The sequence below is a fragment of the Meriones unguiculatus genome, chromosome 2 (assembly GCF_030254825.1).
Source record: "Meriones unguiculatus strain TT.TT164.6M chromosome 2, Bangor_MerUng_6.1, whole genome shotgun sequence".
NCBI classification, from domain to species: domain Eukaryota; kingdom Metazoa; phylum Chordata; class Mammalia; order Rodentia; family Muridae; genus Meriones; species Meriones unguiculatus.
This window is the reverse complement of record NC_083350.1, coordinates 73,383,711-73,455,799: the sequence shown is the minus strand read 5'-3', so window position 1 is coordinate 73,455,799 and position 72,089 is coordinate 73,383,711.

The window sequence follows — 72,089 nt, the reverse complement described above, 5'->3', positions numbered from 1 at the left end:
GGCTAGGTAAGGTAGCGCTGCCTGGGGGAGGTGATCCATAAGTAGGTAATACAGTCCATGTTAGAGACAGCCCCGACAGCCCCTCCACTCGTCAGGCACCTCATATGAAGACCAGGTCTCCCATTGGCTACATGTGTGCAGGGGCCCTAGGTCTAGACCATATATGCTCCCTGGCTGATGTCTCATTCTTTGAAAGCCCCCATGGGACTGGTTTAGTTGTCTCTGTTGGTCTTCTTGTGAGGTTCCTATCCCCTCCAGGTCCTTTCATCCTTCCTAACACTTCTTCAGGACCCCCAGAGTTCCACCAATGATGTTTACTCCTATTTATTTGTGCACACATGGGTCACAGCACAGCTGCAGAGGTGAGAATACAGCTTAAAAAGACTGATTCTTTCCTCTTGCCACTCGGGTCCTGGTTTTCAGGTTTGGCAGCAAGCTCCTTTACTGGCTGAGCTGTCTCACTAGCCCCCAGACTGATTTTTAGGTAAATATAACAAAACCCAGTTAAGATGTGTCTTGGTTTCCTATTTAGATTCTGTGAAGTACAACTGTGGTTATTTATGACCATGGTTCCACTTTTAATTATAGCTTCCATAAGGCCTATTGTAGATATTTTAAATCTTTTATTATATCATAATATTCCTAGCATATTTCTCTATACATATATAGTTAAGGGACTTTTATAATATTGAATTGAATCTGCTTCCTGTAACTTGTATACTAAATACATTAAAACTCACCAGGGTACGGGCAGGAGGTGGCTTCATTTCTCTTCAACCACTGCTTCCTAATGCCTTTGGACAAATATCCCTTTACTGTGTCTTTGTGGATTCTCTGATTAAATATCTTCAAAGGCATTTTCATTGACAGGAAAATTCCCATTTCGATAGTTAAGATTCACTTTCAGTTATTAAAAAATCCAGGGTAGTCACGCTTATATTTTCAACCTCAAGTTCAATTAGAAACTCCTCCCATGTGCTCTAGGCTCAAGCCTAACCCATGGATGGGGAATCTGCAATGGGCTTGAAGTGCGTTAGTCCAATTCAAATGGACAGAGATATGACTTGGGTACTTTGTATATGTTTGGTTCTATTGACTTCATGAAAACAAAACAAACAAAAAACAAGGTAAAGGTTTGGTTTAAACTATCGTGAACTGTCAAATTCTTCATGCGCTTACGATGTTCTGGCAATGAGAGAAAACTTTAAGACTTTAATGAAGCAGGCATCAAATCCAAATATTATTGCAGCACAGAGCTGAAGTACCCTTTGCAGGGAAAAGGCTAATAAAAATTTGCTTTGCGTTCTGAATTTGGAATTAGCATCTGACTATCCCCTTGGAATTATAACTCTTGCATTGTTACACACTAAATAGCTACACTTGTCTTGTTAATAAAATCATAGTAATTGAGTAGCATTTTCATTAAGACAGGAGTATGGTTCATTTTGGAGACAGATAAAAAAAGCAACCTGGAAATGCCACAGGAGTTCTGCTCTTCCGTTCAGGTGGCAGAGGATCCATATTAATGGGAAGGTGTTTTGAACAAACACAGCAGCAAGCCACACACTGTTGCCCTCTCTTGGGGTCAGCACTGTGTGTCTCTGCTTTGGAGATTATCTGGTATTCGTCTGTCTCTGGACTGCCTCATTAGCCAGCGGAGTGGCTGTACACATCTCCAGTAGAGACATACACAGTGGTTTAGAACTGCCTCAGATCTGCAGATCACGGAGTGGTGGAAGTGGGCAGAGAATCACTAAAGATGTCACTCCTCCACACTGAGAATGAAAGACTCAGCACACAGCACTCCAAGCCAACCAGCTAGCAGCACATCCTCCACAGTGCAAGAAAGCCTGGACATAGAATGCAGAGAGCCCGGGTTTCGAAATGGGTTCTCACTCTCTGAAAAGGTGCAGGAGAACGGTCCCATTCTGGAAAAAAAATCATCAGGAGGTGACACAGCCTCATAGACTGCATTTATGAAAATCATTTTCAGAGTGTATGCACACTTGCTATACATTCTCTAGACACAGGGTCTTAAAGGGGGTGACTGTGGTTGCTAAGGAAGACAGCAGAGTATCTTGCCGAGCTCTGTACAGCTGAACATCAGGTGATCGCTGCTCTAAAGAGAAGAGAAGGCTGAGGGGAAAGTATCCCTTTCAACTCAAGGTAAGAGTCCTCTGCTTAGCATAGACTGAAGCTAGGGAGGCTGAGAGGGAGCTGGATGCTAAGCAGCTGGTGTTTTTATAAAGACCTAAATACTTCTCCGGGTCTCCTGTGCCATCCTCATTTGGAGATGCTTGCTGATCAAGGTGTCGAACACAGCATTGAGTAGAGGGGGCATTTCAAACAACTGTAAGCTCCTGTGCTTACACCTCAGAATTCCAAAATTTCCGCTGTTTCTTTACAAAGCATTTATTTACTGTCATAATCGCCGTTGCCTGACAAGGGTAGGTGTATTGATTATTACAGACTCAAATTCTGAGATTAATGTCCAGACATATGCTTGGGTAGGAGAAAGGGAGAGAGGGAGGACTTGGCTCTAAGTATGAGTGGGGTGGGTCTATGACAGAGGGCTCAGTTTCTCCCCGTGGGCACTCTTGTCTGGAAGACCCGTTCAAGAATTCTGAATCAAAGGGATCTTTCATCCCTTGTCCTACACCGATTTCCTCTCTTCAGGGCAGAGGTGTAACCATTGCTGAAGTGTTTTCCATCAGCTGAAGACAGTTCCTAGAGAGAAGCAGAGCTGTGAATTAAGGACCGGCAGTGACCTGCCTGTCTACAGGTGGTCTCTGAGGCTCTACTTAGGATGTTCAAGGATTCTGATTTCCTCCCCTTCTGCATAGAGGCTTGGAGCTCAGGGAGGAGTCAGGCACGAACTTCAGCATATGTCTTAGAAGAAACTTAGGTGCAATGGTATGGAGTCCAGAGGCATTTAACTAGGGCAATTCACAAAACTGAGAGATGCTCTTGAAGCCTACAAACCATGCAGAGAAAGGACTTTGCTTCACTTGTCATAGATCGGGAATGACATTAAAGGAAAGAGGTCTCAGGAAGGGTCAGATAAGCTGGGGAAAGCTTGGGGACAGCACATCTGTGGGTTTACTGGTTGAGGTATTTGGCTGGGCTTTTAAACCAACGACGGTCCTGGGGTCCACTGAGACCAAGAACATCTCAATTGGGACTATGCACTCACATTATCTTTGAATAATGTGCTGAGAGTTTGGGGATCCCTGTCATAGTCCATTCATGTTAGCCTTATTAATTATGCAATTACAGGAGAAGACCTATCTAATTAACTTCCTAAGGACTGGTGAAAAGCAAGATGCCTTACAGGGAAGGAGCAACAGACTAGGTTGTCTGTCTTAAGAACAAATGATTCAGGTAGAAGCAGAAATGCAAACAGAGCATGGAGAAGAGATTTGGAAAGTACTGTTTACAGGAGAATGCTCAGGGATCTGAACTACAGCTCACCAATTTCCTACCACTATGCTTTAGACAAGAACCATGAAAAGGTTGGAGATTAGCTTTCAACACTAGAAGCATCTTCCATTCCTCTTGTATGTAAGGAAAGGATATTTCTAAATTCTCTTGGTTTTGTGAAGATATGGAAGCTTTTAAAGTCTAAATTACCTAGCTCCAACTGGAAGCTTCCTACCTAACCAGGTACAAAGTTTCTTTCACTTGTCCTGAAAGAACACACACACACACACACACACACACACACACACACGCACATGCACACGCACACCATACCACACACATACACACAGACCACACACAACATATACATACACACATACACACATCTTCATAACACACCACACACACACACACACCCTACACACACTCACACAATTGGCAACTATGCAGGTCTTCTAAGTAGGCAATGACGAAAAATGAATTCAAAATCAGATGTGTAATGAATGCCTCCAAGGGGTTTCTGGCAGTGCTCTCCTGTGTCGCATAGCGTGACTTCACTGCAGCCTCTGTTCTGAGCACACAGTGGGACCACTTTGCACATGTGTGCTGGTACTCCAGATATTGCCAACACTGCTGAAAACATCTAGGCCCAGACCTGAGATGTGGTGTGTTATGACCTGTAATATTTTAGCTGCAGGTACAAAGTGTCTCGCTCTTGTAGAAACAGTGGTTTGTCTGAGGGGCATTTCAGAGGCCCCTACCACTCTTCCAGCTGAGTGCTAAGCACATAAACCTTTGGATAGACCACATTGGAGGGTTAGGTTTTTTATGTTGATGCTTGTTTTGCTGACTTGCATTTCATTAAAAGGGCAATTAAATGAATTTTGGTTTGGGACCAGGACAGCACGTCCAGCCATTTTTGTGATGGTCCTAAACATAGTTCTGTCATTTTGTGCTGTATATTTACATGAACCGGTTCTCTCAGCAATGATGAGAGGTTGGTCAACTCTTAAAAATGTGATAGATGCCCTCCCTACATACTGCAATTCGAAATATTCATCCAAGACTTATATTTTTATACAAAACAAACAGTATATCATCTCATTACTATGCAAATTTCCTTACATTTTTCATAGACAATAAAATTAAATATATATAATAATTGTCTGAGAATGTTTTATTCATTGTTTATTATTAGCACATGCTTTGTTTGTGCAGTGTTTGATAAAGCTATATGCCTAGGGTCACATAACACTTTACTGGGTGGGAGACGCTCAGCACTTGAGATGACCGCTCTTTCAGAGCGCTCAGGTTCAGCTCCCCAGTCCTCACATTACTGGCTAAGAGCAGAAGTAACCCCATTTCCAGGGATTCAATTCCTTCTTCTGGCCTCTGCGGATACCTGCACACACCTGGTGCACATAAACTCACACACACACACACACACACACACACACACACACACACACACACAATTTTAAAAATATCTTCTTAAAAGTACCAAGCGAGAAGTCATGAAGAGCGGAAAGAGTATAAGAAACCCGTATGTAACTCGTGGAACCACCGATGGCCGCCAGGCCCGAGTCTGCGTAGTCTGTGTTCATTCTGCCTGTTCTCTTTGGAAAGGTACAGGCGTACTCAAGATGAACTACGGCCACCGAGTTCACCAGGGCTTTAGAGCTGTGGGTCTCCCTCAGAAAATGGAAGCCTGGGGTTCAGATGTGTGTGGGTTGAGGAGGGTTGAGGGGAAGCAGAAGAGGAACACACGCCTTTGGTAACTGGACAACAAGCTTCTTGGCAGGGCTCTCGGAGCTCAGTGTGGAGCTGGTTAAATGAAGTCTTGGCTCATACAGCTAACACATGGAAGAGCCATCTTTAGACTCCCCCCTCACACACACACACACACACACCTCGACCATAGGGTGGGACGAGGTTGTTTTCTGCCTTTTGTTTCACAGAGCTGCAGCCTGGGCCTCCACCAGGTGGGTCACGCAGAGGAGGACAGAGCCCAGCCCGCTGCTCTCTCTAGCTAAACTCTGTCCTTTGGGTCTAAGAAAATTGCTATGCTTAGAATCTCAACCTCCTCACACAACTTCTGCTAGATACTTTTTTTTTTTTCAAATCTGAAACATTCTCAGGAGCATGGTTCTGTCAGTTTCAAGCTCTCTGACCAGTAAGCTCAGGAGCGCAGACCCAGTCCAGGGACCATCAGGGAACAGAGAGGGGATCAATGTCCTCACCCCACAGCTAAAGTGCCTTTGCAGAAGCTACAGTCTCCCTGGACGCTGTTATTTTACCCTGTTCTTTTGTTGCTTGCAGCGATTGCATCTCGGAACATCTTTATTTCGGCAGATTGTCTTTGCCTGGCTTTTGTACTGTTAAAATGTCCGCCGAGGCACTTTCCCATAAACCATATGGATGGCCTGCTGAAAGGGACACTAGCAGCTCCACATGCGGCAGGTCGGAGAGATGCTCAGTCTTAAGTAACTGATTCCCTGGCTCTCATTATCCTTACCGTGATTTATGGCATCCTAGAGACGACCTAGATCTCAAGGAGCCCGTCCTTTCTCTCCCCAAAGCCCTCAGGGAGAAATCCCTCTCTGAAGTCTGAGATCTTGGAGTGGACCAAGACGCTGACAATCATGGTTGTAACACCTGGTGTCACTAACACACGTGGCTGAGAGGACCATGTTTTCTTTAGTGCCTGTGGATGTAAGGGTTAGAGTGCATAGAGAAAGGATGGAAAGTTATGTGGGAACTGATAAATGGGCACATCTTGGAAGTATTCATAATAGTTACAAAGACTAGCATTGTTACATACTTATGGGAAAGAGCAGTCTTGAATGTGGATTAAACAAGAGAGTGGAGGCCAAGGAGGGCAGAGACCATTCCTAGGTTCCTACCTAGATACAGTAGAAATGCCATGCGAATACTGAGAGAATGATGATGTAGAAAGTTTATACATGTTAAGTGTCCTCATAGCCCCCCTGGGCCTGCTGCATTTTTAATTTGCCTTTGATTGACTCTGGTGATGGGAGGGTCCCCAGATACAGAGGATGGACTGTGCTCTTGTGTTCCGGGGAGAGCTTCCAGCAGAACCCTGACTTGAAAAACATTCTGCTTCCTACTTATCACACTTTGGCATATTGATTCTAAAGCTCTAGCTGAAATTTTCTATCTACTTCCCAGAAGTAACAATTCTTTCCTTCAGATTTTTGTTTATTTGTTTTGAGACAGGGTTTCTCTGTGTAGCCTCAAGTGTCCTGGACTCACTTTGTAGACCAGGCTGGCCTTGAACTCACAGAGATCATCTCTCTCTGCCTCCCAGAGTCCTGGGATCACAGGCATGCACCACCACACCCGGGCAGATTTTTAATTTTGATCATGTGTGTGCATGTGTGCTGTTGGGGGTGTGCCGCTGTCTTAATTGTGGGTACTATTGCTGTGGTAAGGCATCATAACCAAGAACAACTTGGAGAGCAAAGGGCTTATTTGGGGTTCCACATCACTGTTCATCCCTGGAGGAAGTCAGGACAACTCAAGCAGGGCAGGGACAGGAGCTGAGGCAGGGGTCATAGCAGAGTGCTGCTTACTGGCTTGCTCCTCGTGGCTTTCTCAACCTTCTTTCTTATAGAACCCAGGACCACCAGCCCAGGGCTGGCCCCACCCACCATGCACTGCCCTCCCTCCATCAAACACTAATTAAGAAAATGCCTTATGGGGATTTTATGGAAGTATTTTTTTCAATTGAGATTCCCTCTTCTCTGATGACTCTAGCTTGTGTCAGATTAACATAAAACAAGCCAGCACAGCCCACACACAGAAAAGGGCATCAGATACCCTGGAGCTGGGGTTACAGGTTATACTCTGAGCCACGTGACATGGGAGCAAGGAACTGAACTGAGGTCCTCTAAGAGTTGTATGAGCTCTAAAGTGTTGAGCCATCATCCCTCCAGCCCCAGAGCGGTGGTTCTGCATGCCCTTTCTCCAACCTTGCTCTTGCTCTCATTCTTGTTGTCTCCTAAATTTCTTCTACATACTCTTCTTGCTCTTTTCTATGAGGTGGTTATAGCAAAGCACATGAGGGTTGTTCTTGTGGTCAAATGGCCCCAATTTGTTGTGCCTTTTCCTTGCTAGATGTCCGAGAGGAAGTGGTCCAGATTCTTAGGCTTGATTTTCTTCATTCACTAGATGGGATAGTTCATGCCCCCACCTACTTATACCTTCGTTAGTCTAAGCAGTTTTGGGGAGAGGGAGCAGGATAATCTTTGTGATGTTCTGCAGATGCAAAGCATGCTGTACACATTAGGTATTCCATTATCTCTTGCCCTTATTCTTCCATGTATTTTATTTCAAAGAGCATGCTTGAGGATTCTAGACAAATAGACTAAGATAGGACAGAAAGCAGAAAGTTCACCAGAAAGATTTGCTTAGGGTTTCAGTAGACCCAGCTCACCGGAGGGCTGAGCCCAACTAAGGCTCTTTCAGAAACTGGGTCAAGCTATGTACATTTATTTATGTAGCATCTCTTTATGCATTTATTTGTACTCAGGAGCCTCTTGTGTCCCTTCTATTTTAAAATATTAATTTAGCTGAGTTCATAATCCCTCTTGTGACATGAGAGAGATATAATAAAGAAAAGAGAGAAGGAAGATGAGTGAGGAAGAAGGAAAAGAGTGCCCTGGTCATTTGGCCACAAGCAGAAAAGGAAGAGAGAGAAAGGGGGTGGAACATGGGAGGCTTTGGTGGGTTTTCAGCCCATAATGGAAAGGAAGGCCCCAGCCTCCTATGAAAGTAGACTATGGAAGCGTTGCCAAAGGCTGTTTGGTTTGTGAAATAGGTCAGATATTTAAAAGCTAAAGATTATACCCGTCGCCAAGTCTAGATTTAAAAATACCTGGAGACTATATTTTATTTTAGATGACCAAGAACTTAGCTGAAAGCAGGCTGTGATTCTTTTTAGAGCTGTCCAAGGCAACCTAAACTCCGAGGCTGTTGGCACCTCTGTTAGTTCTGTGTATGCTCGCTGTGACAAATGCTCAACTACTCCAGCGAGGTTTATTTTGGCTCATGATCCCAGAGGGCTCAGTTGACTATGAGTACAGCATGATGAGACAGCTCCGTGGCAGGGAGGCAGGTGGGGATGCTCGTCACACATCAGCTGGACCAAGAAGGAGAAAGTCCAGAACCTGCAAGGTATGCCTGCATTGTTCAACTTCTGGTTGGTTACATGTTCCAAAGTTCCTATAAACTCTCAAAACATCATTGACTGCAGCTAAAGATCAAGCACCCAAAAGGAGTCCATACGATCTATAACAGGTTTGAGTAATATTGATAATAATAATATAATATAATATATTATAATATAATATAATATAATATAATATAATATAATATAATATAATATAATATAATATAATATAATATAATATAATGTCCTCCTGCAAGGATTTGCAAGATCTTTTCTTCAATGAATGGTCCAGAACCATGGAAAAGAGTGAGCAATGCAATACACATATGGCTGTGTGGAAAGGGCTATTGTGTAACTGGGCAAGTCATAGTAAATTAAAGAGAGTGTATTAGACTACGTTAGTTTTTTTTTTTTCATTGCTGAGAGAATGCCTGACAAAGGTAACATGAAGAAGGACATGTTTCTTTTGGCTCATAGCTCGAGGGTGCTATCCATCATGACAGAAGCACGAGGCTGCTGGTCACACTGATTCTATGTATCCAGCCAGCAGAGTCATAGGCAACGATGTTAGGTTGCTTCCTCTTTTAGTTCACTCTGAGACTCCAGCTCGCTCCATTCGGGATGAGTTCTCTCTTACCTATCTGGACGCATTCTCATAGATACAGTCGGGTGTGCATTTCTGTGGTGATTCTAAATCCTGGCAAGTTGGCAATGAAGTTGAACCATCACAAAGAGATAAGCTCCGGGTGGGCGTGGCATATCTAAGCACGATTCAGTTGGTAGCTATGAATGTACTAGGTTAGCGTCTGTTTTTTCTAGACTGCTGAGACTTACCATCCATCTTCAAGGAGCCTTCTGCTGAGACACACCATATCGTTTCCCTCTCCTAGAAGCTTCCATAGGCATGAAAGTGGATTATCTTGAGGGAAAGCTCACAAGGCCATGGTCATCCATGACTTTTCTGTGAAGTTCCTTCACGTGGTATTCAGGAGCAAGAGCACAGAATTCCCGAGTTCAAGTCCCAGGTCTGCCATTCAAGTTGCCAGTCTTTGGGAGAGCCACTGCGTATCTCAGAGCCTGATTTCCTCCATCTTTAAAGTGAGTGTTCAGTATGTGTTTCAGTGGTAGCAACCCAAATTTGCCTCTGCTGCTCTGCTAATGGTTACAGGGTAGAAAATGCCTTTTACTGTGACCTGTTCTGTTAGTCAGTGATGATAATGATGGTCTCACTACCCTTTTCATTGTTGTTGTGAGGGAGTCTCAAGAGGAAATAATTTTTAAGGGCTGAGTAAACCCATCATTTCTAGATGTTAGAATGCTATTGCTGGCCCAAGAGTCTCATGGAAAGGATTGATTGAGCTATGTTGAATGATAAAGTAGAACTTCACATACAAATGTTACTGTATGTTACTAATTCTGTAGAGGTATATATTATCTGCCAATCAACTGTGTGTCATTTATCTTTGGACATCTATCAATCATCTACTACCTATTTATCTCTCATCCATCTAGCTATAATCTATCGTCTATATTTGTTATCTATTTATCCAGCCACCTGGTACTTATTTATTTATATCATTTATTTATATCACCCAGTACTTATTTATTTATATCATTGTCACAATAATATGCACATACACTATTGGATGCTATTCTTCAAGGGCGGAGGGGAGTCATGTCTGTCTCTCACTGTTAGCAATCTCTGTTCGATGAGCACAGAGCTGTACCACTCCTCCTGCAGCAGATGCTGACAAAGTTCTCTTGCCCTAGAGAATCTGGTGCCCATCATCTCTGATATCACTCTTTCCATCTGAAATTCCTCGCATGACAATGGCTTCACAATTTTTGTTACTGAGATTAAGTGTTTATACCATGCAATATGTCCAATTCAATGTCCATTTTAATATATGCATATAGCTATGTAGCTGTCACCACTATCTTCAGAACATTTCTAACTTTCCCTAGAGACCCCTTACACTTATTTATTATCATTCTCTCACTTGTCGCTGCTCTACTTTGTCTCTATGGATTTGTCTATTTGGGGCATTTCAAGCCAGTGGAATAATATAACATGCTCTTGTGTACCTCTTTTTTTTTAAATTAGCATTATGGTCACAAAGCTTATCCACATTGAGATGTGCACCTGAGCTTCAATCTTGTTCTTCAGCCTAGTAATGTTCCACTGTATGGATATACCACATGTTTTTATCCGTTCATCAGCAGATGAACACCAGGTTAACTCCTCCTCAGGGCTATCTGCATAATTCTTCAGTGAATATCTACAGTCTTATGTAGATATGTGTTCTCAGTTCTTTGAAATTTATCCCTAGGAGTAGAATCGCTGCCTCACAAAATATTTCTAATATTTTGCAGGTATTTTGATACTTTGTTTTGGGTCACTTTTTCCCCTCTGTTTTTATTTATCTGGGACAGTTGGTTTTCACTTTGATGCAGAGGTAAGAATCTTGTCATTAACTGACATGTCTTGCTGTGCCTGTGGACCAGCTGACTGTAAATTGGGCACATGGAGTCACTGAACTATGGGAGTTACCTTCTGCAGGCAGAGCCATCGATTGCAGCTAGGGCTATTCCTAAGTATTGAGAGCAGCACAGACAGAGATAGTCATCTCATTCCCCACCGCTTACTGTTACCGCATTTGTTTCTAGCAAGTCTGCAAAGAATCGTCTTAAAGCTGGTTCAGTGAGCCATGGCTCCTCCGGGGCAGAGCTCAGTGGAAAGCCTGTATATGGCCTCAGTCTGCAGGGCAAGGCTAGAGATGTCTGCTTCTGCAAAAAACTGCTCTGGAGGTTTCTTTCTCATCACTGCAATAATGGAGGAAAACAGAAGTGGGTCCAATGGGCTGTGCTGACCGTCAGAATGCTTCTCGGTTGTCAGCAAGTCTAGGCCTGTGCTGGGGAATCATAACATCTGATGTCCAGATAAAAGGTTCCAATCAATGAGGGGAAACTTGTCTAGGCAATGGAAAGTCTTTTGCTGTGTCTGACACAGGCTGGAATGCACAGTCATAAAGGAAAGAACAAAACTGTGCTTGCCAATTCCCCGAAAGGGCCCTTTCCAGCATCGACATTCCTGGAGCTGGGGGCTGGGGACCACAGATGTCATCAAATAGGTTATTAATGTTTCAAAGACCACAGAATCATAAAGGTAAACATGGAGAGTAGCTATTAAGCCTTCTAATCCTTCAATTGCCATCACCTGCCTCTTTCTCCTTCCCCTCTACCCAAGCAGGTAGGTTGTCAGGTCTGGTTTGAAACAATGCCCAGTGACTGAGCTTCCCTCCTCTGCGGCAGGTGTCTCTGGTGAGATTTGACAGGAAGTTGGCCAGAGCGGTTCCTCCATCAGTAACATGAGAGGCGGAAGTGAGGGTATTTGGTGTGAAGCTCAATAGCAAGGCAGTACATGCTGGGGGCAGAGCAGCTGGAATCTTCAGCTTCAAAGACATTGTTAGTGGCAGGCGGCAAGGTGCCACGTCTTTTATTTATTTCGGAGCTGCATCTGCTCCTGCTTGGAGACAACTCTTGTAGGTGTCTACCCCCCGGGTTTGATGTAACCCGTGCCTGGTGGTTCTCTTTGTGTTTTCTAGCTTGAGTAAGAGTCTGAAAAGCCCACCATTAGCCACTCTTTCCCTGGGTGAAGATATGATTCTCTATCAGAATGAAAATACTCCAGAGGAAACAAATGCATTATAGCTGCCCGTCATCTGCCTCCAGTTTTTTCTATGCACCAGGCTCTTTCCAGACAACAGTTCCTGAGCACAAAGTTCAATGGAGCTAGGGTGGGAGCGGAGTGGTGAGGTGGAGAGGAAAACTGAGTCTTCTAGCAGACTGCAATCTCTCCTGAGCTCCCACCTCTGGGCAGCAGAAGGTACTCGCTGAAGAGGTGCTCCCCCACACAACCCCTGCTGGGAAGGGCAAGTTCATGCTCACCTTTGGCATAATATCCACTCCAGCCAATTCTGCAGTCAGTTCTCAGCCCCCACAATTCATGCCCGCTCCAGCCAGCTGGTCCAAGATGTGCCCCGAGGTGAGCATCAGGGCTGACTCTGCATCCAGCTCTCCTGACCCGCTGCCCTCTGCCTGTGAGGAATGGTGCACATCCATCAAAACAAGCCCGTGCCTCCATTTCATTTCGAATCTTCATCAAATTTCCAAACCCCTCCACAGTGATGAACCTGTAGCAGGAGTCAGGGTCCGCAGACAATCAAAAGGCACAGGGTGATACTTTATCCAAACAAACAGACAAGGATCTCTCACGCCTTGTGCATTTATGGCCAGAAACTGTAAATAGTTACTTTACAGGCAAATGGAGCTCAGAGGATGTCATTAAGGTAAGGACCCAGTGCTGTAAAAAAGCATCGTCGCTTATGCAGATACACTTTCTGTGTCTATAATGCTCCTGAAAGGTGGTGATTTCTCAGCGGGTGGCCGCAGAGACACTGTAAGGGAGGAAGGGTCAGGCAGAGAGGTTTGGTACTGGAGATGAACGGAGTTGGGGGATCAGCAAATCCGTAAGAAAGAAGGAAAAGAACCCCCCACCAGAGCCTTCAGAAAGGAACACAGGCCCTGCTGACATCTTGATTTTTAGCCAAGTGAGACTCATATTAGATTTTTTTGACCAAATAACTGTAAGCCGGGACATCTGTTGTTGCCTGAAACCACTGAGTTTCGGCAGTGATAAGAAAACTAACATTCGTAAGAATGAAACGAGCGAGTCCTCCACGTTGCTCACTCTATCCTCCTTGCTCACTTCCAGTGAAGACTCTCATCACTTCCTCTTACATGCGCATTCCCACTTAGCTCTCCATCAGCTCACCTGCCCCCAAACGTTTCCACTCTGCCCTTTGAGGTTTCTCTTATTTTAATTATGCACGAGTGCATGCGTCTGTACATTTGAGTGTAGGCGCTGGCAGGAGCCGAGGGCACCGGGATTCCCGAGCTGGAGACGATGCCTTTGCAACACTTACGTTAGGCCCTGGGAACTGAACTCAAGTCCTGACCAGTGACTGACACTCCAGCTCCCACTCTGCCCTTTGAAAGCTAACTTAATAAGTAATGATAGCTTTTGTGTTTTGAACACTTGTTAAAGCATTATTTTGCTTATGAGCTTGCTTGCTTTTCATTCATGCTAGAACACTTGAGTTTACCTATGTGGAAACTCGGGCTTAGAGAGGTAAGGTGACTCTCTTGGAGCAGTGCAGCAGGGCATGGTGGAGGGGCATCTGGGCAGAGTTCTACAGCCTACGCTGTTGGTCTCGATTGCTGTGCTCCCCTCCCGGACTTGCTTCATACTTGTGGCATGAAGGCCTATTAGATGGAAAGAGGATCCTGTGGTTTATTCTGGGGCTCTAATTTTCTATTTTCTGATTGCTGTCTGGTGAGGCCAGGTCACCCTTGGGCTTCTAATTTGCAGGCTCTTCTCATCTTTGACACCTGTTATCCACGAGGGGCTTTTGTGTCTCTGCAGCAGAAGCTCTGGTCTTCCTGCTTTGCAATTCATTCCTCTGGAATTTTGTAAAGCTGTTACTCAGTCTACCCAAGGCAGATCCACTTCTGAAATATCAGCCCTTGCCTGGTTTCCTCTCTGCTTCCAGCTCTTTTCATGCTCCGTCAATGTGCGCTATTCCTAAAGGCCTTCCATCTCTCCGTTCTTTCTTCTTTTAAATCTCTTGGCCCCATCTTGGCCCTCCTAGAGGTGTGTTAAATATATGTTTTCTCAGTGCAAATGGCCAAGCACAGAAACTCAGCCTGTGATGTGGTGGATGAGGTCTGTGTTGCCCAGGAAGAGCCAGGCCTCAGAATCCTGCTGGGCAGCACCTGGACCACTGACAGACATTCACCCTGTAGCTCTGGGTACCACCTCTTCTGATTTCACCCTTCTGCCCCCTGCATTCCTCAGCTCTCCATCACTCTACCAAATGCCTGAGATAAACAAAAAAGAGAAAGGTCTGTTTCAGCTCAGGGTTCCAAGGTCCAGTTGGTAGTTGCTTGGCCCTGCTGCTTCTATGGCAAAGCAGAGTATTATGGCAGAAGTGCAGGGAAGGAAAAGCTGCTCATCGCATGGCATCCAGAAAGTAGAAAAGAAAGGAAGGGGCCATGGTTTCAAAGTTCTCTTCAAGGGCAGGCTTTCTCCCATTATGTCCAGCTCCTAAAGGTTCCACCACTAAACAACAGTAACACATTTAGAGGTATTCGGGGGACATTTAAGAACCAAACTATAATACTGCTAATCCCTGAAAATAAACTCAAATATGCATAAATCCAATAACCTTCCTTCAACATGGAGTGTTGGATGCTGATCCTAATATGAGAAAAACCAAGAATCTTTTAAGCAGCTTACGCCTATAATCCCAGCATGCAGGAGGCTGCACCAGGCCGAGTGCCATGAGTCCAAGGCCAAGCTGGGTCACATGGCATGTTCAGGACTCCCTCAGTTTCAGAGTGAGATACAGCCACAAAACAATCTCAAACACAAACCAATCACAACCACAACAGCAATGGCAATAAAAGCTCAAAACAAAGCAACAAATGAAAATCAGGAATCTGTTTCTTTGTCTCTTCACCTATCCTGCATGACAGTGTGTGTGAGAGAGAGACACAGAGAGAAAGAGACAGACAGACAAGGAGAGTCAGAGAGAGGGAGGAGAGGCAGGGAGAAGTAGAGAGAGAGGGAGAGAGATAGTTATAGTTATGCTTTCTGGATATAAAGTCTTTATGTAGCCTAGGTTTGCCTCGGATTCGTTATGTAGTTAGGTGGGTGTCACAGATCCCATCTAGTTTAAACTCCTGGAGAAGGATTCTGAAAGTCTGTGCTTGCATTAGCTTCTTCGTTTGCCAGGACTACAGGCGCCACTGTGTGCCCAAAACATGGCTGCTCCCACATAACTCACACATCCACATGACAGAACCACATTGGAAGCTGTATTCTGAGCAGCCCAGGCAACATCAAGGTTGCTGTGTGTCCAGGGGGAGCTTCCTGGAGAGGCAGGAAAGGCCTACTTGCAGAGTTCATTTTCCAGAGCCCGTGGGGTCTTGGATGGATCTAAACAAGCTTGTTATTCATCTGTCAGTCAGTTCTCTGTCACGTAGGTCAATCTTGAACCTCCCCACCATCTTTCGTATTTCCATCACATGCTAGTCTCTGGCGAAGTAGTAGCCACTGGACACAGATTTCTTCAACTCATTTCCTCCAGCCAGAATCCTATCTATAGCCCAACGTCAGTCTGATGAGACTTCTCTTCCTTCCTGCGCTACTAAGCCTTCAGCTATGACACACCCTCTGGCTCTTTGTCTTTCCATTGCTCGGGATCAGGATCCTACTCAGGACTGCAAGTGTTTTGAGAGCAAGCCCTCTTCATATAAGTCATGTCCCCAGCTCTTTTCCGCCACAGAGAAAGAAACGTGAAAGTGTTTATGCTGTGTATACATGGTTCTTCCTCCTCATGTCTCCTTTCGTAGCCAGACTTCTGTCTTCATAATTTAACTCCCTAACCCTGAGTTCAGCTTCTGCCTGCTCTGACCCTCCCTCCACCGGTTCCTGACAACTCCTCCAACGGAGATCACCGGTGAGCGAAACACCAAACCTAATGCGTGATTTCCAGCCTTCACCTCAGCGCTACTCCCTGCTGCATTTGATGTGCTCTTCCATACGCGTCCCAAATCATTCCTTTTCCTCTTGTCCTGGTGGCCACGTCAAGCTCCCTGTTAATGCTCCTGAAGTGTCTTAATAGCTCCCTCCATGGCATCCCTGCCTTGCATTTTACTCATGCCTTCCTTCCTTTATTATATTTTTCTAAAACAAGACAATCAAGCTACCCTTCCATTTAACATCTTTCCATTGCTTCCTATAACTTTACCTAGAGGAATTCTAGACCCTCAGCATGGCACATACAACTTTAGGTATGTCCTTTCTCCCTGCCCAGTCATGTCTTCTTCTCTCCACTGCCTCGGTGTCCACACAGACCCAGCCGCTTGTAGTTCACTGATAAACTCTGTTTTCCACCCTTGTCCTTCGGGCAGTCTTTCGTGTTCATGGTCTCCTCTTCTTCTTTCTATGCCTCTTTCTGTGTTTCTCAGTTGGGTTCTCACTTTGCCCATTTATGTTTCTTTATACATAAGAATCTCAGGCTCCTCAGTGGCAAACCAACAGTCTATCATTCTTAATCAGTGGATATGTAATAAGTAAACAAATAGGTGGTGTGAGGGACTCCATGCAGCCCGGACTAGGAAGCAAAACATACTCTTGATATGAAAGTCTATGCTACAAAATCCTAGGCAATCTCTGACACGTGGATTTGACCGTCCTTGGTGATATTTTATTTTATACATTCACTTGTATCCCAGCTGTTAGCCCTCTCCCTCTTTCCCTCCCAATCCTCTCCTCCCTCCCTCATCTACTCCCTGCCCCCTTCCAAGTCCACTGAGAGGGGGTGTCCTCCTCTCCTTCCTTCTGGCCCTAGCTTATTAGGTATTTTCAGGATGGTTGCAATGTCCTTATCTGTGGCCTAGCAAGGCTGCTCCTCCCTCAGCAGGGAAGGGAAGCTCATGAATTCATGTCAGAAACAATTCATGTTCCTCTTACTAGGGAACCCATTTGGATACTGAGCTACCACGGGCTATGTCTGAGCAGGGGTTGTAGGTTATATCCATGCATGGTCCTTGGTTAGATAAACAGTATCATAGAAGACCCCTGTGCTCAGATATATTTGGACCTTGTGGGGCTCCCTGTACCCTTAAGGATATACTAATTCCTCCTTCCTTCATATGATTCCCTATACTAAAATATGTCCACCTAAAGAAGATAAACAAGAAAGAGGTCCAGGGGTAAGATGATCAATCCTCATCTAGAAAGATAAACGGCATGGACATTGGAAATAGGAGAAAACATGTAACAGGACAGTAGCCTACCACAGAAGGCACCTGAAAGACTCTAGCTAGCAGTGTATCAAAGCAGATGCTGAGACCCATAGCCAAGCCTTGATGACATTTAACCTGTCTGCTTCCATCACAGTTCCCTGGTATTCAAACTGAGCCTCCTTCATGTGTGCCACCTGTTTCCTTTGATAGCTTTTTACCGAGGACTCGCTTGGCTTCTTACACATTCTACCTCTTTGCTCTTCTCCTTACAATCCAATTTTGCAAAGCAAGTTGAGGAGTTCCCACTGAAAGATCTCATCGATCTGTGCTGCCTTCCTTATTTATTAATGGGACCACTTTCTCCTTGATATTTCTCTTTCCCTCTGATGTATTTGTAAAAAGCTCTGATCCTCCCTTTTAACCCCATGAATGAGATTAGCTGGGCCTTTGGGCTTCCGTCTCTCACCTTTTCCTTCCCTTCCACTCCAATTGCGATGTTTTTTTTTTTTTTTCTCCTTTTCTACACCCTCCTTCTCAGGGAAAATTTTAAATATTTCTTAAGCTATTGGCTTAGAACCACAATGCTTTGCTCTTTGTTAAATGACCTTGGCTCATCATACAATTGTTAAGAATGCTATCTCAGAGCCAGTCTGCCCGGATTCAGAACTGAGTTTCATTATTTACCAACCAAGAGACTTTGTTCAAACATTTTATACCTTAATTTCCTCTACTGCAAAAACAAACCAACTTTCCAAAACCCTTGCTAGAGTTGTTTTGATGGTTAATATCACTGAAAACTGTAACACATCAAAGGAGGGTCTGGCACAGACTGGCCCGTCACGGGTGTCAATCCTTCTTATTGTCCTCTCTTTACCTCTTTTGCTGTGCACAGAGAGCGTCCTGGCTGGTTGGCATCAAGCACTGGGCCATTGTCTTCTCTGTATGGAACACAGTTCTAGGCAGTGTGTGTATAGTGACAGGAGGATGAACATGGGCTAGACTCTGGTTGCAGACCTTGGGGATTATAACACAAGAGAAATGTGAGCTTTTATCCCTGGGCAGCGTGACAGGTGCTTCACATTGATTGTTACAGGCAATACCATTTATTATGTAAGAATATATCATAGTATATATTATGTACATATCTACATATTTTGCACATGAGCAAATGGAGATTCAGAAAGGTCCAAGTTCTTGCCCAGGGTCTCAGGCAGTAAGCAGCAGAGGCAGCATTGGAGCACAGTTCAATCACTGCGTGCTCCTTAAATGCATGGCTATGTTCTACCTTACATGAAGGTATTGCAACAATTCTGTCATCTGATAGTAGATTACTTGAAGAAGCCACTGGTGCCAGGCATGCCCATTGTTCTCACATAAGCAAGAGCTGGGAGGGCTCCGACACAACCAGGTGACTGTAAAATTGAGATAAAGAAGGATCTGAGAATAATTGCTACACGCTCCAATGGGCTTTTAGAGGTTGGCATGGAACAGAAAGTGCTAATCAAGGGGCCTTGTAATCTGACAGTGGCTCGGCAGCTGTTTGAATTCCATGAATACAGAAGTGCAGCCAGGTGGGGCAGAGGCAGCTGAAGACCTGGGCTTCCTTCCGGTGGGTTCTAGGTGGGGATGTCCCATATTTACTTGGTTCTGTTTCAGGCCATGTACAGGATACCACAGAGGTGGGAGTATCAGGAAGGTTTATAGCTGGCAGAAAAGGCCAGATGAGTCAGTGAGGGGCAGATTGCCATGCCTAGTGCTTGGGAAGGTCAGGCTCATTGGGAGGGGCTGGGCAAACCTGTAGCCTCTCCTCTTCAGCGATGTGACTCTAAGAGCTTCAGTGAGCCTCACATTTGCCCAGTAAGGTCTGCAGTGAATGCTGGGAGAAAGCGGCTTAACTGAACAGGGCACATTTGATTCTGCCCAGAGTTTAGAGTGACTTATTTAAATGACCGTTTTGGCCTCACTCTTAATGAGGGTGTAGCTCTGGAGGACTGCTGTGGTTTGAATGTGAATTGATTCCCATAGCAGATACATTGAACACTTGTTTCCCAACCAGTGGAATTGTCTTGGAAACTTGGGGAGTCTTTAGAAGGTAAATTATTGCCGAGGAAGTAGCCTGAAAATGGGAGTGGCCCTAGGGGTAGTCTAGTCTGGGCTTTACTTCCTGTCTCTTCCCTGTGTCCTGACTGTGGCCCGATGAGACCAGCCTGCTTATGCGTGTACTGCCATACCTCCTCCACCATAATGAACCCATCCCTTCAACCCTGAGTAAAATGAATCCTTCCTTTCTTCCCTTGCTTCTTGTCGGCAGAGAGGAAAGCAACTAACGCAGAGCTCTTCCTGAGTCCACACTTTTGTCATGGTCTACAGGCATTGTGGAACTCTGATGTCTCGCATGTCTGCTGCTTCCTCCTTGGTGTTGGCTTTCCAAGACATGGAGATTCATCTTTGTACTTGCTCTTCTGTCTGCCTAAAATTGTCTTCTTTGCTTCTAGAAGGGCAGGCTTCCTTGTCTGCTCCCGGTCTAAGCTTCGGTGTCTTCTCAGTGCGAGTTTAAGTCTAGCAGAAGCAAAACCATATCTGATTTGTCCATTGTTATGACACTGGTTCTCAGGAAGTTGCCCAGTGAACAGTGGATGTTTAGCAAATATCTTTGGAGAAAACGAATGAACCACAATATTGCTCTTCATGCAGGAAACTCAGCTTTACACAACATATTTGATCTCAGTTGCTGTAAAAATTCTTGGTTTCTGGTTTGGAATCCACAACTACAGCTTTATGATTATGAAACAAGTAGAGCTAGATCTTCATAAGGCCCCAAGGGAGACTTATATCCTAGAAAATACTACAGTGTGACTTACTGCAAAGGGGACAGGCAAGTTATAGGGTAGCATTTTTATAAATACTTAACAGTTTTTATTTCTCTGTTTACTAAAGAGAACAGCTACCTTGGCACTTTTCTGTAGTTCTGTGCTTACAGAAGTTCAAAAACCTGGGAAAATGGTTCAGTGAGTAAAATGCTTATTGTGCAAGCATGAGGACCAGAGTTCAATTCTTGGCACCCAGAGAAGCAACAACAGCTGGAGGAGGAGGAGAAAAAGGTGAAGAAGAAGAAGAAGAAGGAGGAGGAGGAGGAGGAGGAGGAGGAGGAGGAGGAGGAGGAGGAGGAGGAGGAGGAGGAGGAGGAGAAGCTAAATGGGGCTGGAGAGATGATCCACTGGTTTAGAGGACTTACTTGTTTATACATAACCCAGGTTCATTTCCCAGTACTCATTACATGGTTCATAGCCAGGTTGAGGGGATCCTTCTCCTTCTTCTGACCTTCAAGGCATTCTCATGGTACACACACACACACACACACACACACACACACACACGCAGGCAAAATGCTCATACATGTAAAGCAAAATGTACATCTGAGAAAAGATCTGAGCAAAGCAGCCTGTGTCTGTAATTCTAGTCCTGAGAAGTCAAAGACAGGAGGGTTCTTGCAGCTTGCTGACTGGTGAGTGAGCTCCAGGGTCAGCAAGGGGTTGTGGAGCAAAAATGAGGTGGTGAGTGACGGAGGATAACACAGGACATCAACCTATGGCCTCTACACAGACTCCCATGCATACATGGAAATATCCACATGCATGCTGGCAATCTCTCTGTCTCTGTCTTTCTGTCTTTCTGTCTCTGAGTCTCTGTCTTGTCTGTCTGTCTATCTGTGTCTCTCTCTCTCTTTCAAAACTGAGAAACAGTGAATGAAACTCTGTCATAGCCAAGGCTTAATGTTTCTGTAGAGAATTTGCTGTTCATGTTTTTAACTGGCTGCAAGGCATTTTTGTTCTTTCCTGAAGCAGATTTCCTGTCTCTCCCTTCTTAAGTCTGAGGAAACTAAAAAAATATAATGTTTCTCAGCTGTCTTCACCCAGAGGCACCCATCTGTCCTTGTGATGTTGATGTTAGGGTCCAGCGCGCTTGAGAGCCGTTCCCGCCCTCTGTTGCTCTGAAGACTCATTCTCTTCCCACAGCTTCTCCTTCAGCTTCCATGCTGTCTTCATTTGGATGTCTTGCTGATGTTTGAAATTTAGCACACCATGGTAGCAGATTCTCACATCACCTCCAGAAGTTTCACTTTGGACTGGGGAATATGATCTGGGGTCACCTTCTCTCTCTCTCTCTTCTTTCTGCAAGCACCTCACAAACAGCGACTAAGCCTCCTGTTGTTAGTGGTATAGTGGCTCTGTCTCACGCCCTCCTATTCTCCCAGGGAATTAGGTTGAGATGGGTGTTGGGGGGGGGGTCTCAACTGAGTCTGTGCTATTTATGTTATCTCAGTGTCAGCCATGATTGGACTGTGTCTCCAAAGCTCGTGCATGGTGATCTTTTTCCCGATGCAGCGTCTCTTCCTCGACGCAGCTGCGTTGGTTTGTGGTGCCTAAGGCTGTGGTCTGCTGAGAAGTGAGGCTCTCGTGTGGACTGAGATTTCCTCCTCTAGTGAGTTCTGCTCTTACCAGACTGAATTAGTTCTGATAACAGATGGTTGGAAAATCAGACCCTGGCATTTGGTCTCTTCCAGATGTACCTGTCCTCCCCACTGGGTGGGGCTGCTTCGACTCTGACTTCTAAGCCTCTGACCCCCAAGAAACTATCTTTCCCACACAATTATTCAGCTAAAGAAAACAGACCAACACAATGTTCCTTAGCATCTACGCCTTCTACCTACAGTCCAGACCCTAAGAGCCATGCAGCAAGCTGGGAATTCTGAAAACACCTGCAACTCCAGCTCCAAAGGATCCCACAGTGTTCCCTAGCTTTAATACACACACAGGTATGTACAATCCCCTCCCCCCGTACACATTCACAAACACTCACACCGTCTCTCTTTCACACACACGTACACACACATACACGCTTTCTGAAAATATTCAGGAAGAAATACGGCAAGCTGAAGACTGGTATATCAGTCAATATAAATGACTTTAATGCACCAGTTTAAAAATTGTTTCATCTTTTCTTAAATGACCATAACTGGCTATGGACAAGAGACAACCTTAAAGCAGCTGGAGGAGATGAGACGTAACGAATAGGTTCAATACATAGGCAAAGGAAGAGAAGAGGTTTGAGAGTTTAACATCGGCCTCCACCAGCTGCAAGGCATTCAGCATCCTTTGAGTCAAGGAAGGGTGATCTAAACCTAGAGCTTGAAGCAATGCATTACAAGGACACACACTCAGTACACTCAGTGTCTTTGCACTGAAGGCCATGTTCCCAGCACTCACACAGTAGGAGTGCAGATTAGCAAAGGAGACAAGGAAACAGTGAACACAGATGTTTGAAGGATTCTCGGGTGAAGATCCTGCAGGCCAGCAGGATGACGCTGGAGATCTAGGAGCTTACTGCAGGTCCTGTTTAGGGTTACTGTGGCTGCATTGAAACCCCACGCCCAAAAGGGAGGAGAAGTTCTATTTGACTTACATATTCAGAGTCACAGTCCACTGAAGGAAGACCAGGCAGGGTCTCAAACTGGCCAGGAACCCGAAGGCAGGAGCTGATGCAGAAACCGTGGAGGGGTGCTGCTTACTGGCTTGTTCCTCACAGCTTGCTCAGCCCACTTTCTTAAAGAACCCAAGACTGTCAATCCAGAGGCAGCCCCTTCCACATCAATTACTAACTAAGAAAATGCCCTACAGGCTTGCCTACAGCACCAGATTGTGGAGGAATTTTCTCAGTCCCTCATCTCTGATGATGCTAGCTTGTGTCAAGCTGACCTAAAACGAGCCAGCCCGTTGCAGGGCACAGCACTGCAGACTGTACAGAGCAAAGCTGTTCCTGTCCACCCTGGCCCAGGTCCTCGGCATGGCCTGTGCTGTGAATGTGGTGCACAGAGCTGAGACGACGAACAAAGCTTGGACTTCAAACTTGAAAATAAGACTCTGTTATTAGAAACTTAAGAATTTGCCCTTTCGTGACTCTTGGGTAAATGAGGACACGGAAACACACGCTGGAAAACATGGTCTTCAAATGTGTGTGGACAGTGTGGCCTCTTCCTGGCAGTCATGTTGCATAGCCTGCAGCTCCTACAGAAGCGTTTCTGGGCAAGCTGGGGGTGAACTTTCATGCTAAGGAGAAGTCACCAGAGTGTTTTAAATGCTTCTCATGCTTACCTCACAGTGAGCCTGAGGCGAGGGGCTTCTGCTTGAGGTCAGCCTTGAAGGTCTTAAGGTGTATATGTATCATTCACTTCTTAGTAGGTTGCCTCAACTTAATAGGACATGTTCTAAAATAACCATATTTTGTTGTGTTCATTTTCATTTTTCAATTTGGTTCCTTCATATCTGAATAAACACATTGAAAACTATAGTTTGGTTACTGTCCATGCTGCAGTATTAAATATTATACTACGTAAAGCAGAATGATGATGCCTCAGAAAAATAAATAACTGCACGTTCGCTCTCCTATGCCGAATCTAGATTTAAAAGTATATACATGACATGAAAGCACATGGTGTATGTTTGGGAAAGAGAACGATGAGAGTGAAGAAAAGATTTAAGGGGACACAGAGGAGACCAAGAACGGGAATGCAGCAGGTGTGTCTGAAGGAAGAAAGGAATATTAAATGGGAACCATGGGGGGCAGCAGCAGGGAGTAGGGACAGGGGTAAATAACAAGACATAATGATATGTGCATGAAACTGTCAGTAGGCCCATTTCTTTGTCAATCAGCTAAAAAGTTAGGAAAAACAAACAAGTAAGCCAGTAAAACAGGTATTCCATCACAATGATAACAGGCTGAAAACGTACTATTCCGTGTTGGTTAGCAATCATCACACACACACACACACACACACACCTTTCTTAATAATATTACATGCCAGAATACTTAAATTCATGCATCTTATCTCCTATGTTGTTTCTACCACACTAAACTTGCCATGTGATTTGGCACATTCTGTTGAAAAAAAAATTATATAGCGTTCTCCTGCATCAAAACAACGGTCCAAATCGTTTAATGCATGTCAGCCTCTCTTCCTCCCAGTTTAGCTAAATAGTTATCTGCTTGTCAGTGATCTTGCTTTATGTTCTCTGATTGTTTTCTCTTCTAGATCATTGATAAAATTTTTTTTCCCCACAGAGGCCAAAAAGTCTCACTAGGAATGCCTCCAAAAGTCCAACCGTTATGAATCAGCCAAGAGTCTTGCCTCCTTTATGTCCTGCCTGAGCCTGCCAGAGAGGTCACAGCTGTAAAAAACATCTTCCCCTGACTGACAAGTAGGGGAAATCCGGCCTTCCGCACTGAGGTATGTCCGAAGAGTGTTGACAGCTCTGCGCCTCATGCGTGTTGGGGGAGGGGTCTATGTGTGAGGATGGGCGCATGACCACTGTCTTCCACTCTCACTCTCCACTCTGTTTCTTTGAGACAGGGTCTCTCACCACACCTAGCAGAGTAGCTGGCCAGGGGGCTTCAGGAGCCCGTCTGTCTCCTCTTTGCAGTTCCATTTGCACAACTCCATGTTGGAACTTTACTTAAGTGGGTGCTGGGGATCAAACTTAGGTCCTTGTGTTTTCACAGGAAGGACTTTACTCACTGAGCTCCAGCCTCCATGCTCTCTACTTGAAGCAGAATTTTCCTGGGGTGAGGGTGAAGCTTCTGTTTGCCCTTCCTGGGCTAGTGACATCTTCCGATGAGGTCTCTGTATGCTGGGGGGTGGGAGGCAGTGATGATGACGATCCTCCCTCTGTTCAGGACGAGAGGAATGCTTTTACCACCCTGACACAGGATGAAAGTGTATCTGCCATGGGTGAGCTGTTTGTAATTAGCGCGTGCTATGTGGTTTTAATCATTCTTTAATCTGTTAAGCTATAAAAATTTATAGTGCAATTTTAGGATCAAGCTGCATGTGTGTGTCTAAACTGAAAAGTATAGACCTTAAAGTTAACCTGTTTCCAAGATCAAAATGGCTGAGGTAGCATCCGCAGAGGTCGCCCCTATGCTGTTCAGTTGTCTTTTCTTGGTGGCCTTGCTTTGTCTCTTACCTAGAAGTCCCTGGAAACTGGGGAGTTACCTCTTCAAAGAAAGTACACAAGAGAGCTCATGCCATATAAAACCAAGAGGAGAAAAGAACATGTTAGGCAAATACCAGACTACTTATTTTATGATTTTTTAAATGTCATTTTTTTTGCTTCAATATTGACTTTTTTTTTTTTTTTTTTTTTTTTTACAGAGGATAAATTATAGATCCACGGTTGGAGAGGCTAGGGTTGCCTTTTTATGACACAGCTGGCCAAGTTAAGATCCAAAGTCATGGTAATTACTTCTGAGTTTCTTGGTATAGAGGACCAGGTTACAGAAAAAACTCTAAGAGGTGACCCTTGGGGTAGGGGTGGCCCACCAGGAAAAGGGCCGGAGGGGGTAGCAAAGGAGCAAGCAACATCTCAATCACATAGCAGTGGACAGAAGTTGCCATCGGCAGCCACTTGCAAAAAGAAAATACAGCTCAACCCCTCATTTGTCTGGCCAGCTTCTCCAAGAATTGGCTTCCAGGCATATTATTTCAGGGTTGTACAGGCTGCTCAAAAGGCAGTGAAATTGGAGGCTCTTGTGGTCCTTAACAACCTGAGGTCTCAGAAATGATGCTGTGAGGAGTGAGAGGGGTTGAGCTGGGGTCATGAAGAGACCAAAAAGCCAGAAACCAGGTCACAGGGGTGGAGGGAGCGGGGAGGGCATCTTTTCAAGAAGAGGATTCTTCAAGTAGCTAGAGGAAGCTGGTGAGCATCGTGAGGGGGGAAGGTCACAGGAGGAGATGGGGCGAAGGAAGAGAAAACTGAGTTAGCAGTGACCCTGCCCTTTGCTAGGACTTGGGTTGTTCATGCTGGCTACACAGAGACATCTGCTTGAAGGAAATGTAGGCTGAGTGAGAAATTGAATTTACAGAGTCAAAAAGAAGTTCATATAGACCAAAGGGCTTAGGAGGGTGGGGAGGGGGAGTCTTTTGTTTTGTTTGGGAAAGCACAAATTTGAAGATGAGTTGTGAGAGCTAACTCGCCTTCCAGCACGCTTGTATGGAAAGACACGTCTATGATACTTTCACGGTTTGTTTTGCCAGGAAACATTTCCCTACTAGAAGTTGAAGACAAATTCTATGTATGACAAATGCATAATTACTGAAATTTTGAATCCGTTCTCTACCTCACATTCTTGGCCCAATTGCTCTGCAATAGTGAGCCATTTGCAAGCCATGTGGCCAGGAATAGTGAACGCTGAAACGTTTGTTGGGTCTGGGTATGAATTTGGAATTCTGGTAGCTGATGTGTGCAGCACTTGTATGTGAGTATTTTAAGTCACATACGTGTTTTAAGAGCTCTACATGGCTGGGGAGATGGTTGAGTGGGCAAATTATCTTCCTATGTAAGCATGAAGACCTGAATTAGCAACCTCCAGCACCCACATAAAAAGTAGGGTGTAGCCACATGGGCATTGCTGGGGCTTGTTTAACCTGAGAGTTCTAGGTTCAGTGTGAGACCACATCTCAGGAGAATGAGGCAGAAAGCAACAGAGCAGGGTTCTCAGTGTCTTTTGTGGACTTTACACAGCATACATAACCTCCCAACACAGGTGCTCTGTCTGTCTGTCTGTCTGTCTGTCTGTCTGTCTCTTTAATACACACTCTCTCTCTCTCTCTCTCTCTCTCTCTCTCTCTCTCACACACACACACACACACACACACCACATAATACACCTGCATGTGCACATACATTCAAATAAACTATATGAACTCGGTTACAATGTCTAATATGTTAGAATTCTTGTATTCTATAGAATAGCCCTATAACATAGGAATCGTTGTTGCCTTCTTTTTAAAGATGAGGAAACCAAGGCCCAGTGAAGTAACAGGATTGGCCCCAAAGTTATAAAACCAGGGAATGATGGACCAGATTGTGATTTCAGAGTTTGGTCTCCTACTGGTAATACTAATCTCATTTCATGTTAATTTCATGCCCTTTCAAGTAGTTACTGTCATCATTTCCATTGTATACAAAAAGAGACGGAGACTTAGAGATTAAATAATGAAGATTATCTGGTGGAAGAAGCCAGGACCCAAAGCTAAGTTGCTTGCGTTGACCCTAACTAGCTGGAGAGCCCTACACTGGGTTCCTTTAAACCTGTGCTTTTCAAATTTTAATGTACATGTGAGTTGCCCAAGGGTCTCACTGAATGTGGCCTCTGACTCCCTAAGCCTGGAGTGGAGTCCAAAGTTCTGCATTTCTACACAGCTTTCATATGTCAATGCCACAAGCTAAAGCCCCACGCTGAGAGTCTGTTGCCTGCTTGGCTCTGCTCCTTGATTATAAAAGTTAAAGCCTGAATGCTGAGAGCCACATGCCTCAAGCTGCCCACTACCCAGCTGTCACAAGCTCCTAGCCACTGGGGGGGAGAGGGCTGCGGGCGCTGGAGACTGACGGAACCTGTTTCCAGTATCTTGTTGATGCTCCAGATGACCTTGATCTAATTTTAACCTCATTATAAAGTAAACACATGCATGCCAGCACAAGGGAGATCGGACTATGCCTAAATTAGGAGGAAAGAGGTAATAGCCCACCCTGGTCAAGCTCCTTCCCATGAAGCTCTGCTGATAGTACCCCACACCCTTTCAGGATGCAGTTCTAGAAGAAACCGCAGCCTCAGCCTGATCAGAATCTCCCTTGCCATCCAACCTCCCCTGCTCTCCTCACTGGCCAATGAATAACATTTCTTGCCTGCTCCCAGCACTGATTGCGATAAAAGATGGAGGGTTGGAAACTGCCAGCACAAATATTGCTGAACTGTGACAGTCCATGCCTTCTGAAGCAATTAGGGGGCTGACCATTAAAAATAATTTATTCCTAGTTGGTGTCCAGAGCTTCTGTAAAGCCTTAGAGTAGTGGTTCTCAACCCATGGGTTACAAGCCCCACAGGAGTTACATACTAGGTATCCTGCACATCAGATATTTACAGCAGACTTCATAACAATACCTGCAGTGGTTTGGATAAAAGTTGCCCCCATAGGCTCAGGGAGTGGCCCCATTAGGAAGTGTGGTCTTGTTGGAGGAAGTGTGTCACTGGAGGTGGGCTTTGAGGTCTCAGAAGCTCAAGCCAGGCCCAGGGTCACTTTCTCTTCCTGCTGCTGGTGGATCCAGATGTAGATCCTTCTTCAGTTCCTTCCTCAGTATCAAGTCTGTCCCGACCCTGCCACAATTCCTGTCATGATGATAATAGACTAAACCTCTGAAACTGCAAGCCAGCCCAAATTAAATGTTTTCCTTTATAAGAGTGGCCATGGTCATGGCGTCTCTTCACAGCAATGGGAGCCTAAATGAGACAGTAGCAAAACTACATTTATGAAGTAGTAATGAAAAATTTTATGGTTGGGGGTCATCACAATGTGAGAAACTGTACTAAAGGGTCACAGCATTAGGAAGGTTGAAAACCGCTAGCTTAGAGAGTGTTTTTTAAAAAATGGTGAGCAGTCAGGAGGCAGGTTTGACTTGAAATTCCGCGTCTGAGAGTGAACTCGCTGTTTTCTTTCCTGAAATATCGTGCAAACGCCCATTAAACTTCAGGTAGTGTCTTCCCTAAGGAGAACCATTTTGTTCTCTAATTTACTGGAATCCATATCATTATCAACTTCACCCTAAATGTCATCAATTTGCCCATAAAGCAGCTCTTTAAATGACTTTTACATACCTCCCTTCTTGATTTGCATTTATGTCCTTTTGTTCTGATCTCCCTAATAAACTCAAATTGATCATTAACTAAAAATTTATAAGACATCAGCTTTAATACTTCATGTGGATGGCCCCCTTAATCACTTACCTTTAGAACTAAATATGGAAGCCCACTGTGTCCATTTCTTGTCAAACAGAAGAGCCTCTGTCTAATCCATTACCTTTATTTTCTATGTTATCCACACCCACCACCTTTACTCTTTCTTTCCTTTCCTCAGTGAGCACCATAACTGGATTCTGAGCCTCAAATCTATATGTCAACTGTGGCTTACCCAGCCCCTGAGAAGGCAAGAATACAATACACTGGAATTCATGATTTATGCCAAGCCTCCTCGTCAGCCTTGCTTCTACTGCCAACTGAGCTGAAAATTGAAATGCTGGCTCTGTCTGTGGACTCCAGTTCCATGCCTCTGTTGTGTTAACTAATTCATTACTAACCCTAGCTTGAGTGTTTCACTTACCCAAAAGCATCTCATATTGAAGAATTTAAATTTTTCATGCAATCTCTTTCTTTCCTTCATTGATCAAACTTCTCCAGGGTAACAAGGCTTTCCCTATGGATATGAATTTTCCTCCCCCATTTTGTGGTATCTTCAGACAAAGCTCAGAGGCAGAGTGTAATCATTCATTAACTGAAAACATGCAAAGCACACAAATCCTTCCAATGGAAAAAAGCAAGGCAAAAGGCAAATGAGGTAAATTGCATTTCTTGACCCACCCTGGGACAGCTTAAGGAGTGTTACATGCTAACATGATGCCAAGTCTCAAGATGATGGGAGGGTTCCCATCAGAGCCCCGAGTAGTTACTGAAGAAGGAAGTCCACCCTTGCTCCGCACAGACGCAGTCCTTCCAACAACCACTCATGTACCTATGACAAGAAGTCCTCAGAGACATTGTTCAGTGGGTGGTAACAGGGTAGATAAACCAGGGTCACCATAGCCCGACACCTCCTCAACTAGTAGTCCATGAATGCTTCCATGTTTCTGCTTATAGCCAGCCATTTTGTTTGTAAACAGCCAGTGCAATGATTTGTATTTGAAACTATTATTCTTGCAGTGTTCTGTGCTTCATTTGATCCTGTCACCTAGAAAGCCAGCCCTGATGTATTTGAATTATAGCTAGTTTATGGGGTTTCTGGAAAGTATGCCCTCAGAGATGGTCAGTAGTACCTTAGGACAATTGAAGACAAGAGCCATAGGCATTTCATCCTTCCTTCCAAGGTACCCTAGTTTCTCCTTGTTCGTGGTTTTGCTTTCCCACGGTTTCAGTAGCCCACGTTCTGAATATGAATATAGGATATGAAAATCTACTAATCTAGAAATCTGAACATGGTATACTGAAAATTACAGACTTGAGCAATTTGGAGGTTGTAAGTTTTCCATAGTTCTGAGTAGTGTGATGCCATCTCATGCTGCTCTTTTTCATGTGGCCTGGGATGCGATTGTCCCTCTATGAAGAGTATCCATAGGTATACGCCCATTGAAGAGCAGCCATCTCCATTATCAAAATGACTGTTGTGGCATCACATCTGCTATGTCCAGGCGACACTCTTTTACCTACTAATTACCTTAAAATACCGGAGCAGTGACATAGGGAGGTGCTAAGGCAGAGGAAGTTATTTTAACCCTAGTACTCAGTAACCATCTTAGTGCTTATAGGGTTCTGCATATTCATGATTTCAGACACTGATGATGATCTGGGAGCATGTCTCCCACAGATTAGAGGGATCGACTGTACTAAAGCTGGCTCTTCTGGGATGACTTTGACCACTCTGTGCCTGCCCACTGGCCTCTCTCCCACAGCTCTGGTGTCCTTAGTTGTCCAGCTGTTCTGCTGGGCTTTGGATCTCAGACTGCCCTAAGAACAATTCTTCCCTTTACTGGGAGCGCTCAAAACTAATTGCCTAGTTCACTGGCCAAGTGGCCGACTTGCATGGATCACACAGCAAATATAAATACAAATCCACATGCCCGTGTTCCTGGACTTCTGCTCTGGGAAAGCTCTATGAGTGTGAGGTGCAAGTGTTAATTATTTTAAAAACTGAAAGCACCTCCCGAGATTTAAGATTCTGTGATACCAGTTCACCTCGATTCAGGCAGTGTGTAAATGGTCTGGCCATATTGGATGCTTCTTGCCTGCAGGACCACCAGCATCGCCCTTCAGCCCTCTGATAACCGATTCACACCACTGTTCATCCCCTCTGCATATTTAAACCTCAGGAAGGGGGCCCACACCAGGACCAACAAAACCCATTAAATGCCTTCATGGGGTCAGGGAAGAGTGGTCCAAGGTTAATGTGTTCTGGTCCCCACTCTCTTTTCACGTGTCTCTCCTCTATTGTGCTGTGAGGATCAAGCCCGCAGGAAAGTGTTGTGACCAGAATTCGCAATCCAGATTCCACAGCATGTGACTGACAATGTTATTCAGCAAACAGTCCAAAAGAATGCCAGCCAAGAGCTCTCGAGCCCAGGACAGCCATGACATCCTGGAGGCAATTATTACAACCAGGCTGTTCCTCCCTCTACTAAAGGGGAGTATCAACAGTATTTCTGAAAAGTTCAAGAAAGCCCTTCTGCAGCAGTCTCCAAGGGCATATGGACCCTGCCCTCGGAAGCCCCGTGCCTTTACTTGGCAGAACCTTTAAGCCTCCCTGCATTTGGCAGTGACAAGAGTACGCCACATTTCTGTCACCCTCCCTTGCCTGATTCATCTTCTGTGAGCCAGGGTGACTTGTTGGAAGGTGTCATCTTTATCAATAGGGGTGACAATGGTTAAAGCCACACATGCACATCCAGATAAGAGTCCCCACTGGGAGACACATATGTAAACACATTAATGTATATATTTAATTGGGTTATAATCTATTGACCATAGATACCAAGGCACTGAGCAAGCAATTAACAAAACAGCTTTGACTAAATATAGTTAGCTCTAAATATAGTTGGTTAATTGGTATTTAATATGCTTATTAAATGTCAATTAAGTATCTTTAGCAATGAATTGGTAGCTAATTAACTTACTATAGCTATCCTGTTACTTGACATTTGAACAGCTAAATATTCTATACAAGTTTAATGTTTTAATAAGAAACAAATTATCCATGTATTGCTCATGAATTTTTCAGTTAGTTTAATGAGATTTAAATGTATCTTGCAACTTGGATGCATGTTTTTCTTATAATCAACTGGTATTTTACATTCCATATCTCTTTTAAACTCGGAGGGCTGATCATAGGAGAGGAAAAAGCTGTGCAAGTATTTTGAAGAAGTATTCTAATATTGCCGCTGCACTGGACGTTCTTTGTCATCACAACACAGTATTTCATGGCTCAGGAGCCTCCTGGTTCTTGCCAGCTCCATGGCATTAAGAATAAAAGCTGTTTGTGGGTGGGGAGATGGCTCAGTGGGTAATGTACTTGCTCTGCATGTGTGAGGACCAGAGTATCCATGTAAAAGCAAAACCTAAGCAGTGGTAACAGTCCTAAAATCCCTCCTGCCTTTGAAAGGGGATTCCCAGAGCAAGCTGACTAGTGAGTCTAGCTGTATCAGTGAGTTCTGGGTTTGATTGAGAGAGTCTGCTCCAGTAGTAAAGGTAGAATAGAGACTGTGAATGATTCCCAGTAGAGATGGTGGTCAATATCCTGGGATTTACACACACATAAACATACATATCACACAGGCACACAATACATGCAAATACACACACACACATACATGCACTTGCATGCATACACACAAATGGAATTGAAGTCTTAAAAAGGTATACTGTGTGGCCATGACTTCATGTATAGCTCTTCTGCGTCACTCAGTCTCCTTGCTGCCATGACCTAATACTTGAGAAAAACAACTGAAAGGGAAGAATGATGAACTTTGGTTCGCTGTGCGTTTCAATCCCTGAGCCTTTGGCCCTGCTGATTTGGGGTCCGTGGTGAGGTAGAACGTCTTACTGTCAGGAAGCTTTGGAGGAAGAGACCGCTGACCTCCAGGAAGACAGGCAGCAGAGAGTGAGGACAGCACCGCGGGCCACCGTCCATGACCTACCTCCTCCGCTCCCCCCACGCCCAGTCTGTCAAAGTAGCAGGGTCAGGTAAGCAGATGCACACAGTAGAAGAGCCTTGAAGGCAATGTTTCATACAGAAAGTGTAATGTTTCTTTAAGCTAGCACGTGTTTGGGAATAGAAGGTATAACTTTCTGACTTGTTTCTAAATAACATAAACTCCATTTTAACGAATCCCTGACTGGGAGGGACATCTTGGTTTTGAGGTACTCAGGCTGCTCTTCAAACACAAACCTCTACCTCATCCTTCCCACGGTTCTATCTCCCCTGAGTTGACCAGCTAGCAAACTGTTGACGTCACATCCTGAAGTTGCTGATTTGTGACTCATCTCAGCGTGTGTTGTCTTTAATTGTTTTGCACTTTCTTTGCCCATGTTCTTTCGTGGTCTCTGCGTCCATCCCTCTGTTTCTCTTTCAGAGGCTTGCCCGTGCTTTACAGGGTAGCCGCTTTCTTGCGCTGCTGGTGGCGTAGAGCAGTGAAAGCATGTGTCCCGTTCTCAGTTGCTTGTTTTACACACTCTGCACTTCATAATCAAGGGTTCTTTTATTAAACACTTGCAATAATTCTAGTGCCAATTACCCTCGCTCCACTCCTCCAACATATGCTTTCCTTAAGCTATAAAAGGAAATACATTAAACAGAAAACAGGGGCTCAGTGTGTCTCCCTCAAAATTTGTTGTTGGATCATTTTGAAACGATTTCACGGCCTGCATTTATTTTATTTTTTTTCCTAAGTTTTTATGGTTTCAAACTACGACCATTATTACTGACTAATTTATAGAGGTTGCAGTCAGCCTTATGGTGGCAGCTTAACTCAGTTTTGTTTCCAGGGGCAATATACATTGTTGAAGTTAATTGTTCCCTAACCACTTTTTCCATATGGCAGAGTGAGTCTCTCAGTAATAGCTTTGGAGTGATTTATCCAGCATTTGTCATTATCCCTTGGATGTTTCTTGGGAAATCTCACAGATCTTTGGGGGGCCATAGGACCAGAGTGAAGAAACTGCACCTGCTCCTCCCAGAGCCACCCGTTGCCTCGCTGTGGTCACATATGTGGAGATGGCTTGATAATGTGTTCTCCACAGATGAAGTAGAATCGCTGTTCGTCATGTTATTGTACAGGTGCAAGAATATCCCTATTTTGCTGTTTATAAATCTTTCCCTCTGGGCCCACAGGTAATGGTTAGTGCTCCGTTAGTCATCTGTCGACATATTTGGAGTTCTCCGTTCGTGTTGGAAACTACTGGTGTTTTCAGGAAAGGTGGATGAGGCAACGGCTTGAGTACCACCTCAGTAGGTTGGAACGGCATGGGAAAGAAGCTAAAGCCAGATTCAAATAAAAGAGAGGTAGTCTCTGGTGGCCTCATGTGTGGTGGGAGTCCAGAAAAGTAGTGTATAGCTTTTACTTCTGCTTCCTGAGATAGGTGACAAAGAAAAACAAAACAAAACAACAACAACAAAAACCCGGCATTTGCCATGTAGGCCTGATGAGGAATAGAGGGACACTGTGCTTAAATGACTGAGAGGACAGCTTGTAAATGGTCACAAAAATAGGTTAGGGGATGGCTCAGAAGCTAAAAGAACTCGCTGGTCTTCCAAAGGTCCCAAGTTTGGTTCCCAGTATTTGTGTTGGGCAGCTCACAAGAGCCTGTAACTTCAGCTCCAGAAGATCCAATGCTCTCTCTCTCTCTCTCTCTCTCTCTCTCTCTCTCTCTCTCTCTCTCTCAGACACACACACACACATCTACACACATATGTCTTATACTCACACAGACACACCCTCACACATAGTTACAAATAAAATGAAAACCTGAAGCAGATGATCAGGTACCTGAAAGCGAGTGCTTTCTTACAGTATACATTCTAAGATATCCCTAAAACCATGAGACAGACTAGAAAGTAAAACAATCTAGGTTTAAAAGCATGCAATGGGTTTATTACCATCTGAAGAAAAATATGCATGAGAATATGCCATGTGCTGGATGCAAGAGCTTGAAAACACGGGCTGCCAGGACACCTGGCATTTTATTGATGGCTCCTACATCACATACCTGCAATTACCTTTCCTATTTCTGGATAGTGAATCAACTGAAATACAATGAAGAAGTTGTTGAAAATGTTCACATATGTGTTTTAGCCTAAGCTCACCAGACCACAAAGGCATTCCAGTTGTCATGTCAAGATTAACACTGGATTATTTGGTCATCAAAAGTTAAAGAAAGAAAGAAAACTGAATAAACATTTTCCTGCCTTCACATAATGAGATTCTGTGTGGAAGATGTACACATGATGATCTTGTTCAAGGCAAATAAATAGGTGTAATTCTCATCAGGATTGTATCGCTTTTGGATCAAATGTTTGTATTCACAGGGAGCCGAGCTCACCAAAGCTGACTGCGAAGACAGAGCCTTAGAGAATCTTTACTAGCTTGTGTCAGCTCACTTATTGGTGTGTGTGTGTGTGTGTGTGTGTGTGTGTGTGTGTGTGCATGTGTGTGTGTTTGTCTTACCTTAAAAAGAGAATGACTTTATGTCCTGAGTTTATAGCACACACACACACACACACACACACACATACACACACACACACAGCTACCCCCAAATTTAAATCAAAACAATTCCTTCTTTCTTTCCTTTCCTTCTTTCTCTTTCTTTCTTTCTTTCTTTCTTTCTTTCTTTCTTTCTTTCTTTCTTTCTTTCTTTCTTTCCTTCCTTCCTTCCTTCCTTCCTTCCTTCTTTCCTTTTTTTTTTGTTTTTTTCGAGACAGAGCTTTTCTGTGTAGCCTTGGCTGTTCTGGGCTCACTTTGTAGACCAGGCTGGCCTTGAACTCACAGAGATCTGCCTGCCTCTGCCTCCCTAAGTATTGGGATTACAGGTGTGTGCTACCGTGCCCAGCTCACAATTCAGTTTTCTTAACCTAATGTTATTTACACTTTAATTTATTTATTTTTTATTTTTTTAATCTTTTTTTTTCATTTTACATCCTGATTGTAGCTCCCTTCCTCATTTCTAGGGCACATCCTCCCTCCCTCTTCTCCCCTATCGCAGTCCGCTAGTCCTCAAAAAAGGGGACTTAAATTAAGGTCTTGAATGACAGTCTTAAATTCACAACTAGGAAACTTACTTGCTTGTTATATGTTATATTAACTGACTATTCACAGATGCCTGACAGACTTCATTGACATGCACCAATAAGCTTCTCTCCCTACGTCTTCTTTCCCACGGAAATATTCAAAATTACTATTGCTATTAAAGTCAAGGTCCACATTCACTGTCTAATCAGTGCTCTTGATTCTTTGAGACTCGCAAAGTGCCTGGACTATGACAGAAGCTCTGAGGCCTGCTGGCTGTTCACACACACACACCTTCCTTTTTGGTTCACCTTCCCCTTCGCTGTGTTCACCACAGATTTCTAAGTATGCTTTCTAAAGACTGATCTGCTCAGACCCCAGTCCTTTGCTGAAAAGCCTTCTGTGACCCCTAATGACCAACTGAGCAAAGCCTGAATCATGTGGCGCCTTGAAGACCGTGAATGCTTTGATAGTTGCCCTGTCATATACCCAGCTGCTCTCTGCCATGCATACCCGTATACCCACTATTCTGGGTCCTTCATCTCCTCTGCTCACCTATACCTACTGATCTGCTTCTTCATCCCCAAGCCTTCTTATTGTGTAAACCTCAGGACTCATCTTTTCACCTTGATGAGGATTTTCCAGACCCTCCCTTAGGCAGCCTTAACACGTGCATAGAGTTCCATGGATACCTGTGCGCAGGAAGCTCTTTATTGCCCTGCTATCGATAATTTACGAGTATCTTTTTTTCTTCTTATTTAAGGTCCACATAGGCATCTGAAGAACGGGAACTATATGAGCCATATGTTTGCATAACCATATGTTTCATACCAGGAACCTATCAGAACACTTTTTCCAGGTTCATAGCACGGGGCCAAGTGCCACTATTCTCAAAACAGACATCTGGTGCTCAGAGGTATTGACAAACCTATAATGTAGAGTCATGCAAGTCATGAGAGAGAGGGAAACTAGCCTGGGCATAATTATAGTGTGAACTGTTCAGTCTAATATCTACAGATTTCTGGTTTTCTCTACGAGTCAACATTTATTGGATGATTCATTTTTTATTTGTTTCTACTTATTCCAAAATTACAGGCAGAGTATTACCTTCATAGGACCACCGCAACAAGGTCCTATGGACTAAGGGAAATACACTTGTCTCCCTACACTTCTGGAGTCTAAAGGTCTACGATCAAAGTATTGTCAGGAGCAGTTTCTTCTGAGGACTCTCCTCTGGGCTTGCAGGGAGATGGTCCCCACTCCTTGGGTTCACACGGTGTTCTCTCTGTGTATGATTATAGCCTACTGCCTTTCTATAAGGGCACCAGTCACACTGTATGAGAGTCTGCTTGCTGTAGTGGTAGCATGTGTGTGTGTGTGCATGCAAGCATGTGCACACATGTGTGGTGTCTATGCATGTATATGTACCTGTGCTCGGCTGTACACGCCCAGCTGAGTACATATTTGTAGAGTCCAGAGGTCTACATTAGATTCTTTGCTTATTTTTCTCTACCTTACACTTTGAGACAGGGTCTCTCCTGAACTTGTAGGTCACCAATTTAACAAACTCTTGGGATTCTCCGGCCTCCACCCTTCAGTGCTGGGATTATGGCACACATTTGCCTGACTTGGGTGCTGAGAATCTGAACTCGGGTCCTCATACTCACATAGCAAGTACTTTACCCATTGAACCGTATCCCTAGCTATTAAAAAATATTCCTTTTAATTCAATCATATCCTTCAAGGCTTTGTTTCCAAAAAAATAGTCATTCTCCTAACATCAGAGGACATTTGATTCAGTATGTTCCTCAGATATCAAACTACGTAGATACGTAGATCCGTTCTATTAAATGGCATAGTGTTTGTATATCCCACACACACCTCCACCTAAACGGTTACTGTAGTAATTATTCAGGGAATAATGAAGTAGAAAAGCCTGTACAAGCTCAGTATACATGCACTTTCCCCTAAATACTTTCTGTGGTTGGTTGCATCTGTGGATGGGGGACCCTCAGATACAGACCGGAACTGTGCAGTCATGCTCTGGGGTGCTTAGGTTTAAGGATTTCAACCCTTGAGTTTCAGGGAAATGCAACAGAAGGCTTAGAAAGTATCTCATATGTGACCCCTACAGTGGCCAGTGCTAGGCTACATAGCCCCTGAGGATGGCCGCTTTGGCGTTCATAGAGCTGGTAACAATTTTGCACCACCCTTTTCATTGACTTTCAGTATTTATGGCTGAAGCGGGGGGCACAGGAAAAACTACCACCATAGTTTCTTCGGATGGTTTATTAGCTGAAGGTGGTTAGGTGCTCCTCCCATTTCCCCCAGCTCTGCTGGCACCTCCCCCACCTGCAGTCTTTAACTTCAGCGTCAGGGTCTCCATTCAGTCAGCCCTCTGTACCTGCTGGCTTTACATGCTATGATATCAGCACACTGGGACTGTTTTTTTCTTCACTAGGGCTAAGGCTGGAGAGATGACGCAGTCTGTAAGGCGCTTGCTCCTTTACCAACATGAGAACTTTCATCTCCAGAACTCCCACTAAACGCCAGGAACAGTCTTACAGGCTTACTGTTTCAGTGCCAGGGATGAAGAGTGAAACGAGAGGATCCCAAGGCTTGAGAGCAGAAACTCTAACCACTTTGACAAGCTCTGTGTTTTATAAGAGATCCTGTCTCAAGAAAATAAAATGGCGAGTGATTAAGGAAACATTCATTGTTGATCTTTTATCTCTCTCTCTCTCTCTCTCTCTCTCTCTCTCTCTCTCTCTCACACACACACACACACACACATGCACCATACACATACCTGCATCCACACTAATCCATAAATAATATGAAAATCAAAAATGAATGAATGAATAAATAAATAGTCCATGTATGCCTTTATCATGTTGTCTTGGTTTTCTATTGCTGTGAGGAGGCATCATGACCACGGCAACACTACAAAGAAAAGCATTTAGCTGTGGATGGCCTACAAGTTCAGAGGTTTAGTCCATTGTCATTGTGGCAGGAATCATGGCGGCACACAGGCAGACATGGTGCTGGAGGGGTAGCTGAGAGTTCCACATCTGGATCAGATTGTCAGGCAGCAGGAAGAGAGAGACTGGACCTGGATTGAGCACTTGAAACCTCAAAGCCCACCCTGAGTGACACACTTCCCCCCAGAAGGCCACACCTAGTCCAACAAGGCCACACCTCCTAATAATATCACACCCTATGAGCTATAGGAGCCATTTTCATTCAAATCACCACACTTGTGTGTACATTATTTTTTACCCCTTTACCCCTTAAACAATTCAGAACAATAATTATTTACACAGCCTTTCCCTCACATTTGGTATTCTAACTAATCTAGAGATGATTAAAAAGCAATCGTTCAGGCGTGTGAAGGTTCTGTGGAAACACCTTGACATCTAAAGGATGCCTGAGCATCTGCAGATTGGGGTCTCTTTAGGGAGCAAGTCCTAAAACTAGTTCCTCACAGGCTGGCTATGAGAGTGCTTGCCTAATAAAGCCACAAATGTGCTTTGCCTCTTTGCTATTTACTGATGGCCTCCTACTTCCTGTTCAGGCTATGAACGATTTCCAGTGTAAGATCAGTGCTGTGAGGAGTACTGCCCAAATGCATGGGACAGAGGAGTGGAGGATAAATGAGAAATCCCTTCCCGTAAGTGCTCTGGCCCTTTGTCTGAAGCTGAGAATCATGGGATAAGGGGCTATAAGGAAATGCCTGGAAACTTTTCTCTTTCTAGCCAAAAGACCAAATTTTCTCCTGCCTTTCTGAAGGAAACAGATCCTGTAAATGATGACAATATCAGTCACAGCCTTAATGCCCACATGAAAGCGCAATTGTGAGACACTCACCTTCTCTCGAGTCCCTGGTGTGTCCCAACCACTTTTAAATCATCACAGTCTCTTCTCCACGGCAACAGTGAGCCCAGAAGGCCCAAACATCTAAAACTCCCTCTCCCCAGGGCCGCTTCTAACTCAATAAGGAAGTTTAAAACTCCTGACAAAGTCCCTGTCTTTGTCTCGCTTTATGTTCCCTCCAGCGTCTTCCTTTTCTGTTTCCCTCTGAGATGTGAAGGATTACGGCTTCAGAAATACAGTGTTCTAGGAATACTGGAAGACTCAAAGACCAAAGAGGCAATGAGCAAACACAGGCGTTCTGTCTGAAAGGATGGGGCCCTACCGTGGGGCACTGGGTGTGACCTTGCCCTAGGGGATTATGGGTGCGGAAAACCAAACACAGGGAATTTGCACCAGGGGAATCGAGGCCTAAACTGGACTCATAGAGGTCTGGGGATGTCCAGCCTCATGTCTGCATGCTGCTGCCAGCTTCTGTAAACATCTCCACATCCATCTTATGCTGGAGGCTCTTTGTCTATGTATAACATACAGACACTCCCTCTGCTCTTAGCAAAGGACCAGTTGGTAAGTTCATCTTCCCTTCCCTTTCTCTCCGTCCCTCCTTCCTTTTACCCCCCTTTTTTTTCCTTTTCTGTGCTAGAGAGAGAAACAAGGGCCCCACACGTTCAGAGCACATGACCTGTCACTGAGCTCTTCTCCAGCCCAGAGACCAGCAGTTCTCAGATACTTGGACCTTTTAACACAGTTCCTCGGGCTGTGGTAACAACACCCCCAACCCCCTCAGCAACAACAACAACAAATTATTACCGTTGTTTCTTCATCACTGTAAATTTCCTAATGATAGGAATCATAATGCAAATATCTGATAGGCAGGGTATCTGATATGAAACCCCCGTGAAAGGTTGTTGAGCCACTGGGGGTCCCGACCCACAGGTTGAGAATCATAGCCATAGAGCATTCTGTTTGTAAGCAGAGTGCCCCGTGGTGATGTTTTAAGAAGCCCTGGAGTATCCTTTTTCTTTTTTCTTTCTTTCTTTCTTTCTTTCTTTCTTTCTTTCTTTCTTTCTTTCTTTCTTTCTTTCTTTCTTTCTTTCTTTTGCGGGACACCATTGTCCTCTCTTGCAGGAAGGCCACAACTCAGCTTTCTTGGCCTCTTAGTATCGGGTAAAGAGACCACAGAAGAGAGGACTGGGAAAATAAAAAATATATAGAGAGAGCTTATCCCTTGGTGAGGAATGCTGGTAGGAGGCTGACCTTCACAGGTTATGGATATGCACTCTTTTAAGGATTTTAATTCAGGACAGCAAATATGTAAAGAGTACTTTATCTGGAAAAACCATGCCTCTATGTTGGAAATAAATCCTGATATTCTCTCCCAAGCTTTTTCCTGAGTAGGAAGATTGCTGCTTCCCTCTGCGTTGCTAGAGAAATGCCTGAAATGGGAGTGCCACCTTGCCAAAGGCTATGGGGAACAACAGGACCGGAGAGGAGATGGGAGCCTTGCCTAGTGCCAGGTGGGCCAGAAGCAGGACCTTCTTCTGGTGAGAAGACAGTTTGAAAAGGATAAGGGATTTGAGGCAAAGAAGAGGGGGAACATAAGAGGGACAAAGTCCATCTTGAGGAGCCTCCTGTCCACGCTGGACACCTCCAGATATTCTAGGGTGGTTTTCCTTGTGTGGTAATGAGACTTATTGGTCCACCCAGGCTAGTATCACCCTTGGATTATGACTAGCTTTGCTCTCTGGTGTGATTGTTACAGAAAACCTTCTGCTTGCAGCTGTGTGAGAAGCCATGTGCTTGATCTTCAGTAAATTCTTGTCGCTTCTCAGGGTTCCGGCTTCCTCACTTGCCACCTTCGGAGGATGATTTGCTGAGCCCGACAGCCTGTCTGATGGGCAGTGGGCCCTCCCATGAGTACTGGACACAGAAGGCAGAGATAGTTTCCTCTCAGTATCTCTATGTCAAGATGTTGACAGTCCTCTGGATACAGTCGCTGCTCCACAAATGTTAAAATAAGACAGGTTTTCAAGCTCCGCCTTCAAGGATGTATAGAACCCCATGAACAGGCTTCGGTGTCTCCAAGGCATGACACCTTTCTCTCCAACCACTTGGGGACAACCATCTAGGACTGAATTCACCCTGTTGCCCTCACTGCTGCTCCCACTCAATCACCTGTTATGTGGTTTCTTTCTTTATACAGTGAATTCCACACCCTTCAAAGGCCAGCTCTGATATGCTCTCCATGTGGAAACTTTCCTGACCTGAACTTGCCACACATTTAAAATGTCCCCTTTCTCTTCTGTCATAGCACAAATAACACCATCTTTCTGTAGTCAAATGGATTTGTGTTTATGCCCCGACTGGCCTCAGCCACCCTGCTGCTATATTAGAGGTATGTGGTTGGAGCAGAACTTAACACAAAAAGGATAATCAAAAGGGGGGTTTTCGTGGCCAGGTGCAGGTCTGTATAGATGGAAATGACAGTGTGGCTCTTTGTTTAATTTTGTGTGTTGAACCCAGCATTTAGCCACTGACCTACGTCTTCAGCTATGGTAGCTTTGTAACAGTTGCAAAGGATTTGGGCCATAAGTTGGATTCAGAAGACAGGATTATCGAGACACCTGACTGCTACTGGAGGGCCTGATGACTGGGTTACTGTCGCAAGCAAGAAGGTAGATAAATGTGGTTAGTAACACAAAAGTTATATTTTATTATGCTCAAGGTCCTCATACAATGTCTACACTCTAAATTCCAAACTATGCTCCTAAGTCTATCTCCCCAAAGCTGGTAACCTGGATGATGTATTTTAGCTGAAGGTTGGGAAAAGTCTTTAACAGAAGTCAGGATCCTGGGGAAGACACTCCAGCCACAGGGCAGATGAAGTAGAATCTCTCCAGATGTGCAAAGAAAAGCATTGCTCTTGGTCTCTGCTGATATACTGTCCGGTGGGTGTCATGGGGTTCCAGGACTGTTTGCTTATCTTGAGTGAGTGATGTCACTGAAGTCTGGTTATCAGGTACAGCCTTGGGTGTGTGGGAATCCTGACTAAGCTATTTTTACATGCCTAAAAGGCATTTCTTTTTTTACTATGCGTATTACAGTTCACAAGAAGCTTGAGAAGTTTCTAGAAATTTACCCTTCTTCTTGCAAATAGATGTCATGTTAGAGCTGTACAGAAGGAAGAAGTGTTCAGCCTCTTGTAATTAAGAAAAATGCAGGACAAGAGAGTCTGGATTCCACCCAAAACTACCTCCCTTTGCATTATTTGTGGAAATAATAGGTGTGTCCATGTGCAAGGCAGATAGATGGGACTTGCTTGGGGTGTGCCAAGCTGGATGTGGATCTGTAAATCGCTCACCACTGAGAACTACCCAGGGCATATCTAGTTCACAGAAATTGAGGCAAAGGAATTGCAATTATCATGATAACCAATTAGCTTTTTGCTCCCCCCTTGTAGAAAACTTGCTTCAATATTGATATCCCATAGATGCATACTTCAGGGCTGACACATAATGGAAGCTGTGTGGTGAGGACGTGACTTTGTAGTTTAAATACAAGGAAAGAGAAGAGAGACATGGAGATGGAGAGGCAGCATAGAAAGGCAACAAGAAAAGGTGAGAAGGAAGAAAGGAGAGAAGGAAGGAGGTGAATAAAGAAAGAAAAGAGAGGAAAAGAGGAGGGAACGGAGGGAGAGAAGGAAGGGAGGTAGGGAGGAAAGGAGGGAGGGAGAAGGATAAAGAAAGAAAATACAGGAAGGAAGAGGGAGGGAGAATAAAGAAAAGAGAGAGGTTCAGAAGGGAGGGAAGGAGGAAGGGAGGAGAATAAAGAGAAAAGAGAAGAAGGAAGTTAGGAGAGAGGGAAGGAAGGAGGGAGGAAAAGAAAGAAAGAAAAGAGGAAGGCAGAAGGGAGGGAGGAAGGGAGGGAAGATGGAAGGAGGGAAGGAGAGCTTACAAATCCACATCCAAGTCTGTTAAATGAGTCGCGCAGGTACCGACTTCAGGATGTTCTTTCCAGCGTGCTGCAGACTTGTGGAAGATGCCTCGTCCCTCGTGTCATTACGGGGAACCTGGACAGCTGTGCCACAGCTCAGCTTCCCAGAAGGGCGGCTGTTCACACTTACACTCCCCCACAAGATACGGATATTGTTAGATGTGCATATCTCTGCACGCCGCCTGGATGGGGTCTCTTTGTCCTTCATTCAGATATGGGTAAGGATGCTTTCAGCACAGCAAGATGACAGCCGGGCCTCCCGACTATGAGCAGCCCCACAGCCCAAGCACAACACAGCTACAAAAAGTCCCTTTGTTAATCATGCCAGGCCCATCTTTTGTCAGTCAGACCCCAGAAGCTAAGATGCACACTGATCATTTTTAGAAAAGAATTTCAATAATTTCTGAAAGACACAGTCCTCACTAGTATTTTGCTAAGTAGTGGTGTCAGGACAGCCTTAGAATCTGTTCTCTTAGGCACCATCCACCAAAGACCTTCAGGGCTGTGCTTCGGGGAGAAACATAATCCATGCGGTTTGTGTTTCAATGAAGACAGAACAGTCATTATTATCCAGGGTCCTGATGATGGCTGCTTTTGTGACATGGCTTGGTGGGGGAGGTCGTGTCACAAAACCCCTGCCCTTTCCACAAAAGACTATGGCCAAGAGAGGCGGGGGACTTGGGGGAGATGCCTGGCAGAGCTTCGTTTTAGCCTCCAGGGAGGCAGCTCTGGGCATCCCTGTATTCAAATGCCGAGACTGAGAGCAAGATCTCACTTCAGTTGTTGGCAGAGAGGACAATGAACGTTGATAATTGAAGATTTGCCCGAATGCAAGCTAAGAGGGTGACCAAGTTTATTGATCCCACAGAAACCCTGGCCTCTTGGGAATGTCTGATTACATCTTAATGTTTTTCTAATGTATCTCAGCATCACAGCATAGGCAGGGCTTCGTGGAGAAACCAAGTAAGACATCATAGACCAGAGGGTTATTCATGTCCCCTGGAACCTCAGTTTCTGGAAATATGGAGAGGCAGTCAATAATATGAGACTCGGTATGAGTTTTGAGTAGCACTTTGTTTTGTGTACTTCAGTCTTCATTAGATGGTCCTCTCTGCCTGCCATGGTGGGTGGGCGTTAATGACCATACACTAAAAACAATGCCATGCCTGGCCTATGCCATTGCCCCTATGATCAACTCCACAGTCACTTTCAGTTCTCTCCTAAATAATGTTTTGTTAATTCATTTTAATCATACCAATGAAAACACTTGAACTTAATATGTGTTTACCTAAAGGCACGTTTTAAAGATTCATATTCAGTACAAAAATCATCGTTATTTTTTTTTTCCATTACTGAGTTCTGGTGATATTCAAACCAACCACTCTATGGGAGGGACCAGCAGATGTCACTGTAGTTCTGTTCATTCATCTTCACTCTTGATGGAATTCGCGATCTTTTTTTTTTGGGCTCAGCTGATCACATTTCTTATTTAATCAAAGCATAATGCATCCTACATTTGTAATTTGTGTTGCTGTTTTTCTTTCATTGTGTGTGAAGCTGGATATACATCCTCACAGAGATGCAAGCCATAGAACGTCACCCCCCAGTTCCCGACGAGGTGTGGTAATCAAAGGACCTGCTGGGCAGCCAGCTAAGACAGAGACAAAAGAGCAAGGAAGGGCATGGGCATGCTGACTCCCTGCACTGATGGACAGTTTCGAGATTTCGAGATTAAAGCCAGACACCTTCTTTCCATTCCTTAGAAACTCCAGGACTGTGCTGGGCCATAGGAAGTTTCCATGTCCCATGAAGTCAAAACCCACTCATTCCATATGAAAAGGGCAGGATTTGGGGACATTGTGAGGGTAGACTCGCTCAAGTTCAGTATTGTCTGTTCAGTATTGCCTCCTTCCTTCTTAGAAAGTACCTTTGGCCTTGGTGTGGTAAGCTCTGAGAAGAGCAGCGTTGGAGAAGAGGATCCCGACCATCAAGTGCATAGAGTAGCACAAATTACACTCCACATTGGGAGAGGGATGGACTATACATTGAACTATGAGACAAAGGGGCCTTAAAATCTTCATGGTGCTTCTGTGAGGTGAGAGTACATGTGAGCTTGGTGAGGAAATGGAAGAGACATTGCTGTAGTCATTCACAGATCCTGGATGTCTGCAAAGATCACGACAGAGTAAGGAAGAAGCTCGTGAGCAGAGCTGTGCTATAGAAAAGTAGTGCTAAAGAGGGGAGGGTTTGTCCCCCTCCTCTTGCTTGCAAGAGTTTGGCTTACATGGCCTGGGACCTTTTCCTAGTAGACACATTTTGTAGAAGGACCATGTACCTGGGGTGAAGTTTCCCATCTCAGCCTGTTTACCTGAACCCTGCACATCCACAGCGGTGGAGAAACAAGCTGCGTCATTCAATGACATGGCCAGTCCTAGTTCCCCACCGCAACCAGACATTGTGACTTGATTTTTAATCCCGAAGTTCAAGCCAGTGTCTTTTTAAAAAAACAAATTCTCATTGAAGCACTTTTCCCTTTTCTCTCTCTCCCCCATTCTTTTCCTCCTTTACCCCCCTTCCCTCTGTAGTACCAAGAATTCAGCACATGGTCTCAGCACATGGCTCTTTGTGCCTCTGTGTGATCTCCTTTGTATCAAAGTTCAGTACATATATTTGGCCAATAGAATATGATCTGAATGACAGTGTGCCTGTCACATATGTGGCCAAGTAAGCACTTCCCAGCCCCAGCCCCTCATGGCTCCTGCAGCATACAGTGACATTTCAACTATGACCGCACAAGAGACATGAGCTAAAACTGTCAGTAACCCCAGCTGCTCCTGAGTTCCAGACCCTTTGACGCTATGAATGATCGAATACATACTTGTGATGTTTGAGAGAAGCAGAAGAAAGCCAGTTCCCTAAGGTATATACTTTAAAGAATCAATGATACTCATACTCAAGGTCATTAACATGTAGAGTTTAGTTCCCTTTTAGCTCAGGACCTATTTGTTCTGAAGATTTCATTTTATTTTTAATTATATGTGTGTGAGAGAGGGTAGGTATGTGCATGTGAGGTACAGGTGCCCTCTGAGGCCAGGAGAAGGGGACAGTGATACAGGATATGAGCCACCATACTGGGGAGCTGGGAACTGAGCTCAGAGCTTCTGCAGAAGCAGTACATACTCTTCATCCCTGGGCCATCTCTTCAGCGATTCTGAACCTGTCATTTTTAGTCACTAAGTCTTGGAGGAATGTGTTACTCAGGGGGCTATTGCCCCTTCTCTTTCTCTTTCCTTCCCCCTTTTCCCTCATTGTGGCCCATTCATCTGGTTTCACTCAGACCTTCTGGACTTTTGTCAATTATTTCTCTTCAGACGTTACCAGAAGCTATCGCGTAACCTCTTTGAGACATCCACACACATGATTTAGAGTCCAGTAGGGTAGTCTTTTATATCAGTCAATTAATTTAGAAAACAAAGGAGACTCAGGTCCACAGTTTGTTACTAGTCCAGCACTGATATATGCTAATGGTATTTTCCTCAGGTGCTATTATATCAAGAAGGTACTAAAGCCTCTCTCTTACCACAACTTATGACTGTGAAAGCCATTTTCATTATGCGTAACAATGGGGTTGTGGTTCAGCACACAGCTGGAAGCCTGGGGGAGAAAGCAAACAGCTAACATTAACATGCGTCAATAAAAAACAGGCTTCACAGTCCAAACAGGGTGACCGAAGACAGAGACCTTAACCAGGATGCGTATCTGATGGGATGCTCAGAGCTTCTGAGCACTCCAGTGCTCTTACCTGAGCAAAGACTGACACGTGGCCCACGTCCAGGCTGTCACCAACACACTCAACACCACCTGTGCCCACCAGCTTCCGTCTACTCTAATAAATACTTGAGAGGAGGGGGGAAGGTATATTTTGGCTCACTGTTTCTGAGTTTTCTGTCTCTGGTCACTTCTCCCTGGTGCTTTGGACTCATGGTGGTATAGGACAGCTGCCAGGGTCAGCAGGAAAGGAGACCTACTGACCTCCTGGTTGGGAAGAAAAGAGGCAGGAGAAAGGGTCGGGGTTCCAATAGGTTCCTCAAAGCATCCCCTGCTGGCCTATTCCTCCCACTAAGCTCCACATCCTCAAAGTTCTGATGCTCCTGAACAGCACCACAGCCTGGGAACCAAGACCTTAGCAGACGGATCTTTAGCCAGGAATCTTTAAGATCCAAACAATACCTCACTTTCTCCACCCCTACCTTTTGGGTTACATGAGTTCATAGAAATACAGTACGTCAAAGTCAGACCATTCATTTTATTCTTAAGACTTTTGTCATGTTTGAAGTTCTCTCTCTCTCTCTCTCTCTCTCTCTCTCTCTCTCTCTCTCTCTCGTGATCACACTTTCACCAAAGCCCTTATCACATGTTCCAGGGTGCTTTGGAGTCCTGACACCACCAAAATGTCACAGAGTACCACAAGGGCCTTATTCAGATGGATGGCTACTTAGACCATGCGAGCAGGACATTACTTACCGAAAACGACTTAGTACCTCTAGTGTATCGTCAACTCCTAAGACAAAATAATTCCCCACGAACTCCAGCATTTAATTAGGGAAATAAAGGGCGATAGTAATAAGGAGGAGGGGGAGGGCAAGAGAGAGGAGAAAGAGAGGCAGTAGCTCTGGCTAATTTCTACTGAGCATCATCTGTCGGGAGCATCATTGTTCTTCCGGAGTCACAGGTAGCCTCTTATCTAAGCTTCACGAAACCCTAACGAAGTCTACAGCTATCTGTACAATACGAGAGGGACATACAGAAATTAAGCACTGCTATCAGCAACATTCTGATCAACCATGGACTGCATGGCTGTCCTAGAACATGATAATGTGAAAACACTCCTACCTCCCGATGCCGTTGTCTTTATAGGGTAATGAGTTGCATGCACAGATTGAGGTGATGTTGGAATAAAGAAGTACTCTGTGCTACTGGCCATGCAAAAGTATAATTATATACTTATGCACAGGGTATATACCCAGGTCATATCACCCTGTGATGTTCCTCAGTGATGAGATTCTTCATTGACTCAGGTCTGTAGTCAGACAACTTGTAGTAGTTGGTAGACTCGGTTAATGTAGCTCCTTAAGTGTTTTCATGCTACTGGTGAGGGCCTTGCAGATGAGTACTTTTATGTTTCTATCATTATTACTCTTTATTAGTGTTGGGCCTCAACCATAGGGCCTCACTTCTCCTGCTCTACTACAGTGGTCACTCTTAGAGTTGAAGTAGAACTTGCAGATGCCCAAACTATGTAATGAAGGGCAGCACAAATATGCTCAGGATAGCCAAAGAAATAAAGGTCATTACAAAAGTCTGTGTGCATCTTTAATCATCACAGGGAAGAGAGAAGAGATCACTTGGAGATCAACGAACAGACTGATTGGACTCTGGAAAGGACAGAGCTAATGTTCTCATTCACATCCGGAGGGAAGGTTTTACATGTGACAGAGAGCATGGGAATCAGGTTGCTGCTTTTCTATCTCCAGGTACTGAAGTGACAGTTCAGGGTCAGTGCCCCTAAACTAAACCATAAGCACCGCTGATCATGAATAGCATCAATGATCATTCACATGGGTTGACCTAGTAGTCAAGTAGGTAGCATGATTGCCTATTGCCAACCAATGAACCACGACTGAACTTAGAGATGACATGGGTCTCTAGCCCCTAGCTGTTGGTGTTGGAAGGGCCTGGATTCAAATGGAGGCTCTGTCACTTCTTGGTTATGTGGTTGAGCTCTTTTTAGATGCCTGAATTGTTGAACTGAAGAGGTCAACTGCTCTACGTATTTCACCGTGTTGTCTTGAATGCTGCAATTGTGACCTAAGAACTGAAGGCATAGACCTTGGTGCGTAGAGTTCCATTCCTGCTCTGCCTCTTACACATGTAGAAACTTGAGCAAGCTGTTCAGCCTTACTGTGCCTCAGTTTCCTCTATAAAATGGTGATTGATGTAGCATCAATGGTTACTCAAATATAGCACTATCTTCCTTATCTATAGGGGATTTTTTTTCCTTATCTACAGTGGATTGTACCCACTGCGTTTTCCTATATCTCCTGCAATGTTGCCTTCTGGGCAATAGTGATGTCCTCCGATTTGTGCCCTGGTACCTCTTTGCATCATTATGCAGAGTGCTGAGGGATGTCATCACTACCCAGAGTTGAGCACCACTGAAAAGTGATGAGCTTCTTATTTCAGGGTTTCCATTTAATATTGTCGTAGTGTGGTTTGCCACAAGTAAGCCAAAGCTGCAGAAAGAGAAGCCATGGGAGGTGGAGCGGCCATGCTTAACTCCTGGGGTTTTGGTGAGGAGTAAGTTAATGATTATAAAATCCAAAGAACAATGCCTGGCACGCAGAGAGCTCTTTGTAAGTGTTTGCTATTGAAATGAAGTCACAGAATGCTTTTGAAGCAATGGAACAATGCCCAGCACCGTATAAATGCTCAATAAATGGTTGTGATTGTGTGTTACTGCTGATGATCACCATTAGCTTGGAGGACGATGCTGGCTCACATTAAATGTGAATGAATAGCAAATTGTCACACTGTTGAAACTTTAATAATGATAGTGTCTATTTCTTGTGACATTGTAAATCAAACTGTTGGCTCATCAAGTGGTTGCTTACTGGGATTTTTTGAGTTTCTTTGAACAGTCGGTAGCTCTTCTGGTTAATGTCACATATTGACTTATTTGTGACTTATTGCAAATAGCTTCTGTTTTTATTGGTTATATCTTCGGGACTGTAGTGTTATTTATCTGGGGAAGACACTTTCTTAAAGTCATGTGTGTTCATTTTCTTTTTATTATTTTTGTTTATTTATTTGTTCAGTTATTTTGGTGTGTGTGTGTGTGTGTGTATGGGTGTATGTTTGTGTGGGTACAGAACATGCACATGCGTGTGTGTGAGTGTGCACATGTGTGCATGTACATGTGTGCAGAGATCAAAAATGTGTGCAGAGGTCAGAGGCAAACCTCAAGCAGTGTTCACCTGGTGCAATCCACCTTTATTTATTATTATTATTGTTGTTGTTGTTGTTCTTTTCTTTTCTTTTTGAGACAGGGTCTCTCACCAGCTTGGAGCTTACTAAGTAGGCTGGGCTGGCTGCCTGATGGGCCTCAGGGAGACCCACCTGTCTCCACCAGGGTTCGAGGTGCATGCCACCAGGCCTCACTTTTTCATGTGGATCCTGGGGATCACATTCATACTTGCACAGCAAGCGTTTCGCTGACCAAGCTCTCCCCAGGTGTGCATGCTTATTTAATTGTGCCCATTTTCCTCAAATGCTGTTATGCAAAGGCATGGCATTGTCAGAACAGTGGGAGCCTGTTGAACCAGGACTTTATCTCTCCCTTCATTCACCGGCAGGCATATCAGGTCTTCACTGGGTTGACTGGGCCAGGGCTTGTTCTGAACGCAGTCCTCTTTTGTTGCTCTCACTGTCAATCAGAAGGCCTTCCTGCGGGTTGCTTGTCAGGTGCAGACTCTTGGCAACCTGGAGCCAGGCTCAGCGGAAGCACCTGTTTCCAGCCACTGCATAGCCATTGACAGCAAAGGCTGGCATGTTTCGGTTTCCATCGGCCAACCAGGTGATTGCTTCCCCAAAGGTAGGAGCAGGTGCTTTGCCTATGTCTCCACTGTGTCTCGGTTCCTCTAGGCAGGTTGTTTGTTGAGCTACCATTTAGCAAAATTCGCGTACATGGCACCTGGCAGGCATGGGATGTCGCCTAGATGGTCTCCACATGATGGAATGGATCATCAAGCAGGCTGCACCGCTGGCCTCTACAAATTCGGCTCTATTAGTGGCTTCCCTCTTTGCTGTTACAAAAGCAGCTTTGGGAAGGAATGGCATGTTGTGGATCAAAGTTTGAGGGCACAGTCTGTCATTGTGGGGAAGCCTAACAGCAGAAATATGAGGAGTATGAGGAGGCTGTTTGTATTGGGTCCACAGTCAGAAAACAGAGAGAGAGATGGATACTGTCAGTCAGCCCAACATTTTCCTTTTTATTCAGTCTGGTGCCTTTGTTAATTATGTCTCTTTGGAGACACCTTATAGATTCCCTGAGACATATAAGACATATATATATATATATATATATGTCTAAATCCCATCAAGTTGACAGTGAAGATTAAGTTGCACACTTGCCTTCAAACTAGCCCACACCATAGAAAGCCCATCAATCAGAGAGAATTTTTAAAAATACATTCAAGGCACTTAAAACCACAGTTTCTTTGGAGGAAGAAAATCTTCCAAATTCTCAGAAAATGTATTAGTTTGCTTTTCTGTTGCTGTCATAAACACCATGACCAAAGGCAACCTGAAAGGAAGGGTTTAGTTGGTTTACACTTCCAGGCCACAGTCCCTCACAAGGGAAGTCAGAGCAGGAAGTCAGGAGAGGAACCTGGAGGCAGGGATTGTGTGGGGAAGTTGCTTTCTGACTTACCTCTGGCCTCTGATCAGCTATCTTACATAGCATAGGCCTACCTGCCTAGGGATGGTGCTGCCTGTAGTGGGCTGTGCCCTCCTATATTAATAAGCAGTTAAAACAACGTGTCACAGACTTTCCATAAGCCAGTTTGGACTCCGGAGATTCTTCAGCTGAGGTCCCCTCTCTCCAATGACTCTAGCTTGCATCAGGTTGACAATAAAAACCAACTGGGACAGAGAACTTAATGGAAATTAATTGATCAGGGTTGAGGGTGAGAATGCTGGGGTCATACATTCAGGGCTTGGTATCTACGGAGGGAAGTGACCAAGGGGACATGTGCCTGAGGAAGCATCATGATGTCATTGTTTCAGTGTCACTAGACTGAAGAGCCCAGAAAGCAAACTCTCTCTGGGATCGCTCACAAGGTGGCACTGCCTTTCCCAATTTGCAGTAGACTAGCTTCCTTAACTAGGTGCTATCACAGAAGAAGGACTCTCATGGGTCTCACTCAAGAAGGAGGAGGTGAGGCCTGCCTACCTGCCTGGGCTTACCCTCTACAGAGCCACCCAGGAGGAATTTGGGATTCATGCTTATAAGAGTTATAAGAGTCAGGTCTGTATACAGTTATCACAGTGTGAGGGTGTCGATTCCCTTGTTTCCATTAAGTGACATGGACAAGAGTTTTGTGGAGAAAGGAATTTTGTGCTCATTTTCCAGGTTCCTCAGGCAAAGGACTTCCACAAAGCTTGGGTATCACTTTACCTCTCAAATTTCTCTGCTTCCTTTAGCCTCATGCTAGTGCTGTTTTGTCCTGGGGACCAAGCAGATGCCTGGGACAGGCCTTACTCCTCTACTTAAGAAAATTTACATGCATGGATCAATGAGCTACATTTTGTCCCCTGAGCTCCACTATCTGGGCTACTGTCTGCCTTCCAGGCACATCCAGGAGTTCTGCCCAAACCACAGCCAGCATCAGGGAAACCAGATGGCTAAAGACCACTATAAGAACATAATCAACAAGAGCCAGGGCAATATGGCACCTCCAGAGCCCAGCTATCCTACTATAGCAAGCCCTGGGTACCTTAACAGAACCAACACATAAGAAGATGACCTTAAATCCAATCTTACAAAGATGATAGAGGCCTTCAAAGAGGAAACAAATCAATTCCTTAAGGAAAATGGAATCAAACGAGTGAAGGAAATTAATAAAACTATTCAAGACCAGAAAATGGGAAATAGAAGCAATAAAGAAAACACAAACTGAGGGATTCTTGGAGAAGAAAAACTTAGGGAATAAATCAGGAAATATAGATGCAAGCATCACCAACAGAATCTAGGTGTAGAGAGAATCTCTGGTGTAGAAGATACAATTGGAGAAATAGATACATTGGTCAAAGAAAATGTTAAATCTAAAAATTTCCTGACACAAAACATCCAAGAAATCTGGGGCATTATGAAAAGATCAACATAACATAATAGGAATAGAAGAAGGTGACGAGTACCAAATCTAAGGCCCAGAAAATATTTTCAACAGAATCATAGAACATTTTCTCAACCTAAAGAAAGATATGCCTACAAACCTACAAGACGCTTACAGAATACTAAATAGATTGGATCAGAAAAGTCCCCCCACCACATAATAATCAAAACACTAAATGTACAAAACAAAGAATATTAAATGGTGCAAGGGGAAAAGGCAAAGTAACATAAAGGCAGACCTATCAGAACTGTGCCTGGCTTCCCACAGAGACTCTGAAAGCCAGAAGGACCTGGGAAAATGTCTTAAAGACCCTCAGAGAACACAGATGTCAGGCCACACTACTATAACCAGCAAAGCTTTCAATCATCAGAGATGGAGAAAACAGTATGTTCCATGAAAAAATTTTGAAGCATAAGATACTTAGAAAGAAAACTCCGACTCAAGGAGGCTAACTACACTGAAGAAAACACAGGAAATAAATAAATCCACATCAGCAAAAGCAAAAGAAGGAAAGCACACACACACACACACACACACACATACACACACACACACATAGACACACACACACTCAACCACCAACATAAAAAATTATCAATCATTGGTGATTAATATCACTCAACATCAATGGACTCAGTTCCCAGTAAAAAGGCACAGACTAACAGAATGGATGCAAAAACAGGATCCATCATTTTGCTGCATACAGAAAATGTACATCAGCAACAAAGATAAGCATTACCTATGAGCAAAGGGCTGAAAAAGGTTTTTCAAGGAAATGGACCCAAGAAATTGAAGGAATGGACAATCAATGACTGGTGCAACTGAAGACCCATCCTATGAGAGAGAAAGAGAGAACCCCTGACTCTGTTAATGATACTCAGTTATACTTGCAGAGAGGAGCCTAGTGTAAGTCTCAGAGACTTCAACCCAGCAACTGATGAAAAGAGATGCAGAGACCCACAGGCAAACATTAGATGGAGCTTGGGAAATTTTGTGGAAGAGGGGGAGGACAGATTGAGGGAGCTGGAGGGGTCAAGGCCACCACAAGAAAATATACACAGTAAACGAACCTGGGCCCACAGGGGCTCACAGAGACTGAACCACCAACCAAAGAACATGCATCGGACATGCATGTGTAGGCCCCCTACACATATGTAACAAATATGCAGCTTGATGTTTATGGGTCACTAATAACTGGAGCAGGGGCTGTGTCTGACTCTGTTGTCTGCCTTTGGATCCCTTTCCCCTAACTGGGCTGCCTTATCTAACCTCAAAAGGAGAAGCTGTACCTAGTCCTACTGTGGCTTCCTTCCTTCCTTCCTTCCTTCCTTCCTTCCTTCCTTCCTTCCTTCCTTCCTTCCTTCCTTCCTTCCTTTTTTTTCTTTCTTTCTTTCCTTCTTTCTTTTTGCTCAGTATAAATTTATCAAAATGTTTCATAGTTCTAGTACCTTTATTTAATTTTTAGGATTGAATTCATTTCATTTCTTTTCTTTTTTAATTTATTCACCTTACATCCCGATCGTAGCCCCTTCCCTTCTCTCCTTCCAGCCTCACCCTCACTGTCTCTTCCCCCGCCCCCCTTCCCTACTCCTCAGAAAAAGGGGAACCCCCCGACCAACCCACCCTGGCACATCAAGTAGCATCAGAAGTGAGTACATCCTCTTCCACTGAAACTGGGCAAGGCAGCCCCACCAAATGGAAGCCATCCTACTGCATCTTGATGTTCCAAGGCAGGTTGATATACATGGGAAGCCTCCCCTTCTATGGACAGAAAGGGAGAGGGTAATGAGGGAGGGGAGAGGAGAAGGAAGGACTGTGAGGAGAGGAGGAAGGGGTAGCTGCAATCAGGATATAAAGCAAATAAATTAATGGAAAAATGTATATGTTTATATATTCATATATGTATATACACCTACCCGTGTACTTAGTAGAAATGCACCCACATCATTGCTAGCAGCCCTTTGCTTCCCCTGGAATGCTTCTATTTGTTAATATTATTTGTGAGTGTGAGTGTTTGCCTGCATGTATGGATGTAAATCCCATCCAGGCCATCAGTGCTCACTGTCGAGGCCAGAAGAGGCCATTGGACCCCTAGAGCTGCAGTTGTTGACATTTGTGAGGCATATGTGTGCGCTCAGAATGGAACCTTGGTTCTCTGCAGGAGCAGTAAGTTCTCTCAACCACTGAGACATCTTTCCAGCCCTGGACATTTGCATTTTTAGAGATTATCAGTTGATGTGAAGAAATGTTACAGTCGCAGACCGGGCTCTGGTTGGGGACAGGATAGGCCTTAGATAAGGAACGATTGAGGGACTCTCTCATTTATACAGGAATTGCAATGCAAGATGAGAGAGATGAATCCGCTCCCTAGGAAGACAGAATTCAGAGCAAGGCAGAGCCATTGGGCTGAGTTTAACCCCGACTTCCTAGCAATGTGCACTGTTTAAGCAGACTTCCTGAGCGCATTCACACCACATCACGGAGACAGCTGTCTCTTTTATCTGTAGGGCTAGCTTTTATATGCAGCTGGGCTGGCCTTGAAAAACTAAACACCCTTGTCAGGCAGTAAATTCCATTAAGGCAGGAAGTATGCCATCCTTGAGCATAAATTTGGTATGTTTAGCTCAGAACCCTGCAGCTCATGGCCACTTAATAAATATTTGCTGACTTGTTGGCATGCTACTCAGAAAGCATGTGTCCATGAAAATAAGTGTGCACAACATTTGTCTGGGTGACCCTGGGCCTATGAGATACTCTTTTTGGATGAATGGTTCCTCATCTGTAAAAGATATGGTGCTTAACATTTATTGAGTGCTAACCCTGAGCCAAACATTGAGCTTAAATACTTTAGCATCACCATCTTATTGATTTCTCAAAACATACCCACAGAGGGTCATAATTTCCCAGATGGGAATCCTCACCTGAAAAGGACCCTTGGGTCACTAAGACGGTGAGTGGTAGAGTGGTACCCTGAAAGCAGTTGGGTGTCCATGACTTACCCAACGCCCTGTATCAAGCAAAGAATTTACCTGCAACTTATTACTATGCGTTCAGACGCCGTTCTTGTTCTGTTTCTGTGACTGTGTTAGAACACCCTGTCAAAAAAGCAGCTTGGGGGAAGATGGGTTTGTTTTATCTTAACAGTTCTAGATTATAGTCCATCATTGTGGGAGAGTCAAGGCAAGAACTTCAAACAGCTAGTCACATCACATCCATAGTCAAACACAGAAAAACCCAAATGCATTCATGCTCGCTTGCTTGTACTCAGCTCCATTGTTCCACCCTCATGCAGTCCAAGACCCACCCACCCACACCTAGGGAATGGTTCTGCCCACAGTGAGTTGGGTCTTCCCACATTCATGAACTTACTGAAGATATCGTCCCACAGACACGGCCACAAGCTAACCTAATTCACACAATCTCTCACTGAGACTTTCTTTTGAAGGGATTCTAGGTTGTGTCTAATTGACAAAGCCAGCCATCACAGGAGGCATGTCTCTGAGCAGTGATCTTCTGGTTCCAGTTCCCTAAAGACTAGGAATTAATTCCCCAGGAGAAGCACCATGTTCTTGCATTAGGAATGCTTTTGGCTGCAAATCACAACAGCAACCAACACTGCAGGCAGGTGGTAGGAGTTCTGGGTAGGGTGGCCGTTTCCCCTTTGGCACTGGCTGCTAGTACACTCTGTGGTTGAAAGGCCTATATTTTCTTATACCTTTCCAGAGCCAACACCCAGATCAGGAAAAAGCAAGAGCTGGGAGGCTCTCAGCCTTGACATGAGCTTCCATTTCTGGTCTAATCTATGTCGCTGCCCAGAGAAGAAGGAAAGGCCTCTGCCTTCCCCTGACCTCTACGTGGAATGCCTCCCCATGGGCAGAAAATGTAAACACTTCTAGTTGGTAGTACCAGAAGAACTGTTCTTCCAGTAATTGCCTTTCATTTTCTGGAATGCCTGCAGCCAATTTTTGTGAGACCAGGTCATGAGTAACTAACTAGAGAAGACCAATGATTTGAGATTAAAAAAAAAAAAAAAGACTCTTGGTGCAACTCCCTGATGGTTCTCTTCATTACTTAAAATTAACTCTTTTCACTGGGTCAGCGGTGAGAATGGGGGCCATGATACCACGTGTGTCTGTGTCTGCTTCTGGGGGTGCATGGGCTTCACCACTGCTTCTACTGGTGAAGCACACTGTGAACAGGGGTGAGGGCCTCACGGCTACCTCACATTCCATCCTTATGATACTGGTGATGCTCCTGTTTGCATCTGCAGTGGGCTCCGAGTTGTTCTCCTCCACCCTAACTAGTCTGCTCCTGTCCTCAGACCCTCATTCTGCTAATGGACCGTATGTCTTCTCTCCTGCAATGAACGGACTCCAGACTGTTCATCCAGGAGCTCCAATACCCTCCTTCAGGTGTCCCCTCCTCCCTATGCCATTCCCTAGCTCCTCTCTGCCATGAAGCTGTTCTGTGCCCTGAATATCTCATGCATGGTGCTCCACCTCCTCTGTTCTTCCTCTCTAACCCCCACCTCCCGCACTTCAGCTTGTGGTCAATGGAAGGCTGTCTTCCATCAACTTCAGACCTAGCCTTCCCCAGCACCCTCCCTTCTCTGTTCCTGACATTCTATAGGCCTCGTGGTCCTGAGACCTGGGAAAAGCTAGTGACGGCTGAACAAATCTCAGGGGAGCTTAGTACTCGCATCCCCTGGATCGTGCTATTTCCACTGCTAGTTACATCCAGAAGAATTGGTGATGCATGTCATAAGATGCTGAGCAACTTTGGTGTGCCATTCAGATACCCACACACATACACATACAAGCCTGGGAGTGAAACATCAGCACATCTGATGTGGTAAATAGAAGAACAGGAGGAAGTCTAGCCGTCTGTCTCACACCTGCAACCGTGCCTCTCAGGAGGCAGATTCGCGAGGACCAGGAGTTCAGGTCCAGCCTGAGCTGTCTCAGAAAGGAAAGCGCTTGGAGCTTGGTGACCAGTTGTATTGCTATAAAAGGTATAACCACATCTTGACTTCCAATACGTGGGGCTTTGTTGTTGTTGATTGTTTCTGTTTCATTTTGTTTTTATTACCTAAGGTACTACCAGCTGGATATCCTGTTACTTGCAGCAGAAAGCATTCCTGAATTGTAGAGTCACTTTAACTTTAATCTTTGTATAAAGAATATAAGAGAATATGTTCAGATATTTCATAAAAAAAGAAATCTTAGGTAATTAACAACATATGCATCTAGGTATAATACATGTACAATATAAATGAATTGTTTTGATGAAGTTAAATGTTATTTTGTAACAACAACTAGTGAAATCATGGCTGATCAAGCAAAAGAAAACAGCAAAGAAAATTCATTAATTCCACTGATGGGGGAAAAAAAGGATTTTACCATCTTTTCTTAAACAGCCAGAGTTTTACTCTAAATAAAACTGCATGAATTTGCTGTACTTTACTTTTATATAGGGAGTCTCCATTCTCCTGGCTTTCTAAGAAGTTTCTCTGAGCAGAGCCTCTACCAAAATAACACCACTGACCTTCCTTCCCACAGTTAGGAGAACATTCCAGGCATGCGTTACCCAGCCTGCCTCTGGTTTCTCAGCCTCCTGTGGAGTTTCCTTCGTCTTCACCTCTCTGGACACACCTCTGTCGCTCCACGCAGCAAAGTTTCATGATCCACAGGCGAGTCTGGCAAAATTCAAATCTACAGGGAAATATTAGGAAACACAGTTACAGTCATTAGTCAAGGATGGTTCCCCATTTCAGCCTGATCAGTTATTAAGCTGATATTTCGATCTCCCTCGGTCTCTCTCCCGTGCCTCCTTCTTAGCTGTTTCCATACACAGGAAGAGCTAAAATGCATGACCCAGCCAGTGACCTGGAAGACCAGTGGACTTCAAGTCACCAGGGTGGCAGTCCCCTGGGATGTTCCTTACTTTAGTAGCAGGAATGCTCATCTTCTTTTGGAATAATAATGTTTTACTTATTTAATCATTCATTTATTCAACGAAAATTATTGTGTATCTGCACGCCATGCTGTAAATATATGACAGACATATAACTCTTATATAACACAAAAACAAACATTCTGAATGCCTTTAAAAAGAGGCCCAGAAGGGCAAGCTCCATGAGATGGATAAGGATATTTGATTTAATTACTGAAATTAACAAAGCTGTTAGGCAGTAATCAATCCAGCTGAGATGGTGGGAAGAAATTGTCATTGACTAGTTGACGGGAACAGGGGAGAATATTCTAAATACATGCAAAGCCTCATGGTAGAGGAGGCATCAAACATGAGGGGTTCGAAGAGTCCAGAGGGGACACTGGAGAAGGGATGAAGTGCATTAGAGATAAGATTGAAGAAGTGAGCAGTGGGCAAACCACGGGGAACATTAAAGGCCAAAGGAAGTCAGAACGCTGGTCATTATCGCCAAGAGTGGGAAAGCAGTGCGCTCGGTGGAGGTCAGTGAGACGGAGCTTGGCATAAGGTGACTGACATAGGGAGAGAAGGCACCCCATAGAAACGTTTAGAAGATGGTTGACAGAACTGAGTCTTGAGGCGAGGAGGGCCAAGCACAGCACAGGGCACGGGGCTCAGCTGGTGTGAAGGAGGGAGGGAGGGAAGGAGAGCAGGTGCTGTGTGAGGAAAGACAATGAGTTTGGTTTGGTCCTGCTTAGCCTGGATGGAGGATTCTCCATGGAAAGGGGCTTTCAGGGCAGATCAGATCAGCATATCCATTGATACGCCAGTGTGTATTCAGGCCTAGTAGGGAATGCTCTATGTACTGGTGATTAAAACTCAAAGGATGGAGAGCTTCTTGGGGCAAATTTTGGTATGTGCCTCGCGCCCAGATTCATAAACTTAAAGACCAAGACTGCAGAGTTATAATCTTCAACAAATCAGACAGGAACCAAGTGGGAAAGGACAGTGAGAAGTGATAAGGGTAGGAAGGAACCCGAGAGAAGACCAAGGAGGCCTACAGGAGAACAGGCACAGGAGGTAGGCATCTGAAGAGCATGTGCTGAATTGGCAGGTGAGATCCTATCAGGAGCTGGGGCTGCCAGTGAAGAGGTGAGGCAGAACCCTGCTGACTGGGTTCAGTATGGAACCCAGCATGTCCTCAAGTGGAAACACTGAGGAAAAGTCTTCTATAAGTTGTTCTGTGAATGGAAGGAATGAAGATATGGGATTGTCTAAAAACAGGACCTTTGCTGATTCAATAGGGCTGTGTATGATGGCACATGCTTGTAATCCCAGCACTTGGGAAGCTGAGGCAGGAGGATCTCGAGTTAGAGGTTAGCCTGGCTTGAATGTCAAACACAGAACAAAATGAAACAAAACAAAAGAAATATCTATCTAGGTGTGGTGGTTTTAGCCTGCAATCCCAGCTCTTGAGTGACAGGGGCAGATGTTAGCCAGCCTGGGCTACCTAGTGAGTTCAAGGCTAGCCTGAACTGCCAAGCAAGACTAAAGAGAGGAGTACTGAAAACTGTCTTCAGGACAGGACAAGGCTACTGCACTCATGAACTTGCAGCAGCTGCGGTTACCTGCATGAGATCTGTACAAGGTAAAACCAGCCCAAATTCTGTTGAGGAAGGGGGAGGTATTCTCCAGGCTGGAGAAGCTCCTGGCAGTTGAGAACTGCTGGCGAAGGGGGGGATGGGGGGAGAATCTTTCTTTTTTGATACCCCAGTGGGTAGTGTCACAGCCATACACATATTAGATTCAGTGCGTCACAAGGGAGTAAGGGGATGACAGAGACAGAAAAACACACCGAGTTCTCAGAGAAAGATACTTGAGTTGGTAGGGGTTACTGAGCAATTGGAGGAGACAAATGGGGACAGACATGATTTTTCACTGTACACATTCAGGAAATTCTCGTGAATGTGGGTGGGATGGAGAGGTGCCTCCGTGGTTACGAGCACTTGCTGCTCTCACCGAGGGCCAGAGCTCAGTTCCCATGACCCACACTGGGTGGCTCACGGCTGCTTGTCACTCTGGCTCTAGGGGATCCAATGCTCCCTTTTAACCTCAAAAGCTACCTGCTCACGCATGTCCACATACATTTACACACATATATAATAAAGATAACTTTAAAAGGCTAAATAATTGCACTATTGAAACAGAGATGATGAGGATTTTCTTAAGATGGGTTTGCATATATGAGAGGGACATACATTGAGACAGTAAAGGTCATAAGAAAAAAGGAGCAAGTGGCTGGTAAAGTGCAGGCTACAGGGCTGACTGCAGGGACCGGGAGGGACAGTACCTCTGTTGAGCCATGGAAGAAGAAAAGCTGGTTTGTAGCGGAAGCTGTATATTCTTCCTGAGATGTTTTCTCCATGAGGTTAATCACATGCGGAAAGTGAGGCAGGAAGAAGGGAGAGGGGCTAGCACAGAGGTGACCTGTCCTCAGAAGAAGCAAGATGGAGAGTTGGTCAAGACAGTACAGATCCTTGGGTGCCATCGATGCTCCATATGATATGGGTGACCAGGAGTGAAGGGGTAATGATTCCTACAATGACTACAAGAAAAATCCATGTCTAGAAGCTTGGTTGTCTGTGGGCTTGTGTATATTACTTCTTCCATTCCCCACAATTTATGGCCGTTTTGTCATCTCACATGCCTAGATGCTCTTTGTTTTGGTTTTCTTTGGGTTTTGATACACTATCTCAGTGTGTAGCCCACACAGGCCTGTCACTCAGATTTTCCGCTTTCAACCATTGTAGGGATTCACCAGCATACCTGGCTGTGCCCACTGTTTTTAATTGGGCATGTAATGGTATTTTTTTTTCAGAATTCATGTGTCTTTTTCTTTCTTTCTTTCTTTCTTTCTTTCTTTCTTTCTTTCTTTCTTTCTTTCTTTTCAATGCAGTTTATTCAGGAACCTTGAACAATCATCTGACCCTGGGGAAAGCCAGCCCACAGCTTAAATAAACAACAGACATTTTACTAGTTGGCCGGCTGGTACACAGCTATAATCCCAGCGCTCAGGATGCTGAGGCAGCAGGATTGGGAAGTTGAGGCCAGCCTGGTATATATAGTGCGACTTCGTCTGAAAGTAAAATAAAATAAAATGTATTACTTCCCATGTCTGTCGACCAGGAGCAATTTCATGGTATGGTTCCTATCAGTGTCTCCAATGAATTTAGACTTGGGCATCAGCCGGAGCTGGAGGCACCTAAACAGCCTCCAGCGGGCTTCAGGAAGAAGGCCAAAGTCCTGTTTGCCCCATGTGGACTGTCCTTGAAAGCTGCCTGAGTTGGGTCGTGGCCCTTCTTCAGTGAATTAAGGGAACAAGAGGGGAGTGAGTCTCCATGGATTTAGAGTGTTCTGTAGGGAAAACTGAAGGCACAGAACACACTTTCTTCTTCAAGGAAGATATGCATCTGCTACCCAGGGTGCTGGGCTAAGGGCTCTGTCAATCCCGGGTTATACACATCCGCCAGGAATAGAGATAAAGACAAACTGGTCCCCGAGAGGGCTTGCGGCCTTCCAGCTCATTGGCATCTCCTCTGTGGTCCTGGGAGGTCTAGACTAACACCTTGAGGGAGTCACCAGAATCCCTCTGTCGTGGCTGGCACTCGGCTCTAATTTCTGAGTCCTCTGCTTTGGGTTGATGGAAATCCCTGCTGGAGTCCCACGCTCAGTTTTGCTTTGAGACCTACAGGCGTCTGTAGGCTTGTATCCTTATATCGCAGGATATACCAAAATCCCGAAGTGTTCTGTAAACCACAGAAAGCCGGGTCCCACTCAGAGCTAAGTAGTTGTGGGCAGAGCTTGAGCATCAGCACTGCTAATAGATTCCTAGGTACTTCTGACCATTCAGCACCCTCACCGTGAGAACCAGTGTTCCCAGGAACATGGGTTAAAGGAAGGCATAGAAACTGCTGTTCCCTGCAACCCTACCAGGATGTAGACAAAAATGTGCTCTGCCTCTCATAATGGAAGAGAGGGACTTGAATGCACTCACCGGAAAGGAAAGCCAAAAGTTCAAGTCCATGGACTTGTTTATCACTCTGAATGGAGCATAAATCAGTGTGTGCGTGATTCAAAACATCACTGAACCTTGTAAGCGCTCACAAATATTGTGTGCCAACCCAAAAGTGAACCGAGGGGTTGGTGAGATGCTGGGTGGTTAGAATGGGCGCTGCTCTTGCTGAGCACTGGCGTTCAGTTCCCAGCGCCCACACGCTGTGCTGCCAGCCACCCTAGCTCTGGGAGACAGTTCCCTCTCTGGCTCCCGCAAGCACTGCACACACATGTACAAAGCCATGCCCAAAAACTCACACATGTACACACATAATTAAATAGTGTAAAATAAATTAAGTAAAAAAAATGCAATTTCAAAATAAGTCTTCCTTCTTTCTTCTGTGGGATCTGAAAAATATGATTTCTCACTAGCTGGGGGGCTATTTTCTGATGTTCTCGATCTGACATCCCAGCACCATCTCCCATGGTATGGCGTGGTCAACGGCAGGGTTATTCTGAATCATCTATTGTACTCCTACCAGAAGAAAAAGCTTCCGGAATAATAGCAGTGTCTAATAATTCCTGAAAATGCACATCTGTAGGAGCTTGCTTGGCGTGGCCGATCTGCTGCTCAGCTGCAGGGGACACCATCAGTGCTGTGTTCTAGTCGAATGTCGCTGTGGTGGCTTGGGGTTAAGCAAAATGGCAGCCCTGTGCAGGTCGGCACTGTGGAACAGTCTTTATGTGTAATTCCTACTATTTACGGACAAGAAAATGAAAACGTAGTGTAATTTTCCCACAGTGACAGGGCTGGGCTGGTAAATGACAGCTCTTCAAGGAACCTAGGATTGTATGACAACTGGAACTCTGTTTCTTGATACGTGGGAAGTTTGCCTTAAACCCTTGACCTTCCCACCACCCCTGTAAAATGGGCAGAAGAGTGTTTGGGTTCAAGGGCATCACTGGGCGGACTGAAGCAAGGCTCTTAAGCTCCCAAGCCATTCTTAGTGGTTTTGTCATCAAGGCCCTGTTTGGGGACAAGAGAGGCCGAGGCAGGGGTTTCGGGGAGTGCTGTGATGTGTTGTCGGCAGGCATCCACCTTCAAATGGAGCAATACTTTAAAAACGCAACCGCCTCAAGAAGTGACAGCTTTGGAGGCCGGGAAGGTGGCCCAGCTGGCAAGGCTCTTGCCCCGGGAGCACAAGGATGTGGATTCTACCCGCAGAATCCACGTTTAGAGGGAGCTCACCCTGTAACCCTAGTGCTGGGTAAATAGGGAAACAGGCAGCTGACTGGGCTCCGTGGCCGGCGAAGCATTGTGTTCCAGGGGCAGTGACGCACGCTGCCTCAAACGAAGGAGGACAGCCCGTGAGGAATGACGCTCAATAGACTTCCACATGTGCACGCACATACGTGTGCATCCACACACATGTGAACACACAAGCAACCGCTTCACCCACTGAGTCGTGTGAGACAGACTGTTCCTGCTGCTATTTTTCATTTTCCCTTCATTTCTTCTTTCACTTCCACTTCTCTCTAAATGCCTGAAAGTGTTCCTTTAAGAGCTAAGGGTTTTGAAGGTCCTTAAGCCCTTCAGGCACTGATATTGAAGCATAAACCCTTTACCCGGGGTCACAGGTTCAAGTCCAGGCTGGGCCAGTAGTGACTAAAAGTCTAATGACTCGCCATCTGTTAGTTCTTCCCTGGCTTCTGTGAGATGAATGGATAGTCTCTGCTCACTTGCCAGGCTGCTGCAGAATGGGCACTGCCAGGCACTGGTTGGCCTCCTCAGCACAGAGGGCAAGACCTCAATCGGGCGCTTTAGCTTTGGGGTCCTGCAATTAACTTCCGAAAGACACGGGCATGGGTGAGGCAGCAAGGGTGGGAGCTTATGGGAAGAGAGCCAATGTCTCATGCTTCTATTTTCTTGGTTAAACAGAAGACACCTTTTCCACGGGTATTGTCACACATCTATAACCCCAGTAGGCTAACAGAAGGATTGTGCAGTTGGAGGCTAGCTGGGGCTACATAACAAGTCCCTGTTTCAAGATGATGATAGCCTTTCAGAAGCAGGGAAGAGATGCACTTCCTGCCTTGTCATTCATTTTACAGTTTCACAGCAGAATGGAAGTGATGGCTTATACCAACAGATGATGCGAGGAATGCTATAACAAGGAGTTGGTTTTTCTCTTAACCAAGGACAGCAGACTCGAGAACAGAGAGAAAGGGGACCTGACAGGGAGGCTGGGGCATGGACATAACACCTAGAGCCCTGAAGAGCCAAGAGGAGCAAGCGGCAGATAGCCTGCCCTTTCCTGTTTGCCTGCCTTACTTCCTGCTGGTTAAAAGCTTCCTGCAGGAAGGCAAGATCTGTGTGTCACTGCTCCAGCTATCCTTCATGGAAGGTCTTTGTTAAGCACAGACAAGGACACTGATAGCCTCCACTGTAACTTTTCACTGGAGAACTCTTTATCACTAAATATGGGTCTAAGCATTTCCAGACTAACTACGGCCCAGTAACTGTTTCTTTCTGGAAACAGAGATCCTCACACACAACACACATACATCAGCCCCTTAAAAAAAAAAAAGGATAAAAAATTCCTTTCAATTTTAAGCACTATTATTTTTTCAATAATTGCACTTATTTCTAAAGTGTTGCCTCAATTCCAGGCCCTGCTTAATTAAGGCTCCAAATCCTTAATGAATTCAATATGGCTGAAGGTCAGTTTTAATAAGGGGCAAATGAAGTTATGAAGGTTGCAGTTAGGGGCATGGGGTGATCCTTCTAGAAGGCTGGCAATGAAAGAGGAATATCGAGCAACGGGCCCTGCTGTGGTGACTTCGGAGTGCTGCAGACGCTCCCAGTTTGAGGACTGTGGCCGAATGAGCATGGTTAGGAAAGAAGGGGATGCTGAGGCCAAAGACAAAAGATTGACCACTTAAGAAGTGGAAGCAAAGTTATGGTTACACTTGAGATGAGGCAGGCTGAATCAACGGATCCATCTATGAGGTGCTTGCTACAGTTTGAGGTTCAAATGGGTTTCCCAAGAGTTGGCTGTTAAAAACTTAATCCCCAGTCAAGTGGCATTCAGCTGGGGACAACGGCTGGCCTCATAGAGCAGTTGGCATGTAAGTATGAGGACGTGAGCCTGTATTCCTAGACCCCAGGTCAAAGCCAGATGTGGTGGTAAGAGTGTCTGTAGTCCTAGGCCACCTGCAGGAAGATGGGGGGCCCAGACAGGAGAATTCCCAGAAGCTTGAGGTCCAGCTAGTCTGGTACCTACAGCATCAACAGGATCCTGCCCCCTACAAGATAGAAGGTGAGGACAGGCATGGGGAGTTGTGCCCTGACTACTCTCTCTCTCTCTCTCTCTCTCTCTCTCTCTCTCTCTCTCTCTCTCTCATGCTCACACACACAACGGTAGCTGAATGCCTGCATTCCCAAAACAGCACAAACATACTCACACACAAGTGCACACGTGGAGGTGGAGGGGTCCTTTGAAAGCTCCATACATGAATGGTAGGAATATAACAAGTTGATTATAAAAGAGTCTGAGCCTATGGATTCCATTCCTTGCTACCTGTCCTTGTCTGGTTTCGTCCACCATTTTACTGCCCAGCAAGAGTGCCTTCACCGCAGCTGGTCCTTGAGCTTGGACTTTCCAGCTTCCAAAAATGTGACCCAAATAAGTGTGTATAGTTTACAAAGCTCCTAGCCTGGACTGTTCTGTTAGAGCAACATTGAGTGAGGCAGCATTGTGCATAAAAACGAGTGAGGCGGTGCTCTGCATAAAATTGAGTAAGGCATTGCTTTGCATCCTTGGCAAGGTGGGTCACAGGCTGTTCACAGAGAGGTGGCTGAGAGTCTAGAGAACGTGCTAGGGATTTGTGAGGAAAGAGAAAGGATGTTGTGAGGGAAAAGAAGTGCTGGTGGGGTTTGAGTAGCTTTGCATTCTTCCTTTGTATCTTAATATCATATTTAAACGCCATCCAACTTAGCTTGGCTTCCAGTCACGCAGAGACCATCACTGCTTTTTATTATATAAGGAGGTTTGACGCGAGGAGAAAGAACAGACTAGAAAATTCCATCCAGGGTATCCATGGAATGAGGGGGGGGTGCAAAAAATGAGGCTGCCATAAAGTTTTCAAAGAACTTCACACACACACACACACCAAAAAAAAAATCTTTTCTCTTATTTAAGTCAAAGCAGCATGGAAAATAATATTATGGCATTCTCTCTGTTGGGGGTGATACATGAAGCAAAAAAAAAAAAGTATATTCTGTGGTTAGTCAGATTTTTAATTGGTCACAATATGAAGCAAAAGTTCAAAACTATATGCTAGAAATATCTCCCCTCTGGAACATTCAATTAAAATCTGTGGGGGGAGAAAGCCTCAAAATGACAGCCAGAGACTAACAATAATAACAACAGAAAACCACTGTAAGCTCAGGCTGTAGCTGGGCAGATGACACTGCAATAAGTCTAGTGTTTGAGGACTTGGCAGGTTTGGGTAGTTAACCCAGCGGCTCTTAGTTGATGGTTTGACCCAAAGGTTACCATTATGTGTCCTGGAAGGGAGCTTTTCCCTAAGGCAAAGTGTGACCCGGACAGAATTTATTGTGTGCGTTGGAAGACCTACCTCTCCTTCTGCTTTCTTACCCATGGCATTTCCTTCATCCAACCCTTTTGAATATCCATTGTCTTCCTGGACCTTCCATCATAAACGATGGAAATGTACTTACACTAAGGTGAAAACAGCCAGAGATACAAATGACCAGCTGCTTACCTCAAGAGCACTGACACTTTAGCAAGGTAGGTCTTAGGAAGATGAGTGTCCCTGACCTCTGTGCATCACTGGGATAAGAGCCTGGTAGGCTCATGTCTAAGATCCATTTTGAGACCATTCCATTCTCCAGCCACCAAGAAACATTGGTGGAGAAAGCTCCTGGAATTATCTGGGCCCTAGAAAGACGCTTAGAGGCTCCAGCATGCGGTATTGATTAAGAGTATGTGGAAAGCACATAGAAAAACATTAGGGTTGCAAATTGCCACAGCTTCCCCTTTGGAGATTCGGTGTCCACTTAGCATTTTGGTTTTTGCCTCTAAGGTAAAAACGCATATTCTGTGTGTAGAGTACGTGCATGTACACATATAAGTAGGCACATTTCTGAGCCCAGAAGTTTGGCAAGATTGCAACATGACAAAAATTCTATCTTGGAAGGGCCAGTACCTGGCATTGGTTAAATTATCCCTCACAATTACCCCGAAGTTGCAGAGAAGTGAGCTGAGGCAGAGCCCGAGGAGCTTGCCAGGGCGTATGTGTGGTGCTGAGACTGACACTCAACAGCTCAACATGCCCCTCCTCAGTCCGCTAGCACTCACTGATCTGCTTTGACACCTGAGAGAAGCATCATTGAAGTTCTGGGCTTTAACTGGATATTGAAGGCTCTTTTTCCTAGTTAGGGGTGGGTGGGCCAAGTTTGGTTGGTTTCCCAACTATGTTGGGTTGGGGAAACTTCAGTACTGGGGAGTACAGGATAGATATGAACATCTCCCCTATTTTATTTTTCTAAAGAACCAGAGCCTAGCCAGTGTGGTTCCTCTCAACTATGGGGGCTTGTTACCATAGAGCACCGAAGGCATGCTGTAGATTTTGGACTTGACTGGGAGGGAAAATGTTTGATAACCACAACTGCTTGGAAAAATGCAAAGAAATCTTTATGGTATATACTCACTTATAAGTGGATATTAAACATGTAATATAGGATAAACATACTAAAATCTGTACTCCTAAAGAAGCAAAACAATAAGGAGGACCCTAGGTAAGATGCTCAATCCTCATTCAGAAAGTCAAACGGGATAGAAATCAGAGGAATGAAAAAACAGGGAACAGGACAGGAGCCTACCACAGAGGGCCTCTGAAAGACTCTCCCCAGCAGGGTATTGAAGCAGATGCTGAGACTCGTAGCCAAACTTTGGCAGAATGCAGGGAATCTTATGAAAGAAGGGGGACATAGAAAGACCTGGAGTAGACAAGAGCTCCACAAGGACAGCAACAGAACCAAAATGTGTGGGCCCAGGGGTCTTTTCCGAGACTGATACTCTAAATAAGGACCATGCATGGAGATAACCTAGAACCCCTGCACAGATGTAGCCCATGGCAGCTCAGCGTCCAAGTGGGTTCCCTAGTAATGGGAACAGGGACTGTCTCTGACATGAACTAAGTGGCTTGTTCTTTGATCACCAACCCCTGAGGGGGTTGCAGCCTTACTAGGCCACAGAGGAAGACAATGCAGCCATTTCTGATGAGACCTGATAGGCTAAGCTCAGATGGAAGGGGACGAGGACCTCTGCTATCAGTGGACTTGGGGAGGGGCATGGAAGGAGAAGAGGAAGGGAGGGCAGGATTGGGAGGGAATGAGGGAGAGGGCTACAGCTAGGATACAAAGTGAATAAGTTGTAATAAATTTAAAAAAATGAATTAAAAATATAAATAAAAAACTTGACTTGATATTAAGTTGAGTTTGGAGACATAGGCCTCTTATACCAGCTGCTCAGGAGGCTGAGGCAGGAGGATTGCAAATTTGAGGCCTCTTTTTAGTCACAGAATGAATTCAAATTTAGCCTGTGTACTTTTCCAGACTTTGTCTGAAAACATACAGTAAAGCAAGAACTGAGTGGAGTGCAGCAGTAGAATCTGTGCCCAGTGTATGTGAGACTCCAGCCCCAATTCTCAGAAAGAGCACATCATTTCATAGGGTAGCAATACTGCAAAAATCAGAAAAAATGAGTTCAGGACTATCTTAGGGTTTCTATGGCTGAGAAGAGACACCATGACCATGGCTACTCTTGTAAAAGAAAACATTTAATTGAGGTTTGCTTACAGGTTGAGAGGTCTAGTCCACTGTCATCATAGGGGAAGCATAGTGGCTCGCAGGCAGACATGGTGCTGGAGAGGTAGCTGAGAGGTAGCTTCTGGACTCCTGAGAAGCAGGAAGAGAGAGAGGAGATGTGGCTTGGCTTGAGCTTCTGAAACCTCAAAGCCCACCCTTGGTGAGATAACTTCCTCCAACAAGGCCACACCTCCTAATAGTGCCACTTCCTATGGGCCTTCGGGAACCATTTTCATTCAAACCACCACAAGAACATATGGTAATATCTCAGTAAATCTCATGTCTTTTTAATACTTTGCTCATTTTTTCTTTCTCCTCTTGCTTTCCCACCACCTCCCTCAGTCCTTCCTCCTCTTTCTGCTTGTCACTGTTATTGGAGACCATTCCCCACTACAGCTCCTCTTCTGTATTCTCTGGCCTGGTCTCCACACTCGAGTGGTCCTGTGAGCTTTCAGGCAAACAGGCACAAGACCACTTGAGACATAGACTCTGAGGAATACTCAAGGCCATCTGGAGGTGAGAAGGCCATTTCTACTCCCTAGATCTCATTTGTCTCATCTGCAAAGCTCAGAGAAAGTGGCCAAAGACAGCAATTCTGTGTATCCATTCAGCCTCCACCAGGTAGTTTGGGAAGGAAAACACTCAGATGTAACTGAAGTGAAACCTGGTTTCTTTGCTCCCAGCGAGGCTTCTGGATAGCGTCATTGTCATCAATACATATTGCATAAGGCTGGGAGTCTAATAGTAATAGCTAATAGAGCCAGTATCACAGATTGGCTTTGCACATCAAATGCAGTGTAACCCGTTTTGAAGCTGATATCAAATAACATTTTCATGCTTGATTATGTTTCCTTTGTTCCAGGGCAGTGGGGAAAAAATGAGCAAAACATCCCTTGTCATGTTATATTGGGAACTGTCATCATTGGTCCAAAAAAAAAACAAAACAAAAACAAACAAACAAACAAACAAAAAAACCAACAACCAGTAAGTGAGGGGCTAGAGAACCATCAACACATCAGTGGTGTGGTATACAC